This window comes from Gossypium raimondii, chromosome 3 (genome assembly GCF_025698545.1).
Source record: "Gossypium raimondii isolate GPD5lz chromosome 3, ASM2569854v1, whole genome shotgun sequence".
Lineage (NCBI taxonomy): Eukaryota > Viridiplantae > Streptophyta > Magnoliopsida > Malvales > Malvaceae > Gossypium > Gossypium raimondii.
In genome coordinates this window covers 12,615,041-12,687,129 of record NC_068567.1, presented here as the reverse complement: position 1 = coordinate 12,687,129, position 72,089 = coordinate 12,615,041, and the positions used below count along the sequence as shown (strand labels likewise).

Here is a 72,089-nt window from a genome sequence, read left to right as displayed (position 1 = left end):
AATGATAAGCATATTGTATATTCGGTCATGATGCTAAATTATTTAAATTGATTAGTAAGATAAATAATGAATATAGTTGAGGTGGTTTGAATGGAAGTTAATTTGGTTGACCGAATATGTATATGTGGTTAATTGATATGGTTATATGTGTATATATTTGTGATATGAGAAGGATATATTTGGTTCTTGAAATGATATTTGTTTATGCATAACGTTTACCTATTTATATGTTTTGTACTGCATGAATAATTTAAAGTGAAAAATGTATTAGTGGAATAGATCATGAGATGAATGAGTAAATGTATGTGGGTTGGTTTGGTTAATGACTATACAAGTTGAGTATGATATGATTCGGTAAATGGTTAAATATAATGTACAGATGACGTTGATATCTAAAGTTATATGCTAGACCATTAAGTAAAGTTACTATTGCCGAATGTACTTTTATTTTTATTTTTTAGTTATGTGAGATATTGGTTATTAAGTTATCAAGTGAATAATATAATGTTTCATAAATAAATGATATAAAATGTGCTTATGGATTAAAAATGTAATAGGTTTGTTTATACATTAGTATTTGACTAGCAAGCATGTAATAATTGAAAATTTTGAATTCCATACTTATTAAGTATAAGTATTTTAAATGTTAAAGCATGATTGGATTTTAATTGATTCAGTGCATTATACGTCTAATAATTTATTTGAATGTGTTTTGATTTATAAATCGTATGATATTGTTTATTAAACATTAAATATAGGTGTATTGTTGTGATTGAATTACGAAGCATGAAATATAATGAATGCCTGTTTTGAGTTATGTTTTGTTCGATAATGCCTCATAACCCTAATCCGACGATGGATACGGGTTAGGGGTGTTACATGGTCTGCCCGTGTGGGTCCACACGCCCGTGTGGCCCACTCGTCCCAAATTGGCCTTGGCCGTATGGTCCATTTTTAATGTAACCCGTGCTAGCTAAATATTCATATATGTTTTCACTATTTACTTCTATGTGTTCCTTCAAAGCTGTCTACTTGATTCACTGTTACTAAATTATTTATATCTTGAGGTACAAAGCTCCAAATTAAGGTTCGCTTGATGTCTTTGAAACTAGACTCAAATACCTTTCTACCATAAAATTTTTAAAATTTTTGGTACAGCCAATAAGTACAGTAAAATCTTCAATCTTACCCCTGTTCTACAGTCTGACTGCTTCAACCTTTCTTTACTAAAAATTAATTATCTCTTAGTAAAAAATTTGGATGATGTTACCATTTGTTTCTATTGAAAATAGACTCATTAGTAGTTTAAACATGTAAATTTTAACCCGTAATTATTTTTCTCCAATTTTTGATGATTTTCCAAATTCAGAACAGGGGAACCTGAATTCATTCTGACCTTGTCTCACAAAACTTATTATATCTCACGATTTACAATTTCATTACTTAAATCGTTTCTTCCATGAGAAACTAGACTTAATAAGTTTTAATTTCATATTTTTTTAATCCTATAATTAGATTTCCACAATTTCTGGTGACTTTTCAAACTTAGCCTACTACTGCTGTCCAGATAGCAAGTAATTTCGGCTTTTCACCGAATCTCATTTTGTGCGTTTCAGCTACAGACCTGATTTTGTTTGATGCTAAAAAAGTCCCCGAACACTCCAAAGCCTATAATTTAACAAATAACACTAATTTAATCTCACATAAAGTGATCCCAAATTGAACTCGTATCGAGGTTTTAACCCATAAGCGACTAAACATTACCTTCAACCGATGAACAGTAATTCCCACACAAACTAAGACTCTGATTGGTGATTACGAGTCATTGAATCCTCCCCTAAATGACATAAACAAAACACTTCAGAAGGAAGTTAACAAATGGAGACAAATCACTTATCGAACGACTGCAGACAAACGTGGAGCGACTCGAGGCAGAGTGGGAAAAGAAAAATCAAGAAGATAAAGGGTGAAGGAGAGTAGAAATTCGGCAGCAATGAAGTAAAAATAGTAAGAGGGTGAGGGGTTTTGGGAAAAGTAAAAAAAGGAAAACAATAACACCCATGCCAAGATTTGAACACAGGACCTCCTTTACACCAACACTCCACTTATCCACCAAACCAAGAGACTCATTCTATTAATTATTTGCCAACTTTTATTTAAAAGTCTACTGACCAAAGATAGGGCTTATTCATAAAAATACCAAAATTTTCCCAAGTCCTAGCTTGAACTTGGGACCTCCCAAACACACCCAAAACACATAACCACTAAAGTAGACATATATTTTGTGTTACACATTCACAATACCCAAAATTAAAATTTTGGGGCATTACAGTATCGTATTTGTACTCATAAACTCTAAAAAATATATTTGTAAAATTTTTATAAAAATAAATATTCTATCTATTTGTATAAAATATTAATTTATTTTTTTGTTTTATTAAAATTCATAGCGTTTTAAAATAAAACATAGTTACATGGATTTTATTTATTTCTATATACATTACATTCAATTAATATGTATTGCTTTAAAATTAAAATAATATACCTTATTGGATTCATGACTAGTATTTTCTCTATATTCTAGGATCCTGGCATTCTGTCAAGGCTTCTTGCAAGTCTCTTGATGGAAATTGTCGAAACCATTTTTTGAAATTTGAAAAATGGGGATCGACTTTTGAAAATAAAATGGGAGTGGCCACCGATCCTTTATTAGGGTGTGATCGGCTCACCTTAAAAATAATTCTGGCCTACGAGATTTGAGAAAATAGGTTCGGGAGTCGGCTACGCACGAGGAAGGGTTAGCATCCTTGTAATGCCCAAAATTGGTACCAAATCAATTGTTTAATGTCTTAATGTCGAAATTTGAGAAGATTTTAAAATACAATCATTTGAAAAGAAAATTGGAATAAAATGAATCAAATGATAAGGCTAACTTATTTCAAAGAAACGAATTGTCACACTCAGTAAATTAGAGTGCGACATTTCGAATCCTCAAAATTAAGTTTATCCTTTGGCTTTAAAAAAATTTTGCATTTCGAAAAGGGAATTTGATTATTTGGGTCAAATGAGGAAATCAAAACCCAGTAAGTTAGGGTTCGGTTTCACAAAATTCTTAAATATCGAATATTTCCTTTATTTAGAAGAATCCTCGTCTCGAGAAAACAACATGTCATATCCAATACGTTAGGACACCACGCGTCGAATTCCTTAGAATGAGCTTTTTATTTATAAATCATAAGGTTTTATTACAAAAGAGATACTAGGCTATATAAATTCATCAGAAAAATTGAAACCCAGTAAGTTAGGGTCCAATTCTCTCGAGAATCATGAATAGCGGGTATTTTGACAAATTGCGAAATAAGATGATTCTAATGTTTTTATTGAAACACGGTAAAACGCAGTGATTAAACGAACAATGAATCATGCAAAATTTGAATAGTAAATATACACCAATGAGTGATGAACAATAAATCAATAAATACAATAACAATAGTTTCAATCATGCACTATGCCAATATCAACATCAACATTCAAAAAAATCATTAGTTTCAAAGGAAAATAAAATGTAACTTATAAAATCAAAATTGAGAATAAATAAATTTAGAATTTAAAATATACACAAGGTTATACCAAAAAGTAATTAATATGGAGATTTGGAACGATTTGATAATAGAACTAAAAACAAATAAAATGTTTAAATGAATTTTTAACGGAAGAATTGTAAAGAGAGAAAAATGAATAAACCTTAAGATTAATATATATACTTTGATTTATAAGTAAAAAAAAATCTTAATGGAGATATTAAACTAATTAAAAAGAAACAAATAAAAGAAAAAGGATTAAATTACAACTACAACGAAATTAATCAGGAAAAACATAAATAAACAAAATAAGGGCCAATGTATAATGCGCGAATAACATAGAGGGTTAATTCGGAAATACCCAGCCCTCCAAAACACTGCGTTGCGGCATAGACTAAAATAAAATGAAAAGCAAATTAAAGGGCGAAATTTAAAAAGGAAAAGAACTGATTTGAACCCAGAACAAAAGAGAGAGGACTAGGAGTGCAATTATCCCTCCCCCTACCAAAACGCGCGGATCTAGCCGCGATTGGATTGGGTCATCGGGTATGGCCTCTAAATGGCGTCGTTTGGGCGCTAGGAACCCTAGCTCAAAACGGCACCATATAATATCATTATTTAAACAACATTTTTCTAAAAAAAAAACATTAGCAGCCTAAATTTAAAAAAACAAAAACAAAATTTGCTTCTTGTTTTCTCCGCTAGGGTTTCACCCTATTCTTTTCACATAGCCCCCTCTGCCTTGATTCCACCGCGAATGGTGGTCGGAGCCTCACCACACAAGGCTTTTTGGCTTCTTTTCGCGCAGATTCAAAGGCATCACCAGGTATATGTTCTAACTCCCCTTTTCCTTTTATTATTCACGTATGTATATAAAAAGAACGAATCGAAAATAAAAAATGGAAAAGCAAGACGAACGTTCCGATTTACCTCAAAATTTTTTTTGTTTTTGTATTTCAATCTCTCTCTTTTTTGTATTCGAATATGCGTAAGAAAAATGAAAAAAGATCCCTTTACAAATTCCAAAAATGGCTTTATATAACCGGAAATAAAATAGAAATTTACAGGTAATTTTTCTAAATTCCTGCTATTTTTCTCTGTTATTCTCCTTTTTGAGTTTGTTGCGTTCTCTCTGCTTTGTGCATTGCAGGTGTTTGTTGCATTGTTGCAGGTGTCATACGAAGACGTGGCAAGGTGTAGCGCGTGGAGGCGTGGGGAGAAGGAGGCGCACGTGCGGGCAACGGCGGCTGAAGGCTTGGGGTTTTGGTCTCTAGGGTTTGTAGAAAGTGATTGGGTCATTAGGCCCTATTGTAATTGGGTTTGGGCTTGGGTAATGTATTTGGGTTTAATTTATTTTGATTTGTAATCTGGACTATTTTTGGACTGTTATAATTTTTGTTTGGTTTATACATATTTTTATTACGGGCCGGGCAAATTGGGCCTATTACAGAAATCATCATAAGGTTTCTAGTGTGGATAACTGCAGGATTATATAAAAAGCATGTTTGTGGAGGTTGAACCTGTTTTGCTATCTTTCCCCTTAAGAAGTTTTTCCTTAACTTTTGTTAGTTCTTTAGCGTTTAGGTGTGATGTCCTCATTTAAGTGTTTTCTTTGGTGTATTTTGGTGCTCACCATTTCTTTCTATTAATTCACATGTTCAAGCTTATGGTGCCAAATCTCCAAATCTTAGACCGGAGCTTTGCTACATATATAATCATTCACAATTTGTAGTAGTTGTTAAAGGTTCTTGCTCCATTCATGATAATAATTATTTCATCATGAAAAACATCACATCTCTGTTGAATTGTACATGAAGCCCTTGATCACATAATCGACATATAGTTATCAAGTTTGCTTTTAGTCCTTATACTAGCAACACATTTTTAAGGTTAGGAAGACCTTTAATATTTAGTGTACCTTTACCATGGTTAAAATACCATAACACGTTTGTTGAATCCTTCATTGTAGTATAAGAAATAAGATAACATTTCTTCTCCTTCTACCTTTACACATATTTGTTACATGTCAAGGAGTTGTGGAAACTCTTATGCTCACTCTAGTTGGTCCATATCTATTTTTTTTTTATATATCTTAACATCTTGTAGCAATTGGATCGTATATGTCCAAACACTAATCAATAATGACAAATAGGCACCATCTTTCTTTTGAACTAATCATGTCTACTAAATGATTTATTACTCTTAACAAATTTTTCCACTGTGTTATGAGATGTCCGTAGTTAATTTAACAAAAACAGAAGGTGTATATCTTATAGTAGTTGCAGAATTGAACCAGTTATAATTGTAAGAAACAAAATATAAGCAGAAGTGGTAGTGGAAATGGGCACTTCTAACCAAACTATTGTTCAAAAAATCTAGTTTTGAAAAAAAAATTCAATCATAGCAGAAGTTTAAAAAATTTAAAAATCGGACCGATTCGTGATATTTATAGCAAAAAACTTATCCCTGGAAATCCTTGTGCTTTGAGTGACATGGATTTAAATTATTTTTGACTTTCAACCGAACAGCCTTCTCTGTTGCCCTTGCATCGAAATTGCACCGAGTGTAGGCTTGAGCAACACAAGCCAAACATAGAATAAGAAATCGAATTATTACTTTCAGTGGGAAAATAATTTCTCTCATTATAAACTGAAAAGATTGTTATTCTAAAAAATAGAATTTATACTTAGGAATAAATTCTCTCTATTTTTCTACAAAATAAAATATATGAATCAAGTGTATAAATAGCTCTACTACCATCATTTATTTATAGGGAGAGATAGGAAAATCATGGTTGAATAAGAATAAAAAAAGTAATATTTATTTAATAGAAAACACTCTCATAGTCTAACTAAGAGAGAGAAGTGTTGCACACCCTAGATAATATTACTAGGGTTTCTACCCCTTACATATAATTTGAGGGGAATTGGGCCTCTTTGTTGAACTTGGTGCCCTAAGTGTAGTATTTTCGTCTAAGTATACTTGTAATTTTTCGGACAGACTAGTTAATAAAATTATTCATGAATTACATTAATACTTTGTATACTGTCGTCACATGGTTTTTGAACACAAGGTAAAATGGAAGAAAATGTTGCTCGTTGGTTGTCTAATGTTTAAACTAATACTAAGCAGTATTACGTGGTTGGATCGTAATACAAAAAGACAACTTGTATTAGTAGACAAACCTAAACATATCCTTAGTCTAATCGAAAATGAGCAAACCAATTTAAAGACTAATATGTTGTCTACCAAGTCCAATTGGAGGATGTCTTGTCTTGGGTATCAGAGCGAATGACTCCTAGAAGATGGAGACATAGATGTAACTGACTAGACTAACAGTACATCATACAAGACCCAAGATGAATAGACCCTGAATTCGTTTATTGATTTATTCACTTCTTACATTCATAGTGTCGCATGTCTAAATCTTGAGTAGATGAAGGACTATGTATACGTGACTCATACAGTTTAATGTAAGTAAAAGCCTGAGTTCGAATAGATAAGAAACCAAAAGTTGGTGCATTATGTGTACAACTTTTGCACTATGTAGCGTCATTCATAATAGTGGAATTCATAGCTCAAGACATGGGTAAATGATATCCTTTCATTGGCATTACATGGTTGATAAAAAGTAAACGTGGTCACGGTTCATTCATCTTTGTGATGAATGACTTACGTCCACAAATCTGATCAATTATTCTTCGTGCTTTGTGAGCAAACACAAATATATGTTGACTTAAAGAGTATACTTCGTCTAAAGTTGTATATGGGTTCCTCCTGTGTTTCTTTATCTTTATCATAAATTTTACCTCTCAGTAATGAATTCATTAATTAATCTCTATTTTTTATTATAATTTATTATAATAATATTAATGACGAGATTTATTTTCATTTTTTGCGTGTTCGCAAAAATTTATAGTTAGTGCAAATTCTCCAAATTTATGTCTTACCATACGATCCGTTATATAAATGGGCAAATGTTCTTTTCCATTATGGATAGCGATAGTATGGTCGATCATTGTGGGTATATTGGTAGATGCTCTGGACAAAGTTTTTTTTTCTTTTTCTGCTTTTGTATTAAGCATTTCAATTTTTTTTAATAAATGATTTCCTACAAAAGGATTTTTTTAGTGAACGCATCATTTTTTTACTTTAAAAATATATATATTTTAAAGACAAAGAAAGAAATAATCTCTCTTACTTACTCCATCGATGAAAAATAATGTTATCACTATATTTATTCCTTTTTCTACTTCTTATTCCAAGTGCAGGATAACCCCAAAGGGTTGCGGGTTTTTTCTACCAATTGGAGCCCTCCCTTCACCACCCCCATGGGGATGGTCTACAAGGTTCATAACTACTCCTTTTACTACAGGATGCTTACCTAGCCAATATTTAGATCCAGCTCTACCCAAACTTTTCTGGTTCACCCTAACATTCCCTACCTATCCGACTGTTGTTGAGCAGTTTTTGGATATCGAACGGACCTCCCTAGAAGGTAATTTTAATGTAGCAGATTTCCCCTCCTTTATAATTAGTTTTGCAACAGCACCCGCTACTCTAGCTAATTTTCCACCCCTTCCAAGTGTGATTTCTATGTTATGTATGACCATGCCTAAGGGCATATTGATTAAAGTAGATTCTTCTTTTTGATCAATCAATCAAAACCCCTTTCCAAACTATACAAGCTTCTTCCAAAGCATACGGCTTTCTGGATATAGATGATGATATCTATACAGATGGATTCATATAATTCTTATATATATTGTACAATGAAGTACCACATAAGTGGATATATAGGAATCCAAATCTGTCAAACCACTCATGTTATAATCTTTTACATCCTAGGTCTTCTCGTTCAGTCATTTGGCTTGTGTTCTTCATGTAGCATTAAGACCGAATGACTCTATGAAATTACATCAATACTTCCACATATTATAAGTAACATAGAAGACATCTCTATTTTTCTCCCGTAGAATCTTTAGAATTACCACTGCTTAGCTTTCAATTCACCTCTGGCCATCAAATGAAATGTGAATAACACGTCCTCTTCTCTTTGAAATAAGGGGCACTTTTGGTTCTGTCGGTGCTTGAAACAATTTTGTCTTCTCCATATTACTATATCTCTAGATTCAATAATTTTATATGAGGAACTACTGAACTCAATCACTTACTGCCATTACTCTTCAGTTATCTATTGAGGTCTATCATGTAGAGGTACTCAAATTGGATCAGTGATCGATTTTTAGGTTTTGTCATAAACCTAATTGGTTCCTTCCAATTACGTAAATCAATAGCTCAAACCGCACTCAAAGGTAGGGCATTTCCCATTTTCATAGGAACTTCTATACCAGAAACAATGGTATCTCCAATTATAGCCTCTCTGGGATGTAAAAATATCTCTTCTCACCATCCCCATAGTTTATGTAACAAATGTATGCATTTCGATTAGGGTCGTATTTTATGGTTATGATTCTACCATATATGTCTTTTTCATTTCGTCAAAAATCAATTTTACGATATAGATGCTTATGACCTCCCTCCCTATGCCTTGTAGTAATGATTCATTTGGCATTACGACCTTTACCACAATGATATTCTCCATAGATAGTAATTGACTTTTCATGAAGGAAGATGTAATGGTTATCATGAGATGCAATAGGATCATATTGGGAGAGCAGACATTATCCCAAAGTGATCAAGGATACCCTATGAGGGTAACATACTTATGAAAAGATCATTGGACGAGCACTGGGTAGATACTTTCATAATGGTATGTCGTTAGGGAGAGCTCAGTCATGATACTATAGTGGAATGACTTCGTGACTTCGTGACTGAATGAATTTATAATTAATAGGCAAAAAGTTGAAACTTAATTATAAATCATTTGAGCCCTAATTACATATGTCTAATCGGTCCCTCCGCTAGCTCGTTACAACTATAAATGAATTGTGTGTTGAATTGAAAATGAACAAAATGAATAGAAATAAATAAATGGAAAACATTCAAAAATGATTATGGTTTTCTCCAAAATGGAGAAATGGAATCATTTGGAAATGAATGTGGTTTTCTCAAAATGGAAATGAAAATAAGAAATAATGTGGTTTTCTCAAAATGGAAATGAAAATAAGAAAAGAATCATTTGCAAATATACATGGATTACTCAAAAATGATCAAGAGAATGAGCTATGTTTTCAAGCAACTTTAAAGCCCGAAAATGAAAATAAATCATTCGATCATAATGAACAAGTTGCGTTGTGAAATATTGAATATATTTTCTTGAAAATTTTACCAGGGGTAATATTGAAATGAGAAAATTATTTAATTGGAAAATTAAAGTTTATGGGTTTTCAAATTTTTAATTTTCCGTTGTGCAAGAAAATCGTTCTCAAACAGTAATTTTTCCAACACTCTTATATATTAGGTTCAATCATATGTGCTTTCTGGACTTTTGGTCCAACACTTTATAAATTAATTCAACTCAATATTTGTTTTTATTTCCCAAAATAAATATTATTATTTAATTAATTTAATTTTTAAATTAAATAAATTAATTTCTCAATTAAATAATTTTCTTAACTCAATTCTAATTTCTTTAAAGCCAAGCCAACTTTACCGTAAAAGAATCTATGAGGAAATATATTTAATCTCCATATTCAACATATTCATAACGACTAATTAATTTAATTTAATTTAATTTTTGAACTTCAATTATTTAATTATAATTAAATAATAATTTGAAAACCTTAAATTAATTCTCAAGTCATTTTTATACTTAGTGAGAAAACACATTCATTTGTAAATGCGACCTATTTCTCTAACTTCATCATTTTCATTCATTTCTGTTCATTTGGTTCTACATGTAATTCATTTATGGTTTCAACGAGCTAACGAAAGGACCAATTAAACATATGTAATTAGAGCTCAAATAATTTATAAGTAAGTTCTAGCTTTTCGTAGTCATAAAGTCATTCCACTATAGTATCGTGATTGAGCCCTCCCTAGTTACATACCATTACTTGAGCTACTTAATCAGTGTTTGTCCAATAACCATGTCATAAGTGTGTTACCCTCATAAGATATCCTTAATCTCTTTGGGATAAATTCGTTCTCCCAATATTATCCTATTTTATCTCATGGTAACCATTACATCTTCTATCATGAAAAGTCAATTACTATCAAATAGTAATTAAGTCATTTATCACAAAGATAAACGACTCATGACCACGTTTTCTTTTAATCTATCATGTAATGCCAATGAGAGGATATCATTTACTCATTAGTTGGGCTATGAATTCTACTATTCTGAATGATGCTACATATTACAAAAGTCGTATACCCAACGTACTAGCTTTTAGTTCTTTATCTATTTGAACTCAGGCTTTTACTTATATCAAAGAATGCGAGTCACACATACATAGTCCATCATCCACTCAATATTAAGGTCTGCCACACTATAAACATCATAAGTGAATAAATCCATAAACGGATCTAGGCTCTATTCTACTTGGGTCATGTTCGATGTACTGTCGGTCCAGTCAGACACATCTATGTCTCTATCTTTTAGGAGTCATTCGCTTTGATGCTCAAGACAAAACATCTCCCCAATTGGACTTGATAGACAACATATTAGTCTTACAATTGGTTTGCTCATTTCCGATTAAACTACGGATATGTTTAGATTCATCTACTAATACAATTTTTCTTTTTGTATTATGATCCAACCATGTAATAACACTTAATATTAGTTCAACGTTAGATAACCAGTGAGTCAATATTTGTTTCCATTTTGCGTTGTACGCGAAAACATAGAGAAAATATATAAAGGTTATTAATGTAATTAATATATAATTTTATTAAACCAATTTTTTTCGAAAAATACAAGTACACTTAGACTAAAATAATACACTAAGGGCAATAGATCCCAACAACTGTGAAAACCACAATAAAATAGAAGAGATCAAATTCATTATGTAATTTGGTTTCCCTACATCTGTGAAGCCTAGCTCAATTAGATGGATCTACTATCTTAGAAACAAATAAAACTAGTGAAGTTAGTTCTAACAGATCCAGTGAAGAATCCTCCTCTTGTATTTTAAAGACTAGACCTCTCACCACTATATTCTCCCATTTGAACTTAGTTTGTAAAATCAACAACTAAAGGTTTTGTAATCTCAAGTGCGCTCATAAAAAAAGTTCCTCTATAAGATAATAACTGCTCTGTACCTAGTTCTAACTTACACAAGCCTCTAATATGTAAGAATTTATCACTTGCTAAGATAAAGATAAACTCCAACAAAGATCCCACTAAAATAGCCTCGTAAAAAGGCTTTACAAATATGCTCATCGAGTCTAGAATAAATCAAATATCTTCAAGATAAGTCTTCAAACCAGTCCTAGTCCAATCTTCATATTTCATGGGATTTGATTGCTTGATTCGATCTGACCCAATCTTCAAAGATTTGTTGCTCCATAAGATGGATCTTCAAATTTGGGCCAGCAAATGTCCACAAGATCATTTAAGTCATTTCCCAACTAATTTGGTTGAAAAATTTTCCAACTCTAAAAATCAAAGTTATGTTGCCTATCGATATGCTAGCCGAAGTGGCCACTTTCGTTAACACTTCGACAACCACTTAAAAAAACTTGCCTAAAAAAACCTATCAAGGTTGATCAAGCCTTCCATATTTAAAGCATGAATCCATCTTCACAAAGTAACCTTTAATCCATCTTGATCTACACAAATCTCATCAGATCAATTGTCCTAAGATCATAAAATTAGCTCATATATTTATCGATTACATATCTCAATATATATGGTAAGTAGACCATATAAGAATCCTTAAAAAATAATACTTATTGACTTAATCTCTTCTCTAACGATAAACATGAGATCGGCTATACTAATATCCTCAAAAAGATGTAGGCAAATCATCAAAATATTTTATTCAAACATACCAAGAAATAAGGCAAGTTATGTGCCTCGTGCAGTGATAGTGGAAGCAACCATTTCCATTGGCACATACACAACCACTTCAAAAAATTGATTAAACATTAATTTTACAAATAAATCCCAAACTTGTATTCCAAGGCTTTCTCTTGAGAGTCACCAAAACTTCATCAAGTTTTGCGCTCATTGTACCAAGTTTCTTGAGAATCTCTTTAGCTACTTCAAGCTTTTCTTTATTCTTGTTTACCAAAACATCCTTTTCTGGCACCAATTAAGTGAACTTTAAGTTTTCTTCCTTGAAGCTAAAAACTTCACTAGTAAGTTGTTCATTCACATTACTTAACAAATCTCATATGTCAATCACGACTTTTTAAAATTGAGCCAATTTTTCTATAAGTTTTTAACATCATTCTTATTAGCAGACAACTTCGAAGACTCATGTACCATAAGGATACCCTTTTGTTTTAAGGTCCTTTTGGCAAAATATTTCCCATCGGCAATATCCTTCTTAATCATAATTCTAACAAACCTTCTTTTATTTGGAAAGAATTTGTAACACTTGTACCCAACCCACTCTCCGAGTCTAGGTTCCAAATGATACAAAAACCTAAATATATGGCAAACACCTTTGAATCTTTTATTTGAAAAGGATTTGTAACACTTGTACCCGACCCACTCTCCGAGTCTAGGTTCCAAATGATACAAAAACCTAAATATATGGCAAACACCTTTGAATCATGTTCTCAACTAATTAACAATACACAATAGTTTATACTAGCATACACATCTTTAAAAAAATAAATTGTTACTTTACAACTTCATTGAAAACTTTGACTTTAAGACCTGAGAATTTTGTAACTTGACTAACCCCCGAGGTGTAACCTCTAGGTGCACTTCTCTATATGCATGTTACGACTATCCTCCCTTCTCTTTTAGGTTGGCGAATTTTGGCTCAACCCTCTGCGCGATTTCTAATTGAAAGTTTATTCCTGCAATTAAGCAGATTGTTCGTAAATTTGATGGAACTCAGTGAGTTTCAACGTGATTTCCATATAGTGAAATCAAAATTGAAGAAATAAACACTATAATGATAGTTTTTCCACTCCTTGGTCACCCTTGGCCATTAGCAGATTGTATTAATGTGTCTTTGTCTTCTTTTTTTTTTCTTGAAGCCCACCACTGATCAACTCCTTCTTAATTTGTAACATACACAAATTCTCTCTGAGGTAAAGGTTCACGAGGAATATAGACCTAAACACACCTCATCCAAGTTACTTTCTTTCCCCCTTTCGCCACCTTGGATGGAAGATTCCTTTGTCGGTCATTAACTAACTAGCCTTAGCTTATTGGGGTTCAACAACTTATCCTCCCTTTTCCCTAGAAGACTGCCAACCCTAAATAGATCATGGACGGGTTCCTTCCTTGTCAGTCCCAATGACTTAGGAATTATCCACGGACCCTGAAGTTTCACTCCTTCATTTGATATCTCCTATTATTTGATAAACCTTAGTGTCCATTCCATTTGGCATTCTTTATCAAACTCCACCACCAAGCTAAGATTTTTCACCTTGTGAAGTCTCATTTTTACCATATCGGCTAAGTCTTCATGATGTCATAATCAAGCTAAGGTTCTTCACTCTTTTACTCCAAGATAAAGGTCCCAACGGACTCTTTATGCTACCATAGCCGAGCTATGGACTTACACAATATACCCTATGTTTAATGTCTTGGCGGACTCCATTGATTGCCATAGTCTAACTATGGGCCTATACCTCAGGATCTCCATGTTTATTGTCTCGACAAAGTATTACATGTTTAATGCCCCGGTAAAATATCTATGAAGCCATAGCATCTTTCAACTATGGTCTTACACAATATAACCCCGTTTTTACTGTCTCGACAGACTACAAAACGATGCCTTAGCATCTTTTAGTTATGGTCTTAATCCTTTTTACCGTTCTAGCATGCATTCATATAATGCCATAGTTTCTTTCAACTATGGCCTTACTCGTATGTATTATGACGCCATAGCATCTTTCAGCTATGGTCTTACTCATCTTTATCAGATGCCATAGCATCTTTCAACTATGGTCTTACTCATTTCTGGAGTATAACCTCCAATTGGTCCCATGGCCTAGCCATGACATTTTATTTAATCTACCTATTACAAACCATCCATTCCTCCATTTGTCATCCTAACCTTGATGCTCGTACACTGCAGTCTCCCCTCCGCAAGGCCCGGAGCTTCGCTCATCACGGGTGCACACAATAACACCGTATGGAGGTATATAACAAAATCACCCAATTCTCCTTCTTAACTTCACCTAAACCCTTTAATAATCCCCTCTCATCTCTCACCATAAACAAATAGAAATTACAGGATGTTCATAGCATAATACTAGCGGATAATCATAACTTACTTAACCTTTAGCAGACAACCATTCACATGCAACAAAAAACATGTATCATCATGGGTCTCATTCTAGAATTTAACGCACACTTATGCTAAATACACAACATGCCAAAAAAGGGAGGTAGAAACTCACATTGCTTCCTTATTCTTTACAGCTTAGTTGGTCCGGATGTCAAAGCCTCATTCGCCCTGACAGCTAATCATAACAACTCTTTATCGATTAACTAGAAGACACTTAGACTTTAAGACCCAAAATCTATATTTATACAGAAGCTTAAGGGATTATTACTCTACTCTTTTCTTCAATCCACAAGTTTAGAGGAATAAGGGAACTTAACAATTCCCAATCTTTCCACTTCTGGCCTCAAATCTGTACGATGACTACAACATGCAAAACTTCCTTTAACTATATCCTCTTCTTCTTCAGGGCGACTGAAGAAGACGATGCTTAGAAAGAAAGATTTGGGAAGCACAATTGAGAGAAATTTAGTTCCCTAACTCACTTATATATATCCCATCGACCAAGTCTCCATAAACCATTATCGCCACTCAATCCTAATTATTATGTTTCCTACTATAGAACCAGTCGGTTATAATCTAATTAAACCATGTTAGACATTTAATCATACTCCAACCAGCTACTCAAGTTTTCTAAATATCTCATTAAATCCCTCAAATTCCTTTTTCATTCAATTGGCTTTTAGGCTTTTCTTTATGTTTGGATCTTCAAGGGGTCGGGTGTGATAGGATTTATGACTGTCTTGGATTATTTGTTTGCATACTTTTTCTGGCGTATTAGAGATGGTATTTCTATATGAATTTGGTTTGATAAATAGGGTGATAAATATATTAACTTAAGGGACCTTAATTACCACGATACTCTCCTTCATGATACAATGATTTCAAATTTGATTCTGAACAATGGCCATTTGATTTAGACTTTGGTACAATCCCTTTGGCATGAGGAGGTTACACACCGTATCATCCATCTTCCTTTGGGTTAGGATACGATAAATGATGTTTTTGTTTGTGATTATGCCCCTAATGGGATATATTTGTCTAAATCTGATTATAGTTGTCTACTTTTGAACTCATTAGGTTTAGACCCCATAGGGTTTATTGGAAGGAGCTTTGGAAACTTCATACTCTACCTAAGATTAAACTATTTGGTTGGAGAGTGCGGTCATGGTATCCTTTCTACGATGGAGAAATGTGTTCCACTCTCCTTATCCTCCGATCATCGTTGTCTAAGATTTTGAACTCCCAAGAAGGATTTTGCAGTACTCTTAGGAAGTGTCTCCCTTGAGAAATATCTGACTATGTGTGGTATCAATATTAATATTCCTTCTTTTCCTTTTTGCAAGGCAATTGACTGATTGGAGTTTTCCATGCAAAAGTTGGACAAAGAGGCATTCACGAGCTTGATTGTGCTCCTTTAGCAATTATGAGAGGCAAGAAATTTGGAAGTGGTCCAAGGTCGTTGTTTAGCTCCTCATTATGTGGTGATTCGAGCCAAAATTATTCACAAAGATTTTCAAATCCATAATTTAATGTTGTCCCCTATTCTTCCTAGATAGCCAGTTATTGTTAAATGGAACCCACCGAATATAGAGTGCATAAAATTCAATGTTAATGCCACATGAAACAAGGATTCTAGGAGTGATACTTATCATGCAATTTTTTTAGACCATAAAGATATGGTGCTTTCAGGACTTGCTCGCAAGATTGAAGAGCCTTTGATGTCCCATTCGTCAAGGCTCTTGCCATAATTTGTGCTACTACGAAGAATGAGAGTTGGGTTAACTTAATATCCTCTTAGAGTCAAATTGTGCTTTTATTATTAATAAATTTAAGAGTCAAATGTTGGACTTGTACTTCTATGGTCGTATTATTGAGGAGGCATTGGATTTGAATGAGTCTTTAAATTGTATTTGCTTTAGTTTTACTCATTGATCAACTAATTGTGTCACCCATTGCTTGGCACATTGATTGATCGGTGAGAACGATGATTTAGATTTTCAGTTGGATTATCCAGATTTCATTCACCGATTGTTATTGAATGATATTATTTGATTAATGCATTTTTACCCTTTACGAGCCTTTTCTTTGAAAAAAATACTCAAGCAAAATTTGGTTGCGGTCAACTGCTCTTCCAATAAGTTCACCTTGTCGAGACTCGATTAAATGGGCTAAAGCAACTTCAAGGTTCAGAATTTTCTTTTCCTTCCCTTAACTTGTGTTTAATTGTGCTCCCATAATATAAGACTTTTCTCTATGTTATGTAGCTTGTTTATTAATCATATTTTATTATTTATGTTTTATTTTATTACATAAATTTTATAATTGATTTTTATTCAGTATATGGCATAAAATCAATTTAAATTATATTATATATAGAATAAAATAAATCTCAATCAAACTAATTTAAAATTCAAAATACTTTTTATTTCATATATGTTTTATTTTATTCCATATATAGTATAATTTGAATTGATTTTTACGTATATATGTTAAAATTAAAATGATAAAATAAATAGATTTTACCGTGTTAACTTGTTATTTCTTAATGATGTTGCAGTGCAAGAGAATTATCAGAAAAAATTTTTCATTTGAATGTGACCAAAAAGTTGCTTCAAGATGTGTGCGTGAGATGGAATTCTACTTATTCGATGCTTGACTCTTCTATTAACTATAAAGATGTGCTAGATTATTGGGGCCAATGGATAAAGATTATCAAATAAATGAGGAGTGGAGAAATGTTGCTATTCTTTGCAATTTTTTGAAAGTCTTTTATGATATTACTTGTGCTTTTTTCGGTTCTAATTATCCAATGGCTAATCTTTATTTTAGAGGGGTTTGGAAGGTTTACAAGGTCTTGCTTGATACAGTTAAAGGTCCTCATTCTTTTTTAACTCCAATGATTAAGCAAATGCAAGAGAAATTTAATAAATATTGGACTGAGTATTCGTTGATCTTGTCATGTGCTGCAATTTTGGATCCTCGTTACAAGTTAAATTATGTGTAGTATTGCTTTACTACAATCTATGGTATTCATGCTTTAGATTTTGTGCAAACCATCCTTAGAAATCTTAGAATCTTGTTTGATGAGTATGTTAAGAAATCCAAATCCACGTTTTCCTCTTTGATCGAGAGTTCTAATATTTTGGATAATAATCCTGTTTGATTCTAGTTTGCATCAACACAATGTTAATAGTGCTGATTTTGGGGGAGATTATGATAAGAGTGATGATTATAAACGGTACTAAAATGAATCTAGTACTAAGAGTGAAAAGCCACAATTGGACATTTATTTGGAAGAATCGGAGCTTGAGTTGAATAGTCAAATAGATATTTTGGATTATTGAAGCAAAAGTTTAGTTCGATATAATGAGCTTTCATTATTGGCTCGTGATCTTTTCACAATTCCAATATTGATTGTAGCTTCCGAGTCGGCTTTTAGCATGGGTAAGAAAGTCATCACACCTTTTAAAAGTTCACTTAATCTAAAAACAGTTCAAGCCATTGTTTGCTTTGATGATCGGATACGAGCTAAGGGATTTTCAAATGGTAATTATTATTCTCGTCTTATTGTTATAATTTTATAACATTTTATCAATTTGATTATATAATTATTTATTTTTATTTCATGTTAGAAATTGGTTGTAAGAATGATGATGACGATGATGACAATGAGGACGATGTTTCCCCAATTACTTTTTAGGTTACCATCCTAATTGTTGACAATTTAATTTAGCTTACGATTTATAGCTTGTTATAAAATTATATATATTGATTGGTTAATGTATAGATATTTTGGTTCGTTGATTACATTTTGTAGGTTTTTGGTGCTGTTTTTGTGCTGTTTTGGTGTTGTTTTATTGTTGTTTCACATCTATTTATTATGTTGTTCCATTGTCATTTTTAATATTATTTAGTTTTCGTTTTAATATTATTTTGATATTGTAGAACTTTTATTTTATTGTTAGTTTTGTTACTATTTTAGTTGTAACTTCTTACTTGTTAGTTGTTACTATCTTAATATAACCACTTTTTATTATATTTTCAATTTGTGTATTGTTTTAAGAATTATTTTAATATTGTTTTTAATTTGCTTGTTATTGTAATATTTTTTTTATGTTTTTAAATGTATTTGATATATTATATTTTAAAAATAATTTATTTAATAAAATAATCTAAAAAATTAATATGGGTCGGGTCAGGCCGGGCCTGGGCTTGGGCTTAACTAATATATTTCGAGTTGGGCTTGAGAAAATTTTTAGGCCTATGTTTCTGGCTAGCTCGAGCACGGGCCTAGAAAATGGGCTTGAAATTTTGTTGAGGCCCGACCTGGCCCATGATCACCTCTAGCTATGGTCCAGCCAATTACCTTTTAAAAGTTCTTTAAAATAGCAATCAGTTGCTTCTCTTGGTGTTCTGTTAGCTCTGCTGAAACAATCATAGGCAAAATAGAATAGTTAACTAAAGAAACGTATTTTAAATGGGACAGATGTACCTTTAGTTCAAGCTTAGTCAGTTCCTCGATTGATAACTTGGGTTGTGTAAATTCCCAAACTTCCAACTCTAGCGGTTCAAACCACAGTGGTTGAACGTAACTCCTCAGATTCGCTTCCATCAAAGCCATGTTTTCATTACCTTTTTCATCTTCCAATGGTTTAGACCCTAAAGTGTTCTCCAATGAGTCTTCTTCAAGATTGCTCTCCCATTCCATAGAAACTAAGGTTTCTAATTCCTCCATTATTAAACATTCCTCTATCGGATCGGGAAATTTCATGGCCTTTAGAACGTTAAATGTTACCTGATCGTCTTGAACTCTCAGTGTGAGTTCCCTTTTTTGCACATCTATCAACGTTCTTCCCTTGGCTAGGAAAGGTCTCCCTAGGATAATCTAAACTTCCTTATTTGCTTCAAAGCCTAACACAATAAAGTCAGCAGGAAAAATAAACTTATCAACTCTTATCAAAACATCTTCGACCTTTCCCTCGGGATATGCTAACGAACAATCTGCTTGTTGAAGTGTCACAATAGTGGATCTTACTTCACCTATTCCCAACAGTTTGAAATTATATTTGGGCATCAAGTTGATGCTTGATCCAAGGTCGCACAAAGCTTTACCACAGTAAGATTCTTTGATGTTACAGGATATCGTAAAGCTTCTAGGGTCTTTCAATTTTGGAGGTAGCTTGTTCCATAAGAACGCACTGCACTCCTTCGTCAAAGCAATAGTCTTATACTCACTAAGTCTTTTTCTCCTTGGACAGAATATCCTTCATAAACTTCACGTAATTAGGCATTTGCGTTAAAGCCTCCACCAGTGGGATGTTGATGTGAAGTTACTTTAGAACATCCAAGAACTTCTTGAATTGTACCTCTTGTTTCGACTTATGCTGCTGAAGTCTTTGAGGATATAGAACTTTGGTTGAAATGGACAACTTTTTTGAGAAGGCAAATCTACAAAAGAAGGTGTTAGCTTTTCAGAATTCACTAGTTTAGGAATTACCTTATCAGATTTTTCAACATTCAGCTTTTCCGGTGTAGTGACTTCAACTGTTGGTTGACTTTTCTCCTTTTCAATAAGCTCATCTAAAACCACAACCTTCTTGGGTTCTAAAATCTTACCACTTCGTAATGCAACCACCTTACAATGTTCCTTACCAAAATTTCTTAGATTTTCTGTGTCGCTTGGCAAGGCTCATTACGGTCTACTACGAAGTTCTGTAGCTAATTGACCCATCTAGTTCTCCAGATTTTTTAATGTTGTTGCTTGAATTTGGATCAAAACGTCATTTTTTTCCATCTACGCCTTCAACAAGTCTTCCAAACTATTTGATGATTCAGCTTGAGGTGGTTTGGGGGATTATTGACTAAACCCTTGAGATTGATTAGGTCTATGCTGCATATAAGTGTCCGGTCCATTTCCTTGGTTACTCTAAGAAAATTTCGGGTGATTATGCCATAAAAGATTGTAGAAGTTAGATTACGGTTCTTGTCCACTTCTATTTTGATACTGATTCCTTACATAATACACAGATTCAGGGTTTGAAGGGTAATTCTCAAAAGAATGATCATCCCCACAGTATACGCAAGAAACTATATCATACTGACTTGGTGATTGAGCTACAAAATTATTAGAACTATTAGTGGTAAACTATTTTAGCATAGAGGATATAGAAGATACTTGAGCAGAGAGGGAAGTGAGAGCATCGACTTCATTAATTCTAGCTACTCATCTTTCTAAAGCTGCTCGATTTGTCTGCCATGGTAATTGTTGCTAGTGATCCTCTTGGTAATCTTGTAAGCCTCATTTTAAGATTTAGACAAAATCGCACCATTTGCAGAAGCATCAACCATCAATCTTGTGTGTGCATTAAGACCGTTATAAATGTCTCCAACTAGATGCAATGAATCCCATGGTTCATATAAAGACTCGTCATCCAATTTTTGGAAAGTGGTTATCTCATTTCACAACTTTACATTCTTGCTCGATGGAAAATACCTTACGAAAAACCTTTCTACTAATTCTTGCCATGTAGAAATTGAACTTAGTGACAACAAATTCAACCATGCTCATGCTCGATCCCGCAACTAGTATGGAAACAACTTCAACCTTAACGCATCTTCAGTCACACCAACTATCTTAAACGAATTACTCACCTCCATGAATAATTAAGCGTGAAGATGTGGATCTTTTGTGGGCATATCACTAAATTGGCCCACCATTTTGAGCATTTGATATTTGGCCTCGATATTTGGCCTATTAATTCCCTGATTTAATTCATTGAAGAGTGGCACAGCGCATTGCCTTATGGCACGATCCCTATCATCAACAGTAAGGATTGGGTTGTACACATGATTGACTTTGTTAGCTTGTCCATCATTTTGATTTCCAAGGTCCATCTTGGTTTGTCTTTTAGCTAATCTCTCGTGTCTTCTCTATCTAAATATTGCTCAATTTTAGGGTCTACAAGTAATAGATCGATGATTCGATCTATGCTCATAAACATCTGATAAATAAATCTCAAATAAAGAATAAATAATAAATTAGTAGTGTTAGAAATTAAATAAAATCCAAACTACAAAAATAATTTTACAAAGAATGATTAAGGCAATAGTCCTCGGCAATGGCGCCAAAAACTTGTAACGGGATTTTTGTGCAAGTGTACATAGTCGTTCAAGTAATAAGTAAGTAAAATGAGTTATCATCCCCATAAGGACTATGTGTGTTAATCGATTATTTGAAAAATTATAAATTTACAATTTTGTATAAAAACACAAAAATTTAAGTGATGATGATTTAACTAGATTAATTTAACTAGATGCAAAATTGATCCCTAATGCAATTTTAACCTAAGTATGTAAAATTATCTAAATGTATGAATGGATTTTAGCAACAGAAACACAACTTCAACAATCAATAACATGTATAGGCTAGGACAATTACATTAATCAAATTAATTCATTTTCATCATGCTTAACAGTGTTCAGAAAACTTTCCATGACAACTCAATCTTTCAAGAGTTTAGAAACCAAATTAAGTCCTTTCGAATATTTTACTTAGTGAAACATGCATTTTACTGATCATATTAAACTAAGGATTTCTTAGTATTTATGTGAGTTAACAGGGACAATTAAGTTTGACACATTTTAATCACATAAAATTAAAAACTATGCAAGATAATAGAGCTAACTAAAGACATTATGAACCTCTAATTTAGTTGAGTTTAATGACCTAAATTGAGTATTGCACTTTTCAATTATGTGTCTACTAGTCGTCATCTAGTTAGGACCACTCAGCTAATCTGAATGCATCCAATAACGTATGAGTGAAATACATCTTGATTTTAATTGAAAACATGATCGACCGAGGCACAAACACATTAAACACGAATCAAACAAATACTATTGAATCAACATAATCATCCTAGCTAAATAGAATTAAGCTATCATTTTTTATTGCAAGATCAATAAACACTTAGCAAACATGTTTAAATTAAACAACAAGGAGGAAAGAGTAAACTCTAATTCAATTCAGCAACCTTTCGAATCTTTTTGACTGAGGTGTTTCTCCAATCCGCCTGTTGCTCCTTTGCTAAGGGTATCTCAAGGTGGTCGACCAAGAGATGGTCTTGTCAAGACTTTTGTTGGCTAAAGAATGGAAGGGAAAATGGAGTGGCTAGGCATGGGGAAAAAGGAAAGGGAAATGGAATGAGAGAAAAGAATGTAGAATGAGAGATGTGTTAGGAATGAATGAATGAAGAATTAGGGATAAGTTGTGTGGTATTTATAGGTGAAGGTGGGGGTGAAGTTTACTAAATATAGAGTTTAAATTCCCTCCATCTTATCCATTGCATGATCGGCCACAAATTGTGGAAAGGGAGGCGGTTTGGTTGATTATTTCAAACATAAAATCATGCTATAATTAGCATAAAGTGGACAGTTTCAAAGGCATAGTTTGTGTTCCGATTTCTGATTAAATTGCAACTGCAAGGACCTCCAATGAAATATCTCAAAGCTGATTTTTGGGCAGCCATATGCTTGTGCTGAAATTGGGCTTGACTCCCCCTTGTTGGACAGTTTCATGATCCAAAAATTAATCAGACATGTCTATTTTGTAACACATTTTAACTAGGTCAAATTCAAATCCTTATGACCCAATTTTGAATGGTATTACCATCCAAGTAAGGTGGATGTGTCCAGGTCCATGAAATATTATGATAATCTCATCTTCCATGGACTCATGCATAATAAAAATTAACATATTAATAATTAACATGAAAATAATATACTTTATGCACAAAAAATCATGTAATAAAACATAATTTTGCATACTTCATAAATTCATGTCTCATATTAACATTTAAGCAAAATCCACTAAATTTATTAACAATTACTCAAGATTAATATAATTATTAAGTCAAAAGGTGGTAAAAATATATAGAAAAATCCTATATAATTTCAAGTTTACATAGTTTATTCCCATTTAGCTTCTTTTTTTAACAAGACTGACAAAGGTTTTGTTATGGCTCCATACTATCCAATAAACCTCCTATAATAGCCAGATAATCCCAATAATCCCCTCAATTCTCTTACTACAGTTGGTGTAGGTCAACACAAAACATTATTCACCTTAGAGACATCCATAGAAACTGACCCTTTTGAAATAATGTGGCCCAAATATTCTATCTCACTGGTGTTAAATGTACACTTACTCTTCTTGACATAAAAACATTGCTCTCGAAGTAGTTGAAGGGCCTCCCTTAAATGTGTAAGGTGAGTAGATCAATTCTCAGAATAAACAAATATATCATTAAAGAAAACTAGTACTGACTTCCTGAGGTAAGGTTTGAAACTGAAAGCTAGAGGGTACATTGGTAAGGCCAAAGGGCATTACCAAAAACTCGTAATGGCCCTCATGAGTTCTGAATGCAGTTTTGTGAATGTCTTGATCCTTCATTCTGATCTGGTGGTGCCATACTTCAAATCTAGTTTTGAAAAAAATACAGCTTGTCCAAGTTCATCGAGCAGCTTCTCAATCACTAGAATAGGAAATATATCCTTGATTGTGAGCTGGTTCAATTGCCTATAATCCATACATAACCTCTAGCTCCCATCTTTCTTTTTTACCATGACAATTGGTGAGGCGAACGAATTGCTACTGTTTCTAATAATGCCAACTTGGAGCATCTCCCTTATCATTCTCTCCATCTCATTCTTTTGGAGTATTAAATACCTATAAGGTTGTATTTTAACCACTGTAGTTTCATCTTTCAGAGGAATCTGATGATCCTGCATTCTAGGAGGTGGGAGTCTAGTAGAAACTTGGAAAACATCATCAAAATCAGTAAGCAACTTGTGAAGGTAATCATTTCAGGTACTAGTAGTAGTGGATAAGGAAAATTGAGCACAAGATGTCAGCAACAAAGTACAGGGACCTTGGTTATTGAAGAGAAACAATTTGCTCAATTAAGGTTCTGTCATAATTTGTATAGACCCTGGTAAAATACCCTGCAGTGTACATTGTTGTCCCTAATATGTAAAACTCATGGTAATGGCAGAAAAATTCCATACAATATCTCCTAGAGACAAGAGCCATTGAATTCCTAGCACAAGATCGCAACCTTTCAAGGGAAGGAGTAGGAAATTGGTGACAAACTGGTTGCCTTGCGAAGTCCATGAAACTGCCTTGCAATGACCTTGAGTGAGTAAAACTCCTTCATTAGAAACAATGACTTTCAACTTGCAACTATGTTCTACAGACAAGTTAAGTGTTTTTACCAGTTTGGCATCCACAAAGTTGTGGGTGCTACTTGAGTCGATCAAAATGATGATTGAAGTGGTGCCAATGGTAGCAACAACTCGCATAGAGTTGTTCCCTTGTGAGCCATGTAATGCATGTAACGACAAAACTAGAGTTGTAGGATTTTCCCCTTCTAGCTCAACACTTTCTAAATGATCCTAGCAATTTAGAAATTCATTAGGTTGAGGGCTTGGGACCTTCTTGCTTTCATCATCTTGAGGATCTAGTAACAACTGATACAACTAAGCCTTCATACACTTATGTCTAGGGGTGTATTTTGTTGCACACAAAAAAACATAACCATTTCCTTCTCTTATCTTCCATGTCTGGCAGTGTGAGGGCCTTAGTAGTCCCCCTTTGGCCACTGTTAGGAGAAGGATTTCCACTAGAAGACACATTAGGACTAGACAGTGCATTTGTGTGAGGAGTAGGGAAAAGTGTTGGTAGTTTTCGCAATCCTCCAATTCCTACTAGAGGAGGTTTCTTAGGGTGGTTGGTCAAAATTCCCTCTACTTGTCTAACAAGAAGGAACCCTTCAACTAAGGTCTTAGGTTTTAACAGATGTAGATATTGACCAATTCAGCTTTTAAATTACTAGTAAATATACTTAAGGCATAATATTCAGGAGAATGAAGTTGGTTAAGAATGCTTACAAAATGGTCATAATATCGGTCTTTTGTTCCTTACTGTCTCAGGGAGACCAACTTGGACATGGGGTTTAGGAAGGATGTGGAACCAAATCGTTCTTTGAGACCTCGAGCATAAACTTCCGAAAAATAGTGCAGCCCTCTCTGGCGTTGTACAAAGAAATGATGCCAACCTAGGGTTTTGCCCTCTAAATGCAGCATAATCGTTCTCACATTGATATTGTTTAAGACCCCCTCAGCCTCAAAGTACTACTCGAGTTTTGACCAACATCCCCTAACGTCTATCCTATTGAACCACAGACATTCAGGCTTGTAAGGCTTCATGATCGTTTCGCCACCACTGAACCTCAAAGGAGTACAAAAATTCGTTGGATCTACCATTGGTAACATCAACAATTTCTCTTTAGGAAAAAAACCAAGAGGAGGTCCTCCTAACACCCCACTTTCCCTTTGTCTTGATAAGGAACATTGGATATACCCAGTTATGGCTGACCTAGATACTGATCAAATAGAGTCTGCAACTCTAACTTGATTTCGCCCTTAACTTTTTCCTTAAACTCCTTGAGTCGGCCATCGAGTTTAGTATCCCACTGTGCTAATTCCATCTGGATATGACTAGCCTTCGATTGAAGCTAATTCATTTCCTTCTGCATACACGTAGTTACCTCATCCTCGACTATTGAAAATTGTCAAGCTCTGATGCCTTTGATGTGTGTCAAAGAAATTGAACGAGAAAGTAGCATGAAGAGAGAGAGAGAAGAATTTTATCAAATTTCATTCATAATTATCTCTTTACACCCTTTCCAATAGTAATAGGGATTGAACAACGGACAAAAAAGGTTGGTTGCCACAAAAGCATTATTGACAACTGTGGTTCCCTCCCCAAAAAGTACCGTTTAACTTAAGTTACTAAGTGCTCCTTTGGATTGAGGCAGTGAGGCAATGAGGCACGTTTGAAAGGAAAATATGGTGCCAAACTCACTGCATTTGTGTTTGGTTGAGGGTGTCGATCAGCAGTTGAGGTTGCTTTTCAACCACACCGATTAGCTGATTTTAATTGGAGCAAATAGCAGAGAGCTAGAGGCTTCTTGAAAGTTGACATTTTAATGCACAAAATAGCCTTACTTTTATTTATTATTTTACCATTTTATCCTTAAAATTAAGTTAATTTCATTCCCAAAATGCAAAAAACTCTGCTCTTCAATTGACAGTAACAAAACTCCACCGTAACAGCAGAGCAGACTCTCAAAGAAGCTATATTTTTCTACTTACCCTATCAATCCTGTTCTCAACTTTGATCTGGTAAGTGAAAACCCTTCTTTTTCTACTCTATATATGTGTTTGAATTTTATGAAAGTAGTTTTTGTTTTTCCTTTAAACACAAATCCATATGTTCTTTCTCCATTATTTTTTTACCTCTACTTGCCGTTGAAGAGATTGAACATAATTGATGATTTCATTCAGCATACCAGCTTTGTCTGTGATTTTGTTACATCCTGGTACTAAATCTTGTAGATACTTCATTCTTTCACTGATTTTCTCCCTTCTAACCTATATAAATCAACATAATTAAAACATTATTATCTAATGAAAGAAACCTGATAAAATAAAAAAACAAATCAGTAATAATACCATCCATATTCATGTCTCCAGCAATGATGTATTCATGTCTCAAACCCTCAAACACTAAAACTATCAAAAACAAAACAAAGCACAACTAAACAAACGAAACAACAAAAGCTTGTAGTAATATGAACAAGTTTAGCAGGTTTGCTATATGACTTCATGCCTAACACAAGTTACACATAACTATAAATATCACAGAACACAATTAGAAGATAGTCACCAGTGAAATAAATTTGATTTACCGATGAGGGATTGATTCCTTTCTCAATGTTTTTCACCTGCATATATGAGAAAACATTCATACTAAGAGATTGCAGTATTGTACTTAAAGATTATTATAGGTTAAAGATGCTTACAATCTGGACTCCTTTCTTTTCTGCATGTGTTATATAAACGAAAAAGGTGGAGAGAATAACTGATATCAAAGGAGCTATTGCAGGCACCCAAAAGAACTTCTTGTTCTTTTTCCCCTATTTTTCAAAGCGTGTAAAAGTTAAGACATGCTCACACGCCTGATAAATAGTTTGTAAATAGGAATAATACTTAGAGGCTCTTACAATGTACTTGGTTAACAGCAGGAAGGATAAAAAGCTAACTCCGATGAGTATAGTCTGCGGTTCCACTGCAGTAGAACCATATAGATTTAGTAACTAGGAAGTAGCGAATGATTAAATTGATATAAGTTCTAAAGCTTTGTATTTTAGCTTGGGAAGATGGAAGGTCGCTTACTCCATGATGGACACAAATTTACACAGAGCGCATTACATGAAATAATATATGTTTTCTTTGTAAATTTTGTATACCAAGAAGACCTTTAAGTCGTTGGAGGCGATTGTAATCGCACTCCACCATAAAACCGATGATGGCAACATGTGACAAGAAGTCAATCAAGAATCCCAACCTAATTTTTTTTCAAAACATAGATTAGTGAATGCTAGAAGCAAATACTATTAATTCAGAGAGTAAAATATAGAATTACCCGAGAAAACCAAGAGTTACTTGAGTGATCCCAAAAAAAGGTAGTCAGAAATGCAAGCCGCAGATACTCGGCTTCATTTTGATTAGGGTCAATCTCATTTGAAAGCATTGACCCTAGTAAAAGAGATACCACAAGAATCGGTCCAATCGCGATGTCTCTTAAACTTCCCATGAAGGAATAAATCAATGGTGGAACAAAGCTAGAGTCTGTAATTGTTAAAACAATAATAAAAACATTTTATCTTCAAGTGTTAAATATTTTATCTTCTACTCATATCGCTTCGGTGCTTCAAAACCTTTTGAGTTCTGCAATGCCTTTTACACAAGGCATTGCAATTAGTATTATCACCGCTGTTCGGACCAATTGTCAAGAACCAACAGTTTGCAATTAGTATTATCGCAGATTGCCTAGACCACAAATTTCTATATTACAAGAATTGTTATATTATAAAAACAAGAGCCTAGATTCAAACAATTCAGATACTTCTTTAAATCATCCAATAGATAATCACATTGGATGTACATGTAAAACAATGTAACGTAAAATACAAAGGGCAAAAGGGAAAAAATACCCATAACTAATATTAGGTGGTAGAGATATCTTTTCAATAGTCATCTCTGCTTCAACCTTTCTTGAGCTTCATATTCCTAATATATGGCATCAAATATTATATACAAGAAAGCAAGATTCAAGAAGTCACTTAATATGACAGATCGAGGTAACAAAGATATATGAAACTTAGGATACCATATACATATGCGTAAAAAGAAATGTAACTTGCCTTCACATCAAAAGCAAACTTCTTTTGCCCGGTTGACATGAACCCCGCACATTTTCAAATAAAAACTCATGAGAACAACTTGAAATCATTACCACTTTAACCATAACAACTTGCATAGTGATGAAACTGTAATAAATATCAAAGCAAGTAGTAAGGAAAAATCTAAGTAGATAAGATATGTCATAATTGCGTTTTAGGTGCGTTTAACAACCAAGGCACCAATCACCCAAATTTAAAATTTTACTTCACCACTTTAGAGTTGTATAAACCGCCTTTTGAACCTTCACTACCATGAAATAAGCTTTAACAACCTCAAGCAATTTTTAGCTTACTTTACTGCTCAAAGTAATTTTACAAGGCCAGACAATATGTTGGAAAATGCCAGAAACAAGGGTGTCATAACTTAGATCCAGCACGCTCATTGTAGAGAAACCCCAATGTAGCAATTAAATGCAACTAAAGAGTAAGGAATGTAAAGATTTAACACTTGATGAACATGCAAATTTTAGACTAAAATCATTAAGTTATATTCATAACCAGAAAACTTGCACTAAACAATAATATAAGAAGACTTGATTATTGAATCACTTACAAATGTAGATGTCACTTACACATTATCGAAATCCAATCCCAAAATAAAGAGTGGAAGTAAAAACTACAAAGAACCTGAGGAAGATTGCCCTTCCAGTACCCTTTAATTCCATCATCCTTCCCAAATAGATACAAGCGCCTGCAATTTACTCCCAAATAGTCACCAACATTTAAAATACAATCCAATAAAACTACCTTAATCAGCGGAATTTCAACAAACATATAATTACCAATTCCAGTAAAGATAGAACATGCAGAAATATAACCAAAGATACCTGAGAAATAGAAAAATGAACCCAAATAAATTGCTGTAAACTCAGTAGAAAAATCAAAGATACCTGAGAAATAGAAAAATCAACTTACATTAAGGAAATGGAAGATCTAAACGAAACTCAACATGAAAAACCAAAAACATAAAAGAAGAGAAAAACCTTCTTAAGCGAATGTGCATTTTTACCCAGCCCATCTTCTCCTGCATCAAATGCATTCTTCCTATAATGTGGCTCATTTGGATCTCCGTAAGGAACTATCCTCTTAAGAGCTTTTCTTTCTTTTTTTTCTCCCCTCGGTGGCTCCGCCGAGTCAAATTCCTGTGAATTACACGCTTATCTGCTTTTATTATTATTCTTTTCAAGATAATAACCTTTTAGTCCTCCAACTTTAGAAGAAAATTTATTTGAGTATTTTAATTTATAGTTTTTGTCAAATCATTCTAAAATAGATAAAAAAATTAGCATTTGTTAATTTTATTTGATGTAAACATGAAGAAATTGTATTGTAGATAGATTTTAAGTAATAAACGTGAACCAATGGTTCTTGCAGATTTTTTCTTTAATTTTATTAGTTTGGCCTAGAGACTTAAGTCTGATATCCATATAAATATGTCTTGTGTCCAAGAGAATCAGAAATGGAGTAAATATGAGACTTGAAAATTATATTTTTGTTGCATTCATTTTCACTTTTTCCATTAAGTTGAAGCTTCAAATAAGGTGCCAGTTTTTTTTGGGTGTGGCTAGATAAAGATTAGCATTGGGAGACGTCTAAAATAACTTATAGACTATATATGTTCTCTATGCTTCTTGGTGAATGCTAACACATCGACTGAATTATATCAATGACAATAGATGGTAAAGACACGAAATTTTGTGGAGGGAGATAGTAGCTTAGCAACAAAAGCTGTTTGGGACGATGAGTTGACGTTGATATTTTGTGAACTTTGCGTGAATGAAGTCAATGCTAGCAATAGACCAACAACTCATCTAAACTCAAAGGGATGGGAAAATGTCATTGCTCTTTTTCAAGCAAAAACACAAAAAAATTATGGAAAACCTCAATTGAAAAATAAGTGGGATACATTAAAAAAGGAATGGAGGTTATGGAGGGAGTTGCTTAAGGAATCTACAGGTATTGGATGGTGTTCATTTAAAAAGACGGTCGATGCTACCGAAGAGTGGTGGGCTGAAAAAATACAGGTTAGTGTTAACTTTATCATTATTTTAATGCATAAAGTTTATTAAAATTAATAATTTACAGTTATAAAAATCTTAGTATAACATTTAACGTTTAACATATTATGTAGGAAAATCCTAATTTTAAAGGATTTAAGAAGAAAGGAATTAAACCACGATTGAATGAGTTAATGTGGCAAATGTTTAGTGGCATTGTAGCCACTGGAGAGAACGCATGGGCACCTTCGTCTGGTGTTCTTCCACGTGGGGTTCCTATGGGAGATGATGCACCTAATGAGGGATTTGGTGATTCAGATGAACATAGTAACGAGAATGAAGGTATTCCTCCTAATGAGGTACCATCTAACCCTTCTCATGAAATCTCTAATCGAAGAAAGCAAACACTTGGGGTTGTACACGGTAAGGGAAAAAAATCAAGTTCAAGTAGAAAATCATCAAGAAATACATTAACTACTCAGATTGAGAAATTGTGTGAGAGTATGGCTAGTCCAAGAAAGTCAGTGAATGAAATTATTTTTCCTCACTCTCAATATACTATTTCAAATGCAATAGATGCTTTGCGTGCTTTGGGAGATGAAATTCCAAAAAGAGATGAACTGTACTATTTTGCCACCAAAATGTTCCAAATACCGGTGAAACGAGAAATGTTTTTGAACTTATATCCAGATGATAGGGTTTGGTGGCTTCAACATGAGTATGCTGAACAAAATCCAATTGCATCATTTTCATCCTTGGTAGCAACATCCTCATTTCCCTTCCAACCATACCATCAACCACCTCCACCATCAGCTCCTTAGAAATATTATTGTAATATAACTATACTACTTTTTTATATGTAAAACTAATGTATGCTACTTTTTATTTTTGGTATTTTTATGTTATGCTTTTAATCAAGTTTCTGTGTTGTATAGAATGTCACGAAATATTAATTTACTTACATTTGATTACTTTTTCAGGTTATGGATGAATTTAACAATATGTATAATAGTTTTGATATTAATTATGATACCTCTGAATTAAGTGAAGAAGCTCAACAAAGAATAGCCACAATTGTTACCCAAGTTGAGCACAACAATTATCATAATGAGGAAGAATATGTGTTAAGCAGTGTATTGGTACACCATGAAACTTATTTCACTATGCAACCGCGTATGGATTCAAATTATACTGGTCAAATGTGGGTGGACGAAGTATTAAATGGGCACGATGATCGTTGCATGATTAGTTTTAGGATGCCAAAAAATATATTTCACAGATTGTTGCATGATTTGCAAACAAATTATGGCTTAAAGAATGGGAAAGTATCGGCGATGGAGAAGTTAGCATTATCATTGTACATTCTTGGAAATAGAGAATCAAATTCAAATGCAACAGAGCGATTTCAACGATCTAGGGAAACTGTTACTCGAATTTTTACTGATATGTTGCATATATTTGCTCGAATGGGAATAGACACGATTAAACCCATTGAAGGTCAATTCGAGGAAGTACCGAACCATATTCGACATGATACAAGATATTGGCATCACTTTAAGGTAAAATTTACACAATCTTTATATTTTTAAAACATAAATTATTTCTAACTTTTATCTCATTACTTTTATTTATTTTAAAGGATTGTATTGGGGCCATAGATGGAACACACATAAAAGCATGCATTTCGCCTTCTTCTCAAATACCTTATATCGGACGGAAAGGTGAACCAACTCAAAATATTATGGCAGCTTGTGACTTCAACATGTGCTTTATTTTTGCATTTCCTAGTTGGGAAGGAGCAGCACATGATAGTAGAATTTTTTTGCAAGCACTTAGAAAGCAAGAGTTGAAGTTTCCACACCTCCACCGTGTCGAACTTTAATTTTTAATTACTTTTACATAAAAATATTAAAATTTTTAATTTATTTTAAACTTGATATTATGTTTTACTTTTTTGCAGAAAATATTATCTTGTGGATTCTTGGATATCCACAAATGGCGTGTTTTCTAGGTCCATATAGGGGAACGATATCATTTACGATTTTCGTCGAGGTAATCATCAAGTATTTGGAAAAAGAAATCTTTAATCATGCCCATTCTTCGTTACGCCTCGTGATTGAACGAACATTTGGAGTGTGGAAAAAATGGCCAATATTAAGAGATATTCCAAGTTATTCATTCAACAAGCAAGTTTTAATAGTTATTGCAACAATGGTTTTGCATAATTACATTCAAGACATGCTTGGTCAAATGATGAGGATTTTCGAGAATTTGAGAATATACTGACATGCCGTCTCTTCAAGCCGTTTGATGAGGTGAATCGAGTTCTTCTAACAGAAAGTGACCTTGAAATCACAATGTTAAGGGAAACCATTGCAACTAGTTTAATGAATCAATATTTGTAAACACATTTTGTATCATAACCTAATTTCTAGTAATAATGAAACTTGTTATGTCTTATGTTACTATATTTTTTTATTAAAATCATCCGCTTAGATACTTCAAAATTAGATCCAAGTATAATGTTATTATTTGTGAAAATAATATTTATCATTGTTATAAAAAATATTTAATTATAACTATAAAAAATTAAAATAATTATCATTTTATCTAATAAATAATTTAAATTAATTATATAATTCATTAAAATATTGGAAGATACATTTTAATATTTTATTAAATGAATTTGCATATTTTAATAATTTTAAAAACTAAAATAATTTAAATAACTTCTATTTTATATCAATTCTAATCGATGTCCTTAATAGTCATTTTCATTCTCACCTCATCACACAATTGCGTTTGAATCCAAACACACACTCCACCATTGTTTCTAATCTCACCGCTACAAGACCCAATCTCACCGCTACAAGAATTAATCTCACCGCCATCATTGCTTTTTAACCTCACCGGAGGTAAACACACCGCCCATCCAAACTAGCCCTAAGACTCCTAAAACGTAACGTTTCTACTTACCCTTAACATAACGCAAATCGCATCGTTTGATTCTAAACAAGGAAATAAAAAAAATTAAAGTTATATTTTCTTCCCATACAAAAAAAATTCATAAAAATTTTAAAAATAATTAAAAAAACAAATTCAACCACTCAACCTTTTACTGTCTTTATTTGATAACGTGCGTCTGACGGAACATATTAAATGTGCCACGTGTTTAAAAAAATTATCTTCCCTTTTTTTAATATTAAAATATTTTTTTTCTTTTTTTTTCTGTATTTCCTTTTTCCCTTTCTTTTCTTTTTCAATGTTCTTTCTCTTCCTAGCAAACCATTAAAAGATTTGTTTTCAAACACCATCAATAAAGTTGTTAGAACTTAAATGGATTTAACTTATCAAATATCTAAACGTAATTGTAGAGTTTGTAAATATTACCATGGTCATGCAACTTTTGACCAAACAAAAACCAGATAACAACAATTGATAGCCAGACTAAAACCATTTGTCCTTGCGAGAGGAAATTGCTACAAAAAAAAAAATCTCATAATTACATATGAAAATAAAATTTAAACAAATAAAAGAAATTTTCCTTTCACCTAGAATAGGCAACATTCACGCTTTGAATACATATAGGCTTATTAAACTCACATTGTGTCTTAAGTAACGTATCCATACGCTGAAACGATGAAGGAGGATGAGGAGATGTTGTCATTGCCGCAACAATAATTGCAACTGTCGTAGTTGTCATGGTGGTGGTTGTTTCAGAGGTGCTTTTCATCGCCGATGGTGATGAGCTGCCATTTTAAAGCATGATTTTCCTTGACGAGTTCATTCTTGAACTATCTACCAATACCTCCTGCTTGCTGATACATCCCTCCGGATCCGACTCCGTCCTATTTGATCCCCACCATTGATTTCACACCTTGGACTTGCTCTGCTCGTTTAGCTATCTCATCTTCAATGGATTTAGGTTTATGTTTCTGGGAGCAAAAAGGTTGGGGCTAGGCTTATTGGAATCAAGGGACAACCTTGGGAGATCCACCGACGAGTTTGGTGTTCAGGGAAAGCCATAGATGGTAGTGAAATTGGTGAAAGCAGGGGTTTGTTGAGAAAGGACAAAAACATGAAAAAGAAAAGAAGGGATAAGAGAAAAAAAAGATACGTGAAAAATATAAAGATTTTAATGGTGCACGTTACCTCAATAATAGTAGTAAGCGACTGAGTAAACCTATTTGTGGGCCGAGCCGGCCAAATTCGGGCTGAGTCTATGCTTAGTATTTATACAAATTTTCATTAGCCCAACTTAAAAACTAAGTCTATTTTTCAACCCAAATAAAAATCTAAATATCTGAATTGCCTATATTATTATTTTAACAATTTTTTGTATGGAAATAAAATAAAATAAAAAATGAATACACTAAAATCAAGGAAATAGAAGTTTCTCAACATATTTAAAATAAAATTGTGAGATCTTGAAAAACACAAGTAGCATTAACAAAATTGATGTAATGTTTTGTTCTTGGTTCTGATTTGGACAACACTTGAGACTCACCTACATTTAATATTCAATAAGGAAGCAAGCAGCTCTTGTCTTGTCTCATAAACATATATTTAGAGAGATAGAATTTACCATTTACCTCAGCTTGACATCTGATGCAAGAAGATGAAGAATCTGGACTGGGTTCGTGTATGGGAGGGGAGAACGAGAAAAGAAACATTGTGGGAGTGAAAGAACGGCTGAAAGGAAATTTGAGACTGTAAGCATTTTAGGGTTTGTTTTATTAGAATAAAAAGAAAATTGCATTTTGGTGTGTTACTTTTTACATTTTTGGCTAACCTATTACTAGAAAAATGCATGTTTGAGTTTGGGGGAAATGGGTTTAAATTAGGTTTATTATTAATATAACGGGCAAACCAAAAAAAAGCCCTTTTTTTCAAAAATTACTGAAATGAGTTAATTATTTAATTATTTATCGGAATGGTCCATTTTCCGCGAAATCGCATCCACGTCAGCGTGATGTCAGGGTACGCGCCAAGAAATCGCGTCCACGTCAGCGCGATTTGCTTACGTGGACACAAATCGCGCCCTCTAGGACGCGATTTGCTGACGTGGATGAACAGTTTCTCATTTTTAGCTTGAAAAACTTTAGAAGGCCATAACTTTTCGCTCGGTTGTCCGATTGAGACAATTTTTTTTTATTTCGAATAACTTTTCGAGATCTACGCGCTGACAAACAGCCGAAGGCGGTTTGCCGCACTTTTCATCGAAAAAGATCCATTTTTGCCCCTAAATTTTGATTTTTTCGGTTTAAAATTAAATTTTAAAACATTCAAATCATTATTTTCCTTATTTATTTGAAGTAAACACCGAATTTTTTTTACAGAATTGTTGTATTATTTCTTCTGATTTGACACGTGTATGGAATAGGTCCGATAAATCGTTAGAACGTAAGTAATATAATTAAGATAATAACAGTATTTTTATAATATATCAATTAATTAGTTTAGCTTAGTTGGTAAAGATGCTTGCTCTTTTCCCTTAGTACCTTGGTTCGAATCTTGTTGGTAACAATTTTGAATCTTTTTTAAATCAATAGCAACAAGTACAAAAAAGATTCAAATGGCACATCACATTCCTCAGCAGTCAACTCTTTTAGCATAGAAAAGGAATTCTTATGAAATTTGCTGTGCCATATCCTCTTTGCGTTCCTCAAATGGCAGATTATGATTTTCTCCAAGTTAGGAAAAGCAACCTGCATAATGATAGAAAGTGCAAATTACAATTAGAAATAACTTACATAAAATGTTAGCTCATCGATGCTTAGGCAAAGGCATCGGTAACTCATATAATTAAGACAGTTAGAATCATTGGTCGTTTGAGAAGAACTTAAATGAATTTAATATAAAATTATATTCAGTTGACTTTTCTGTACGTAACTATTAACATATATACACACTACAAATAATGATTTGAATGTTTCAAAATTTAATTTTAAACTGAAAAAAATCAAAATTTAGGGGCAAAAATGGATCTTTTTCGACGAAAAGTGCGGCAAACAGCCTTTGGCAGTTTTTCAGCGCGTAGATCTCGAAAAGTTATTCGAAATCAAAAAAAATTCGTCTCAATCGGACAACCGAGCGAAAAGTTATGGCCTTTCAAAGTTTTCTAAGCTAAAAATGAGAAACTGTTCATCCATGTCAACAAATCGCGTCCTAGAGGGCGCGATTTGTGTCCACGTAAGCAAATCGCGCTGACATGGACGCGATTTCCTGGCGCATACCCTGACATTGCGCTGACGTGGACGCGATTTCACGGAAAATAGATCATTCCGATAAATAATTAAATAATTGGTCCATTTCGATAATTTTTGAAAAAAAAAAAAATTTTGGTCATTTACCCTAATATAACATCTTCTGATCAGGCCGTATCCAAATTAAAATTTTTTATCTAAGACTTAACCTAAATAAATATTTTTTATTTAAATTCTTTTATATTTTAAGTAGATCTCTGGGCTTAGACAAGTGAGTTGGCACTCGAATAGATCTACGATTGAGTTAGTTTACCCTTAAATGAAATAAACAGTAGGGAGTGGGATTTTTTTGTTTTCTTATGTTCTTATCCGCTTTCCCGTCGCCGTAATCAGACACGCAATTCAAGGCATTATCTAACACGCAACCAACGATGATGACGAAACCCATTTACCAAAACCAGATCCATGTTGAAAATATTTTTTTTATATAACCATTTCCAAAATTGCAATAAAATTTATTCATCTTCTCTTTTGAATCTTTCCCTTTCTTTCCTTTTCCTGTAAAAATGGAGGGTTCCTCGTCTGACAAGCTGATCGTTGTGACCCGTGAACCTGAAGGGATCGCTACTGTTACCATCAATCGACCCAAATCTCTCAACTCCTTGACCCGGCCCATGATGGTGGACTTGGCCAAGGCTTTCAAGGCTCTTGCGAAGGACAACTCGGTGCGGGTCATCATCTTGTCTGGAGCTGGACGGGCTTTCTGTTCAGGCGTGGATTTGACGGCTGCACAAGATGTTTTCAAGGGTGACGTTAAGGACCCGGAGGCGGATCCGGTTGTTCAGATGGAGCAATGCCCCAAACCCATCATCGGAGCTATCAACGGCCTTGCTATTACTGCCGGCTTCGAGATCGCCCTCGCTTGTGATATGCTGGTCGCTGCTAAGGGAGCCGCTTTCGTTGATACTCACGCCAGGTAACAATTGCTGAAGATAAACAAGTCGAAGGCTTGATTGTATCATGTGTTGATTTAGTGTTGTTTTCAAAAAATGATTGTAGATTTGGGATATTTCCTTCATGGGGTTTATCCCAGAAGCTTGCACGCTTTATAGGACCAAACAAGGCTCGCGAAGTGTCGTTGGCAGCCATGCCTTTGTCAGCAGAGGAAGCTGAGAAATTGGGGTTTGTCAATTATATTGTTGACCAAAATGAAGTGTTGAATAAAGCTCGACAACTTGCAGGAGCAATTATGAAGAACAGTCAAGACTTGGTTCTCAGGTACAAGTCTGTGATCAATGATGGGTACAAATTGGATCTCCGTCAGGGTCTCGCCATAGAAAAAGTATTCATTACGCTTATGTATATCTTTTCTTGGATAAGCATGGTTTTATTTATCTAAAAGAACTTGGAAATTGCAGCTACATAATGAAAAGAAAGTAATCAAAGCTATGCAATACAAGAATAAAAGAAAGTGAAAAAGATTGTATTCCATGTGTCTTTACATGGTATCTTAGCCCTGCTAACGTCGTCTTCGCACGGTTAATGGTATGTTTGGTAATCTGCTGAAAAGTTCCATATAATCTGTTGTTTATCTCCCTTCAAATCTGCTAGATGAAGGTCCTAGCAATACTCAATACAATTCTGATCGAGGATTCACTGCTTAAGTATCTTACTGCCCATCTCTGTTCTTCCTCCCAGCCTGGTATAGTTTTTTTTGAGTTCGCATTGACATAGAATATCCTTTGCGACTTTCTTAGAGAGCACAATTTGAAGAACAAGTAGTTTTTAAATTCTTGCTCTGGCTGACAGAGAACACACGCACAGTATGGTGTTATCCTCCAGGATAGTGAATGATCCTTGGTTGACAGCCTAATAAGTGTAGCCATCCAATAAATCATTGCAGGCTTTGGGATTTGGAGAGGAAACCAAATTAGTTTTACGCCATTCAGGTTGCATAGAGGACCCTGAGTATTTGACATCAGGGAAATTCGAGATTAACCTTGCTGCCTAGTAAAGCTGAAGAGCTATCAGCCTTACTTGCAATATTTGTCTGCTGTTCTGCTGCTGTTTTGATTTGCATTGAGCACATGAGCATTATTAATCCAAGCAATCCAAAAGAGAACCGACTGGGGACAATAGAAACCAAACATAAGTTGTTAAACTCAAATCGTCTTTCAGAGCTAGTTATGCAAATTGGCTTCCATCGTAACCTTGCTCCTTGGCTGATTTACCCTGTCTAATTCAGTAGAACCGAGAGGATAGTTGATTAATTATGTCCTAGACACTTCCAGGAAGAAGGAAAAATTAACTGTACCAGTTGTTCTGGATATTTAACATCGCTACCTGAATGAGTTAAAGTTTTCCCTGCATAAGATAGGAACTTCGTAATCCAATAGTTGATTTGTGTAGCGATCTTCTCTATTAGTAGGAACCATTCCCAGTCAGTTGCCTCCTTCCCAGTAAGGGCAATCCTAAATATCTCAATGAAAATCACCAAGTGTAATGCTAGGGGTTTGATAAAAAAGTTTCCTATGTAGAGATAACAGATGATTCCATAGTCCCCTTCTATCAATCCCCTCATTTCTTCCTTATATGGCTGATAATACATGATTCCTCCAAAGAATCCATGTTCTACCACTGCTTCTGTTTACTCATCTCTTTAGCATTCTGTCCTTGCAACTTGAGCTTGTTTGATTGGTTAATGATTTTTTATGCTGATTTTCCCAATTTAAATTCATGTTCTTTTTACAGGAGAGGGGTCATGAATACTACGATGGAATGACACCGGAGCAGTTTAAGAAGATGCAAGAATTCATAGCTAGGCGGAGTTCCAAGAAACCATCTTCCAAGTTGTAATATGATCTCCTCCATGCATCTTCTGACTTGTTGTTTAGTCACTGTTTTATAATGAAAACATAATGTGGGGAAATAAATTTGGTGGTTACTGGACTCTTACTAATACATAAGTATCAGTTCTGTATAATGAGTTATATGGTTTTTAACATGATAAAACCATGTTTGGAATGTATTAATTTACTTTCTTCTTCTATCTTTAGTTACGACTAAGCCTTCTTCAACCTATGGGTCAAATTCCAAATAGAAAATTTATCTTATTTTAGACCATTCTAATTTAATTATCAAAGTATCATGAACTTGAGTGGAACCAAAATATGAGTTAAATCTAGTTTAACACTTTTAAACTTACGTCTTTTTTCATTGACAATAATATTGATGCTCATCAATTAAGACTTGATGGACTTGTATTAGATCAAAAGCAAAATTGAATGAAAGACGCATACCTGGGGTACAATAAAAATAAATTAAATTAAATTATAAAACGAAATGAGACATGGTTTTTTACTGCGCTAGTGGAAAATTTATCATTTTCAGAATATATTTTTTAGAAGTATATGTTTTTACAAACGATCTAAATGAAAATTTTCCTACTATAAAATTTAGACTTGATTATAAACCATTTGATTTAAGTAGTATTGAATCTGGTTTTATTAAAAAAAACAGTTCAAAATTTTTTTCTATTTATTAAAAGATTTTCCGACATTTATTAAATCTATATTATTACGCATGATATATGAAGATGATTTTACTATTATTTTCATCTTGAAATCAGTAATCTTATTGATATAACTGGAAAAGAAAAATTTTATCAGTCATATCAAATTTGGATCATTCAAAAAATGATTGAAAGTCTCAAACTTTCAGCAGCTAAAGAAGACAAAAGACACTTGACAAAAAACATTGACAAGTGTTATAATAATCTCAGTTATTATCAAATCCAAACAGGAATAGATTTAATGACCAAAGCTTAATATTTACTTCAACAAAAAAACCTATAGCCTATGGACTGATGGAAGAAGAATAATGGCATACGGTACTGGAAACATTCAAGATGATAGAGACGAACAATCCATGCAACTATTAAAAAAGATAGTTGACATGGAGATTGATGATGTTCCATCACACATAATAGAAGAAATAAAAAATGCGTAGGAATGTTGGAATTCACCAAGACTGTCAATAGATTCATTACATCTAGATAAAATGAAGGAAATAAATCTAGATAATATTCAAGAATGATAAAAGCCAATTGGAAAAAATCAATTAAAATATCAAGGAAGCTACGTGGGAAAATTACATCCAAGAAAGCAACTTGAGAAAACGACATCCAAATGTAGACAAAAAAAGGAAGCTACGTGAGAAAATGACATCCAAGAAAGCAACTTGGGAAAACGACATCCAGATGTAGACAAAAAAGAAAGCAACGTGGAAGCAACCATGTCAAATTAATGATAAGACATTATCCTTATCAAAAACAATGTATGGGATTCAAAGAAAATTAAATAGAATTCAAAAATTCTCCTATAAAAAGGAGAGGAAGAAAGCCTAAGGGGGCATCGAAAAAAGTTTAGAAAACTTTTCTCCATCCACTTCTCATTCACCATCCTCTCTTCATATATATTTTTATCCATTATCCTTTCTTTCCTTTAAAAACATTTTTCTTTCTACTAGTTTTATATTGTAAAAATATATTGTAAATCTACTGTCTCCTATATCCCTTATAATTGGTATCAGAGCGTCAGTGTAACGATATCTGGAAAAATAAATTCGTAGTATTCATTGTAAGTTCTTATCTTTTATATTCAATTCTGTTTATTTCATGCTTGTTAATCTTAAAACTCATATTTCTGTTATTCTGTCTTACAATAGCCTATTTATGTCTGAGTGAGACTTTTGGCTTTTAGAGTAAAAACATATAAAGATAACAAAAGGTTTTAGATACCTAAGATAAATTTCATGGAAGAAACTAATTGCCTATATAGGGATAAAATTTGCAATCATGCTATGCATATTGATTCTAAAATGGAAAAATATTTCAGCTCTTAGTAAATGTTTTAATAGTTACTTCTATATAATTTAATAAGTTAAATAATAAAGTAAGTAAAATAGAACAACAAGTAAATAATTTAGGAGAAGTTACAAAATTAGATTTGAACAACGAATCTAAAGAAATCTTATCTAAAGTTAATAATAAATTAGAACAAGTTCTTATTAATAAAATATAGAACAAGAAATAGATTTAAGACCTTTATATTATGGAAATAGTAATATAATATTAACTTTGTCAAAAGAAGAAGATACTTCTTCTAAAGAATCGTCTTCTACAAACAAAAGACATAAAAACCTGAAAATTAGAAAAGAAGATATACTCATTAACAAAAATATGATTTCCAATCCTATAAACAACTTATAAAACATTGGAAGAACAAATTTACTAAGACATCTAATAAAAATCAAAGAATAGAATATCTAAAACTAATAGAACAACTTTATGAAAAACACAAAGATCTTTTACATTATTTAATTATCATTATATGTTAAATTACGACACTACAAATAGTAGTAGTAGTTCTAATAATTCTAAAACTTTGAAGACATAAAGATTACAAGTTACAATTCTCATGAAGAAAATACTTCAACAGATGAGAAAGAAAATATAGAAATACTGAACCAATGGATACCGATCAAACAGATCCTCATGGAAAAAGAAAATAGAACCAAATCTTCAAAAGATGATTATTTAAGATATTTTAATAAAAGCTATGAACAAGTTGAAAATACAACTAGAATTTTTGGTAATCAAATCGAAAATATTGCTACTAATGAATACAAATTGAAAATTTAGGAGAATCATCTCCTCAACCAATCCCACATAGAATAGATGATTTAAATAAAAGAAATGTTGCTCAAGGAGGAATATATTTAGATTTAACTAATATTCCTATAGCAGATTATGAAAAAACCATAGATGATTGGGCATAATGTATGACTATAGTTGTTTACAATAACATGTGGTCAAAAGAAAAATTTTTAAACTACTTTGTTGGAACATTTCAAGGAGATGTTTTACAATTCCTTAGAAGATGGGAAGAATCAGAAAAATGAAAAGAACAGAATGGACAGTTAATCAACCAGATTGGGACTCCCAAAGATTTATTAAAAGGGTTAACTTTTATCCTAAAAACAGAATTTTGTGAATATACTGATAAAAAAGATCAAGATTGTTTGTCTAGTTATGTATTGTCAAAAATAAAATTATGTGACATAAGAGATACTTAGAAGAATTTTCTAAAAAATTCTTCATGAATATCAAAACTAAAAATGAAAATATAAATTTCGAAAAACCAATATTTTCATAAATTACCACCACCATGAGATGAGATTTGTATAAAAAAATACGATTCTTATTTAGAAAAGCATAGTAAAAAGTGGTGTAGAACCGTAAAGTATAGATTCTAAGGAAATGGAATTAATTTTGCAAAAGAAATAATAACTATGTATTGTTTACAAAGTAAGGCTTCAATAACTATGTATTGTTTACAAAATAAAGCTTCTAAACAAGTTAAGCATAAACTAAGTAATAAGCATTGTACAAAAATTCTAGAAAATGAATGAGAATTTGGATGTAAATCAATACGTCCTAATACTTATAAGAAAAATAAAAAGAAAAATAGAAGATATAAGTTGATTAGATGGAAACAAGGAAATAAGAAAATTTTGGTTATAATAAAAGAAAAGATTTATTAGAAGAAAAACTTCTAAAAAACCTAAAAATCAAATATGTAAATGTTTTATATGTGATGAAGAATGACATATAGCACCAAATTGTCCTAATAAAGGAAAAGTGCAAGAAAAATGATTAAAACACTTGAAGAACAAAGTTTAGAAATATGTTTAGAAGAGGAAATAAATCCTAAGGAAATATTACATAAATTAATATCGAAAAGATGAAGAAGAATATATATTTATGTTTAATATAGGAAGAAGTTCTAATACTCAATTAGAAGAAATTCCTAAGAATGAATAATAAGATATAAAATTAGGAAATATAATCGGAGAAGAAAAGGATTTTATAATGAAATGATTGAAAAATTAATAAAATAATATTTCTAAAGAAGAAATTTATAAAATATCTAAATATAAGATATGGAGTCAAAGATATATAGAAAAATAAGTGGTAATACAATAGCTAAAGATACTAGAGGTGGATTAATGAAATCTCACTATTTAATAAAGATAAAATTAAGAGGATTAAAAGAAATACCTCAAGTTAGATATATGCATTTAGGAATAATAATGATAACTATAAGAGCTTTGTTTAGAAAATGTCATGATATACCAATAATAGCAGTTTTATTAGATAAAATATTTGAAAACCTAATAAAATACTTATTTGAGAAATTCAATCAAATTTATATGCGTATAATAGGATTTAAAGTTAAACTAAATTACTTTATATCTATTATAGATCCTTTGATAAAAGAATGTTTATGTCTTAGAATTCGCATAAAAAATTCGAAATTAATGATTTAGCGAAGATATAGCAATCAGTTGGACTTCTATTAATGAATATACTAATGCAAAGAAAAGTAGAAATCAAAGAAATTAATAACAAAATTATTGAACTCTTTGAACCTAATAAAATCACTCTTGAAATACAACCAAAATTATTACATTTAAGAGATTTATCAATACCAAGAGACTAGATGATAGAAAGGATAAGTAGTACAAGTACTTATAAACCTGTAAGTACAATAGCATATATGTCATCCGGTGATAAATTATATTTTAAAAATACAACTATAACAAATACAAATGATAATTTGGCCCCAAATCCTCAAATAGAGGAAGATGATGAAAATCCAAGTAGAAGTTCTATATCTTCAGCACCAATAGGAATGAAAACAGTTTATATTCCTATTTTTTCCACGAACCAAGTAGAAATTTTGTATCTTTTAGAAATACTAGAATGGAAGAAATACAAACTTCTATAATAATTCAACAAATGAAACTTGGAACAAGTGATGTAATTACATTCTCAAATTTCCAGTCCAGAAATATTACACATATATTAAAATTACATTTCAATTTAGAGAATATAAAACTTATTCTTTACATGTTTTATTAGATAATTGGAGCTACAACTAGTAGTTGCGAGAAAGAATGTTATTCCTTTAGAAAATGAGAACCTATGAAACATCCAATAAAAGCCATAGGAATAGATGGTAATGAAACCATAATTCAATATAAAGCTAGAAATATACCAATCTACATAAATAATGTCGGTTTGTGATAACTAAAATATTATGCTTTCTAGCAATGCATGGAGATATATTATTAGGTAATAATTTTATATATCAACATTTACCATTTTCTATTGATAAAATTTAATTATGTTATCTATAGAAAAACTTCAGTAGAAATACCATTGGTAGAAAATCATAAATTTGTTTGTGATAAAAACTTTACACCACCAAGAAAAGAACAAATTAAATAACTTGAAACATGTCATTGGTTATTTAAAATATTAGAAAATAGTTTTAGTGCAGAACCATTAAAATTATGGCAAAATAGCTCTAGATATTGTGAAATTAAATTAAAAAATTTCAATAAAATTATTAGAGTTAAACCAATGATCTAGACCAAACAAGATATAGATGAATTTGATATACAAATTAAAGAATTATTAAAAAATATTAGATTTCAAGAGGTGGGATTGTTTATTTTCTCGGTTGAAACACTGAAGTTTCTAGAGCGTCCTCTTTCTTTTGCTAGGTTGGGCTCGTTCGTTTGGGCCTCTCTTTTGTCTTTCTTCTTATATTTTTCTAAAACTTGTGTTGTTTTATTTTGGGTTGTTTTGGAATAAAAATCCTAATTTTCCATTTTCCAACGTGAGAGAACTTTGTAAAGTAAAAAAAATATGAAATTTGAATGGCGTTCAGATTTTTCAAGTTACATACTTAAAAAAATAATTTGTTTCACTATATTTCTCTATTATTATTTTCCCATTTCAAGGTGTCCATAATCGCACACTTTTCAATTTTCTAAGTTTTATATTGTTATTTTTTTAATAAAAAGTAATTTAAACTTTTCTTTTTCATATTTCTTTTCTTATTTCTTCAAAAAAAAAAATTCAGTTTTTTATTGTGTTTAGCTTTTTTTTCCTGAGTTTTTCAATCCATTGATGGTGGCACTGGCAAGCCAAGAAGACAAGAACCACCTATGAAGCAAGCATCGGTCACGAGATTCCTCATTTATTTTTTTATTTATTCTTTTTTTCTATTTCAATTGTTTCTTTTCAATTTTTTATATTTCACCTTTATTTAAAATTTCCATTGATGCCACCTGACAAACCGACAGTACCCATTAAAAAAAAATATATTTTCTAACATGAATACTCGTTTTTTCACAGGTATTTTGAAAAATACATATTAATGTGTTTTTTTTAAAAAGAAATTGATCATTGGGTCATCATGGGGGGGGGGGGAGATGCTGCGGATACACCGACGACTACGACGTATTTTTTTTAAAGAAATTGATCATTGGGTCATTTTCGTATTTATTTTTTTGGATTATTTTCGTAATTAATTCATTAATTAATTAATTTGGATTATTTAAAAAAGCCAATAAATGTTAAGCTTCAATTTTATTGTGAATAAAATAGAAACAAATTAAGGTGAAGAGAACCGAATATGTGAAAATAGTTGTATGCCTATAAAATCAACATATTAAAATTAATATTGGTATTGGTTATAATAATTAAATAAAAATTATAAAAGAATATTGTGAATTTTATTGTGGAAAACATTTGATGTCTTATTTGGTTGTACATTGCATATAAATCATATAGATTGAGACGTGATAATACAATTGAATAAATGTGTTTGTATTTAAAAAAGAAAAGAAAGAGAGAGAGCATTTTACAAATAAAATCAATTTTTAACAGAGAAAACCAAAGAGGATTGAGGTTGATATTTTACATGCAGATAAAAGATGAATGTCTAATGTATGGGTAAAAGATGAATAAATAAAAATATTACTACTGTACGACGTCTAAGAAAATTCAATTAAGATCAATGTTGACTTTGTGCTAAGAAGTTGAGGAAAGAATTGAAGCAATAACGATAATGTGTTTTGGTATTGATTTTCAGGTATATCTTGGTTGAAGGAGTTGTGCACAGGATGATTATGTAGTATATAATTGAATTATTTTTATTTGTGGACTGTGACCCATATCTTGAATAAAACAAATTTGATGTTGTGATGAGGAAGACTCGAAATGTGTTTTTTTTCCTTGTTAAACTCTGTTATCTTTCCCAGTCTAACTCTTATTATTCTAGAGATATTTTAGTCATGTATTCACATGAATTTGAGCCTATAAGTAGGGTTTTTAGCAACCGCAGAGAGATTGATTCAACAACACAATTAAGAGAGTTTTGTGGAAATTTCGGGAGAACTTTGTATTTTGGGTTCGGCTTTTTATTTTTGTTTTGTTTCTCTATCTTGTACTCCTCTTTCGGTTATTTTCCGTTTTAGTGAATTTTTTTTTTGCCATGATTGTTTTTTCTCTTTAGAGGAATTTTTTCACATAAATATTTGTATCTAATTTTCTCTATTTATTCTTGTTCATTGCTTAATTCTGGTTTATCCCAAAATTATATTTGTTTAAAATATATATACCAAATTTTAATCTGTCTAAATTAAAAAGTAACTTCTGGTAATTGCATAAAAGATTCTTTTTATCTCATGTAAGTTATAATAAAAGGAAAACGTGTGTAGTATCTTTAGAAAGGTGATGTTTCATAAAATCTATCAAAACAATAATTTGTGATGCATAGCAACAATTTAAGTGAAAATTTCCTTTTATGAAACGTTTTAATTTATTAAAAAATTGCGTTCTTCATTTTCTTTGGTAATTTTATGTTTTTTTATCTCTTTTGAGCTATAATATTTGGGCTTAAAATAGGATTATGAATTTTAACTTTTCAATCCAAAAGAAGTTAAGAAATTATGTAATTCGCTAATCATATTTCTAAATTCTCTAAAATAAATTAAAAGACATCATAAAATTTAACTTTCTTTGAAGTTAATAAAATTTTAAACCTTAAATTTTATCATGATACATTTTGTGTCACACCGATTTATATTTGTTTGTAATGTGTATTTAGAAATAAAATGAGTTATTAGTTTAATGATTAAATGTTAGTGAAATTGTCTTTGAAGCCCAAGTTTGAGTCCCCACTTTTGTTTTGTCTTTTTTATTATTATTATTTTCGGCACTATTTTGTTTTTAACCCTAATTGATGCCCTTAGGGTTTAAAAACCCTAATATTTAAACATCTTTTTCTCCTTTTGCTTTCACATTGCCTCCTTTCAACCCTAATACATTTTTTCTCTCTCTTGTATTTTCCTCTCAACTTTTTCTTTTCTCTTCTTCCTTGTGCCACAGTTCTCCTCTTAGCCTCCTTTTATCTTTCTTTTCTCTTCTTTCTTCTATTATTTGTGCCACCACTCTCTTCCCTTGCACTGCCGCTATCGCCGCACCTATTCTCCTTTTCACCACCATCGCCGCCACACCTTTTCCTTCCTTTTTCGCCATCGCTGCACCCCTTAACACCATTGCCTCCCTCCTTTCTTTTGCCAACTTCCTTGCCGCCGCTTGCCATCGCCTCTTTTTTCGCTACTATCGCGTTGTTGCCGTGTCGCCACCAATTTTTCTCATCTTCTCTTTTTCTTTCCATTTCTTTCATTATAGCCAGATCTCTGCTTTTTTTTTCCATTTTTGTTCTCCTATAGCCGAATCTCCTTTAACCGTCTAGATCTCCACTAATTGTTCGTTCTTGATCTGATTTTCGGTGAAGTGTAAGTGTTTTAGATCTCATTTTTTTCCTTCCCTGATCCAACGATACCAATCCTAATATGCATATAATTCTTTGTTTAAGGTATAGATCTGGGCACGTCTAATCAAATCTGATCTGTCAAAGTGTTTTTGGGTCAGATTTGTAAATCGGAGATAAGGGTAAGTAATCTTCTTTTGGTTAGTAATCATAATTATAGATCTTTTCCAGATCTAGCATAATCAAATCTAATATGGTGTGTTTTCTGTGATTTGTTCATTCAAAGTTCAGATCTGGACGAGATCTGACTACATATGTAGCAAAGGAGTGTTCCAGATTAGATATAGTGTTGTTTGGGATGTACAAATTAAGGTGTGAGTTCTAACCAAATAAATTTCCATAAGTATTGTCCATAAGTGTTTTATTTGCGTTTAGTAGTATCCATATAATCTATGCCTTAATTGTGACTAATCGAATGCATGAGTGCCTTTGGTGATTAGCCGAATGAGATTTAAGCCCTTTACTAGGGTTGGCTGAATGTAAGGGTTGGCTGAATGTAAGTGTCTCTGACTATGGCTTCTGCGTTGACTGAAATTGTGTATATTGTTATTATATTTTTTGTTCTAATTTGTATGTTTTATGATATTATGGCAGAATATCGTTGCCGATATTCTGATCACATGTTTACTGTTACCATTTTTCTGAGCGCATGATGAAAAGCATGTCCATTGTGTCTATTAAAACTGATTTCATGTTGAAGCATGCCTATTGTATTGATTATGATTTTGTTATGCCATAATGCATTGTATGGGGATTGGGATGATATGTAAGGAGGAAGTTCTGACAATTTATCTGCAATTTCGGTGGTTCATCCACATATTTCTGGCAGTCTATCTGCAATTCTAATGGTTTATCCACATATTTATGGTAGTTTATGTAATCTCCTCAACCCGGGCCAAAAGTTATGTTAGGATTTTGAAGGTCACATTAGTTATCAAAATGACCTAGGAAAAAAATTAGGCTTTCGAAAATTTTTATTTTCTTAAAGTAATGGCTTATTTTATGGAATAACAAAATGGGCTTACTTGAATTTATAAAATTATTAATTTATGTTGAATTTAACTAAGATCCAATTAAACAAAAGTTTTTATTAATTTTAGAAACATATTTAACTATTAATTTGTCATTCGAGTTTGAAAACCGGTTTTGCAATGGAAAGTCAATAGTTTATAATTTATTAATAAAACCATCATTCCTAAGTTTAAAAGATTAATTATTAGTTTGTTATTCAGTTATTTAATTTATCTAGTTTTGGTCACAATGCATGCAAATATCAAAATATCTCTGTAACAATACCCATGCCACAATTCATAAAATAAATTATTACAAACCTAAATACAATAAATTATTACACGGCTTGGAACACGGGCGTGTGGCTTGGCCGTGTGACCCAAGTTAGAGAGTTACACGGGCACGGACACGGGCTGGGACACGGCTGTGTGCCCCTACTTTGAATTTCCACACGGTTTAAGACACGGGCGTGTGTCTCAACCGTGTGAGTCACACGACCGTGTGACCCCTGCAGTTTGAATTTTTCTATCTTTACCCATGAAATTTGAAATGTTTTCAATTTAGTCCCGAATCATTTCTAAAGTGTGTCTAAGGCCTCGAGGGCTTGAATTAGGGATGATATTAATGTGTTTGAGTGGAATAAGATATGATTCATGAAGTGTTTTGAAATAAATGTTTTGATGATACGTTTTTACGGTAATGCTCCATAGCCCTATTTCGACGACGGGTACGGGTTAGAGGTGTTACAGTTATCGCGATTATCTCTATAAAATAGATTTGAAGGAATTTAGAAACATTGATACAAAGGAAATATTGAGATTCCTAACAAAAGGGAAAGAGATGTGGACATATCGAACAGGGATAGTAATACCTGAAACATTAAATCAGGAGCTAATGACACCAAAAGCTAATATGTTGATTAAATTCGTATGTTCAAGAATATGGCCTATAACAGAGATTTCTGAGATTAGTCCAAGTGATCATAACTTATGGAACCTTCAAAAATAACAAATATGTATTGCAACAAGGATATATAAGAAAATGGTTGATTGTACGAGGAATTTAGGAAAGAGAATATTTTTCCCTCATCTAATTATAGAATTATATAAAGGGCTAGAGTACTCATTTAACGGATGGATAAAACCATGAATCCCCCAAGGAAATTACTCGGTGATGATTTATTCAAGCAATTTGTTCTTCTACAGACGAAACAAAAATAACAAATGAGTAAGTACCCATTAATAAGAGCTAGAGCGATCACGATCAATTAGGTAACTTCTTTCCTTGTCTTTTTATGGGCTACACATTGGGGACAACATGTCAACTAAAGTGTGGGGAGGTAACATAGGAAATTCATTTTTAAATTTTTCTTGTCTTTTGAGTGCTTGAGCTTGTAGAAACATAAGTGATTGGTTAGGAGCATGTACATAGGTTGCTTGTGTTTATGAATAAATTTGGTATGATGATAGGTGATTTTAAATTTTTTATTATTAGATACTAACAGTATGTTTGGTTGGGTGTATTGGCATAGCCAATACACCCCTAATCGGTGGGCCCCACTTAAGCCCCCTTTATTCCCTTGTTTGGTTCATGGTAATGCTATTACGGGTGTAATACATTCCTGACCTAATCGGTGAAATCCATCGATTTGTAATACATCCCCAAAGCTCAGTTTAGGTGCTGCTTCGTTTACCCTCCCTGTTTTACCCTCCCGATTGGCTTCCCCATTGCGTCTCCTCTTCCTTCCTTCTACCTTCTGCCGATTTGCTCAAGTTTCAACCGATTTGCTCCCTTTGTCTCTCAACCTTTTCTTTTCTTTTTCTTTACAACCAGTCAATGTCAGCTCGTCCATCTACCGCTTCGACAAAGAACAGAAGTGGAACAGTGAATTTTGTTTTTTAATTTCATTTTCCCCTTCTGAATTAGATTTTAGATTAAAACCTCGAAAACTTCAAGGATTTGATTTTAAATTCGAGATCATTCAATGGCTGCCCCTTTTCTTTCTACTCTTTTTCAACCCTACGTTTATCAGGTAATATTTCCTTTTTTTCGCAAAACTCTTTTTACTCTTGTATCGGTTTTCTGTTTGTTTCATGATAAATTTGAGGTAAAACTAAGGAGACTCAACCTTGTTTCTTTGCAACTGGCTTGCATTTTAATGGAATTTAGGTTATGTTATGCCATTTGATCTGTTATGTTTAACTCGCATCGTTGAGAAATAATGATTGGGGTTCCCTTAAATAGACTTGACTTTGATTTCACTGTTGAAGTTGATCCGTTTGTAATAAATTTTTATATCACGTTGTTTATTCCTAAGACTTCAGTGATCAAACTGTGAGAGTAGCTAGTATAAGTGTTGAATTCAGTGAACAACAAATATTTTGTTAGCTTTAGTGGAAATTAGAATGTTAATCTTGTGTAGTCTAAATGCCTCAAAGATGTGTGTAAATGCATCTTATATATATATATATATATCCATAATAGTCTCTTTTTGGTATAAAGTCATGTAGAGTCAAGAAGATGTTGTGATCCCATTTCAAATATTGGGTGGTGAGGCTCAAATACTTGGTACTTCCATGTTCCAAGCTTTTATCTAGAATATTTCATTGAATTTATGCCTATGAGACCCCATGTCTAGGTTTTGAAACCTTTACTTATTTCAATCTTGGTATCGGTTCTTTCTTTTAGAAGATAATGTTGAAGCCTCAAGAAGAGGTTATCGCGAAACCTGGTAGGTGGTTGCTTTGCTCTCTGTTATATTCCTTAGTTTTGTTACTGCTACTCTAGTTTTATGCTTTATAGTTCAAGATCAGCAGCAGCAAAGCAACTGAAATGGAGATGGTTGTTCAGTTACAATTTTTGCTGTGTATTCAAGTCTTGCTTGCTGCTTTCTTTTCATTTCTTTTTGCTTCGATTTTTCATTGGTTTTTCTTTGCAAATCTGTTGATACTTGCTGCCAAATTTCCAACATAGAGTAACAAAAAGGTTCTGCTTTGGATTTCATAAAAGTATCCATAGGAGGACATGGTGGGCACCCAAATTTAGATATTAAGATTCATACTTTAATTCTTTTTTGACAGTTGACTTGTTATTGCTTGGTTTTAATTCATAGGATCAGTGATGGACATCATTCAGCTTCATTGTTTAGTTTCTGGCTCATGACATAGGCAGAGTAAGTAGAGATTTGATCATCTTGTATCTCTACACTCACTGCATTTTCATTCAATGGTATATTGACTCATTGATATATATTTCATGTTTCGTTTAAAAGCTAGTGATTGATCACCGATTTCGATTTTTATTAATGTTAATCGAAAGATTGTTTTTTCTTATAACTTAGGCTTTTATGTTGATGTAAGACTAGGTGGTTGGTATTTTCGTGCATTGTCTTTTAGAATTATATAACTTTCGTCTCTAGTGATCTCAATGTCAAGGTTGTGACCAATGCAAGACAAAATTTATCTAACATTATAGATGTGCTTTTCAAAGGATGTGGTTTAATGAATTGTAGTATAAGTAAGCCAAAACCTAGAGTTTAAGCTTTGACTTTAGAAATTTGCTACTATCGGGAACGAAGACAACAAAGAGTGTAGAGGAATAAATGGCGATCTTTGCAAAGACCATTATACTGAAAACGAGGAACAAGTAAGCTTTTAATTTCTTCTCTTGAATGCTTGCTTTATATTGTAGTTGAACTAAGATCTTGAGGCGATCGCAACTTGTCAACAAATATGCCTTCTTGTTTTTGGTGCTTTAGAGGAAGCATGTGCTCTTGGCAATTTAGCCTTCCGGAGAGGTAAATTACTTTTGATTCATTGTGATTTTTTAGCAACCTTACCTCATGGCCTTCTTTTTCCGATTTATCCATGCATCATATAAATCCGAATTGGCGAGATTGCTTTTCCCTTAACTTGTGGAATGGACACATGAAGTTGGAGGTTATTTTCAATGGCAACTTTGGACAGTATTCGTTTTCCTGCTAGATTGGTGAGCTATTTTGTTTCAAGTGAAGAATTGGTTTCATGGAAGGCCAACTGGAGTTGAGAGCAGGGTGAAAGAGATATTGTATCGGCTTGAATTTCTTCTATTGAATTCTTGCTTTATATTTTTAGTTGAAGTGAGATATTGAGGCAGTACTTCCATTTAATTCAGAATTGTTGTAAATTCAATCGAGTTGTTGATGATAATTCGATATGGTTATGTTTTTATTTTATTTTTTAGAGTTCAATTCTTACTCACTTATGGGATAGGAGAGAATCAATTTTATGAAATTATATTTAATATTAATTATTTTAAATTATATAAATTCATATAAGAAAATTTATTATCAATAATTTTATGAAATTATATATTATTATTAAATTATATGTAATAATAATTATTTTAAATTATATATTTTAATTAAAATATATTTAATAATAATTATGTTAAATTATCTTTTATAGTATCATATATTATGATTTGAGTAAATTCATATTAGAATATTAATTATTAAGAATTTTATTAAATTATATATTTTAATTATAATATTTTTAATAATAATTATGTTAAATTATATTTTATAGTATCATATATTATGCTTTCAAGAAATTCATATAAGAATATTGATTATTAAGAATTTTATTAAATTATATATTTTAATTATAAAATATTTAATAATAATTATGTTTAAATATGATTAAATTATTTATTATTGATATTAATAATCTTATTAAAATTTAAATAACAATAACAATAATCATTTACCCAAACAAATTTATGGTAAGGGTATTCTAGTCATTTTAGTTTTTTCATTATGCTATTACACCTCTATTCCATTCAACCAAACACAAGATTACTATTACGCCTCTATTCCATTACATTCAACCAAACAATTGATTTGCTATTACGCCTCTATTCCATTACACCTCTAATCCATTACGCCTCTAATCCATTACGCCTCTATTCCATTACACCTCTAATCCATTACGCCTCTAATCCATTACGCCTCTATTCCAATACAGCGAACCAAACGTGGTGTAAGTTCTATATGTTACACTATAAATAGGCATTAAGTAATCAACTGTACCAAGTGATATAGAAAATACAAGGAAATGAGCATACTAGTACGAATGATAAATGGTTGAATTTGTATTTGTTTGGTTGATTAAATTTGTGCATGTTGAGATATTTAGGGATGATTTAAGGCATTGTTTGGAACACATCCAGAGCCAAAAAGCTTTACTATTTATATTTCACCTTTAGTAACAATTTTTGAGCCTATTGACACTTCTTGATAAACCCCATTACAAGCCTTGAGCTTGAAAACGTTAATTTGTATTTGCCTTTTTTCTTTGGTCCTACACTGCACGATTATAGACGTCTAGTCATACATATTTAGGGTTAAATAGATACATTACGGTGGATTTTGTAAAAATAGAGTGAAAAAGGAAATATTAGTGTGATATGGGAACTATATGTTAGTTTGAAAGTGCAAAACAAGAGAAAAATGCAAAAAGAAAATCAATACGAGTAGGATAAGTACCTGAAAAGCTAAAAAGCATTATTGAGTGAGAAAAAAAATTTAAAAAAAAGAGAAAAGTCATAAATTTACAAAAATAGAAAAACTTGTTCTTGAGTGCATAGAAACTCGTAGGCTAGCTCTAACTACTATGTCATGCTATGATTTCCTATGTGGAGAGATAATGAATGTAAGAGAATGAGAAATAAGGCATTGAGCAAGTAAAGGTCACTAAGGGAGAAGAATAGGGACCAATATGATGTGCCAAACTATTTTCGTGTTTGTAACCATTTTTTATGCTTACTATTTTTTTTTTTAATTTCATACTTGTCCTAAGCCTCAGAACGTTACAAGCCGAAAGGTCTTATGTGACCTAAAATATCCTTATACATGAATGGACATCGTACTAAACATATGCATAAATGATTATTTATATTATGCTCAGATAATCAAAGTACTTGTATGATCTGTTGATGGATTCCTACAGGTGAGTCCCTTAATACTTGTATACTTTGTAAAATACTGAACTTAGATGTTTGTGGTCAAAAGTGGTAAGTCAACTACTCATCATGTTAAGATTGTTTGTAAGTATGAAATGCCTAAGTCATATGCTCTGAAGTCAATACTTGTATCATGTTTGCTCAAGGGTCGTCATTTTATTATTTTTATTTATGTTACTTAAGGACACACAATGTAACAACCCTTACCCGAGACCGTTGCCGGAGTCGAGCATGAGGCATTACTTGACTTAACTTAAAAGTTCGGGGCATAAAAATTTACTTTTAAAAGTTATTTCACTGCTTATAATAAGACTGTCCACCTGCGCAACAATCACTAAATCAATTATAACTCGAGCTACGAAACTCAAAATTTAGATCCGTAAATTTTCCCTGAAACTAGACTCATATATATTTTTACCATAAATTTTTTATAATTTTAGGTTTAGCAAATTAGTACAGTTTATTAGTTAAAGTCTCCCCTGTTTCACTGATCAACTGTCCTAAACTCTCGTCACTAAAATTCAATTATCTCATTGTACAGACTTCATATAGTATTCTCACTTGTTTCTACAGAAAATAGGCTCAATAAGGAATCTATACATATAAATTACAATTCATAAATTTTTTTTAAAATTTTTAATGATTTTCCAAAGTCAGAACAGGGGATTCCGAAAACCACTTTGACCTTGTCTAACTAAAATACAAATATCTCAGAATACATAAATTTTTTGTCTACACTGTTATTTTTCTATGAAAATAGACTCAATAAGCTTTATTTATATATCTCATCCACCCTCTAATTCATTTTCTACTATCCTTGGTGATTTTTCAAAATCACGTCACTACTGCTGTCTCAAAACTGATTCACTGCCAATTTTTACTTTTTCATGATTTCTATGCATAATTTATCACCTAGACATTTATAACAACAAACACCTTCATACTTAGCCATTTTAATAACTATTCATCATCAAATATTTACATATCATATTTTGTTCATATCTTAAGAATATACAATCGAAATGACCAAGTCCCTATACATGCCATAGCTCAAAACATTTATTGTCTTAAAATACCGAGTTGTGGTGGTTGATAGTATGAACGCTCTCCGACGTCTTCAAGATCCTGACTATACTTGATAATACTATATGAAAGAAAAAGAAATAAAAGAAATAAGCATAAAGCTTAGTAAGTTTACAAGTAAATAAATAACAACATTTATCATAAAAAATTATATTCATAAATTTTTATTAAGCATTAAGATCTTTACTTTCTTCTTTACTTACTCTCTTACTCGTTTACTTACTTGCTTGCTTAACTTACTCATTCGTTGCTGAAATTTCTTTTCTCAACTGATAACTGAGATACTCTTAATCTTATTAACTCACCTGAACTTGTCTATTAGGCTTTTACCTGAACTTTCATGTAACATCGTCTATTTACTAGCCCGTTGAATCACTTGGAATACTAAGGATACTCGGGTCTCCTGTCTGAATATAACATGCCAAAGCTATGTCCCAGACATAGTCTTACATGGGATGTTTCTTGTACTGCCAATGTCATATCCCAGATATGGTCTTACATGGGAGTTCTCATATAGGTGCCCATGCCATGTCCCAGACATGGTCTTACGGGGGACCTCTCATCTTAGTGCCAACGCCATGTCCCAGGCATGGTCTTACATGGAACCTCTCATCTCGGTGCCAACGCCATGTCCCAAACATGGTCTTACATGAGACCTCTCATCTCGGTGCCAACGCCATGTCCCAAACATAGTCTTACATGGGACCTCTCATAATCTCAATGATGCCAATGCCATATCCCAGACATGGTCTTACATGGGATCTCTTTACCCAAATGTCATGACATTTGTATCCAATACATTCCTCATGTTTCAACGGGGCTTTTTAACACCGATTCTCTATCATCTCATACTTGAGTCAACATTAAATAAATTCATAAAATAAATGCATAATTTCTGGAAAATAAAAATATTAATAATAATTATTGAAATATTGTATTTATTTATTGTAAACTTACCTCGGTACAAAATATGATCAAATCTAGCACTTTAGTCCTCAACATTTTTCTTTCCCCGGTCTAACTCTGAATTTTGTTCTTCTTGATCTATAATATAAAATTTAGCTTATTTAATAATCACATTCATCAAAACAACCCTTAACTCGAACTTTGACAAAATTACATTTTTGACCCTAAACTTTTGCATATTTACACTTTTGTCCCAAAGCTCAGAAATTAAACTTCATCCCTTATTCTTATGTCTCATGACATGCTGAACATTTTTCCCTTCTATGGCAACATCAGATTCCCACTCTAACACTTATGAACATTAAGTATTTTTACCGATTATGTTATTTTACTCGTTTTCACTTAAAATCGACTAGCAAAAGTTGTTTAACATAATTTCTAGCTTCATATTCTACCATAAAACATCAAAATAAACATATTTCACCTATGGTTATTTTTCCAAATATGAACCCTAGGTTAAATTATTGCTAGAATAAGCTAAATTAAGCTACCGGGATTCTAAAAACGTAAAGAACATTAAAAATGGGGCTAGAACAAACCTACAATCGAGCTTGGAAGCTTGAAAAACCCTAGCCATGGTTTCCCGTTGTGAAATTCGGCCATGGGGTTGAAGATGGACAAAAATTGGCTTTTAATTTTGTTTTTAATTCATTTTAATAACTAAATGACCAAAATGCCCTTAATGAAAAACTTTGGAAACATGCCTAACCATGTCCATTTTTGTCTACCAACTTAACCAATGGTCTAATTACCATATAAGGACCTCCAATTTAAAATTTCATAACAATTGGACACCTCTAACATGTAGAACTCAACTTTTGCACTTTTTACAATTTAGTCATTTTGACTAAATTGAGTGCCCAAACGTCAAAATTTTCATGAAATCATTTTGTGAAATCGTAGACCATAAAAATATAAGAAAAATAAATTTTTCCTCATCGGATTTGTGGTCCCGAAACCACTGTTCCGACTAGGCCCAAAATTGAGATGCTACACACAATAACTTAAGTGTAGGGGAGTTTGATCTGTCGTAATTCAGTGTAGTAGATTAAACTAGTTTTCGCACTTAAGGAGCCTGAATACAAGCATTTTCATTATATTTTAGTTAATTTTTTTTAGTTTTACTTATTTCTAATAAAATGTGTGAATTGAGTCTTTCATTAACCTTAAAGGTTGAATGAGCTCTAAGGGAGAGTTAACGTACTTTGTGAGTTGCAGGAGACTATTAGAAGGCATTTTAGATTGATATTAGACATTATGTCACAACACGAGAGGCCCGATGTTGCAGCATAAAGAGAAGAATGGAGAAAGTATGAAACTGCCTTCGATGTCGTGACATAGACTGAGGATGTCACGACATACCCTTGAAGACATCCCCAAGGAGCATACTGACTTCTATGTTGCGACACAAGTCCTGGTGTGTCGCAACATCAACTCTAGGAAGAAAAGTAAACACAAAGCTGTGGCGTTTTGGTCTGCACAATTAAACTTAAAGCTCGGGAATAGCTACCTGAAGGCTATAAATAGGCTCCTTTGGCACATGTTATAAACACCATTCCATTAGCCTAGATTCTTTCTTTAGATTTAGTTTCGTTTTCTTTCTTTCATAAAGGTTTTCTAAAGTTTAGTTTATTTTTTCATTATTTTCCTTCAAGAGATTTGATTTGTAAAGATGATAAACTTCTGGGTATTCGTTTTATTATTTATATAAATCAAGTTTTTCTTAAACTCTACACTTCAATTCATTCACCATATTTTATTCTTCCATCTATTCCATGTTGTTTATGAAAACCATGAGGAACTAATCCTTGTAAGGGGGATTAGCGAATGAAGGCATGATCTATTAACTGTTTTGTAGGGTTACTCAATAGATAAGCTATTTAGGAAAGGAAGAGTGTGAAATAAATCCTAGGCCTGATAATCCTGGGAAGTCATCAAGGTGGGAATTAACCCAAAATTGGTATTGCCCATCCGTGAACACCTTCACCCCAAGTCAGTTTGGACTATAAGGTCAGAAGATAAGTAGTCCTTGTTGACTCGTTATGTTAGTGGAAGATCGGAAGATCCTGCTAGGGTAGCGACTAGTTGGTTGACGAGGAACCCGAAACGACAGTTGATTGAGATTGCCGAAGCAAGCTAATCACTCATCATCAGATTTGATTCCTTCTATGTTTTCTATCTCTTGAAATTTAGTTTTCTTTTATGTTATTTTATTATTATTAAGTAATATAAAAATCCCAAAAATCTTTTATTTACGTTTTTGTACTACAACTTGATTAAAGTATTAATTAGATCTTTTAGCGTGTAGGTTAAAATTGATCTAGCCTTCGCCTCCATTGGATATGATCCTTGGAGTACTCACCTATTTCATTGTAACACTATATTAGAAGTCGACCCGTATACTTGTGGATTGCGCCTTGTCTTTCTATATTTTATTGCAGTATTCACACTCTGGATGTTAGTACGTTGGGAGGCAGTCACATGTACCTAGGGACACTTAGCTAAATGTTTCAAATGGTTAAGTTTGTACATATTGTGACCATATGAAATATTTAGAGCTTATGCTTATATAAGAAAATGCAATATTTAGGGATTGTGTTTTGGTTATGGGTGAATGGTTGATCTAGAGTCCTAAGGTTAATGGTCATGCAATTGATAGGATTTCCGGTTGGTTTTAGTATTGTAAATGATTGAAGCTATAATAAGAAAAAACAACTATTCATGCCTGTTATCCAATATTTTAAAGTAACACAATATATTTATACATATGATCTGTTTCACTAATTTCACATTTTTATCATTCTTATAACTTTTCTTCCATTAACATTTCTATGTATTTCTCAATCATCTTGATATATTTTCAGTGAATAAATTATTTCATTCAGGATTTTATATATTTGAAAATTTCCATTATTTATTTTACATCAATAGATTATCACGAATTATTAGATTAATATTTTTCAAATTATAATAATGATGTAACCTTTTTTTCCGAACTATTAAAATGTTAAATTAGCAATTGACACACAATTAGAGGTAAAAAAAACAACTAAATTTTATATATTTAAACCATTCTGAAATCAAGAAAACGAAAATATTTGAACCGAAATTAAATGAGTCCACATCACATGGGATTTATAATTCCAATTACGAAATTTCTTTCTTATGCTTTTCACACTATGATGGAATAAACAAATAAAGGAAAAGAGATCAATTGATATGAAGACAGAAAAGAAAAACCAAATCTTAAAAGAAAATCTCGATATTCGACCCAAGTTGAAGCATAACTATGTTGGAGATATTTGTGCTATTTCTAGCATAGTATAATTTGATAATTCAAAAAAAAAAATTAGAAAGCGAAATGGTGAGATAAATATGTATCCTGTTTTATATTTTTTATGTTAATATTATAAATGTAACAAAAATGCATTAAAATTTTAAATTTGAAAATAATAAAAGTATTAAATAATAATTAAACAAGTAGTATATATCAAAGGATGACACATGTCATACACCCATTATTTTCTTTTACTTTTTCACATTTTATAAAAATGGTTAACTCTCAATTTTAGTTCCTCTAATATGTTTAAATTTGAGATTTAATCATTATACTTTAATTTCTAATATAACTTGTTCTATATATATTTATAATTTATTAGTTAGTTCAAATAGTTAATATCGTTAACTTTTCAATCAAAATGTTATGTAGTAATATATAATTTGAAAGTAGATTTTTAAATCCAAAAAATAGAGGGATAAAATTCTTGAAAATAAAAGTAAGAGGACTAAATTCTAAATATACAAAGTGTATAGAGACTTAAAGTCATGATTGTTTGAACCAGATTGGACTATCTGGGTATCGGTCAAGAGAGAGGCATCAAACCGATTGACCGACAAATCAATATGAATTACTTGAACCAGGCTAAAACCCGATTGAACTGCTTTTTTATTATTTTTTTAGTAATTTTTCAATTGAATTGTACAACCAATATCTAAGTGGTTTGACCACTATGAAAATCTTACTTGGAACATATTTTACTCTTTAAATATTTATTCTATAATCTAAATAAACAAATAATCAATTTAGTGCGAAATGCAAAAAAACGATACTAATTATTATATTATTTATATATTTATGAGCTGTTATGAAATTTATTGTACTAAAAATTTTAAAATTTGGGTTGCCATAGAATATGTGACCTCAGCCATCATCCAGGCAGATTCATTGAACAAAGAAATAGAAAAATACAATATTTAACTTTACTCCGTGGTACAAATTCCCCTGCAAGATTCACTATAATTTGCGAAATACATTGTAAATTAAAGAATATGTGTAAGACTAAGATTTTGTCTTACTACCATTAATTATTGTGCAACATAGGAAGTGGTTGGAAGATTGTGCAAGCTCGTGACCTGAGTAAGATTCAATTTCTTGATTGAATTGGAAACACCTTTCGAGTTTCAACAAATTAGATAATATAGTAGAAAATGTTTTTAAAAAATTCTATGTTTTAGATTAAGATTATTGCTTTAAAAATAGGAGTTTGTCCTTAAGTCCAGTAGATTTGATGTAATACAAAAGTTACCAATTTATTGGATTTAGATGTATTTATTTTTAGTTATATATTTGAATAATCATTAATTAAAATTTATTGAGTATAATTAATTTACCTCGGTTATTTGCTCTACTTTTTATATGAGGGTAAAGAATTTGGAGAATTAAGTGCATCTAAAATTGTTTATTTATTTTTAATTACTTAACCAATTGCGTCGAAAGAATTAGAATTTTTGAATGTAATTATTTATAATTATACGTATGTGACATATTTGAGTAACCATCATAAATGGTGAGTCCAATTAAATTGAGTGTAATTGGACTCCAATTATACTCTCAATTCTTTAAGGGAGGCTAAGAATTATGGTAATTATGCGAGTGATTGCAAGTAATTTCCAATTATTTTATATGATTTAAGTTTAAAAATTAATTTTATACAAATTTGTAAAAATTATATAATAAATTATTTAATTTTTAGGATATAGATTGTTTTAAAATATAATTTTATATTATTGTTGAATAAAACTACTTTACTATTTGGACACATCAAGTCCAAATATGTCGTGCATTTATTTTTACTAATAGCAAATTCAATTTATAAAGGCTATATTCTAATTTTTATATTAGTTTTACATGGACATGTATTTAAACATCCTAGCATAGTGTTATAAAAACTATTGAATATTATTTTCACTTAATTTGCATGGAATAATAGTAATCGAAAGGGTTATAAAATTGGTTTGCTATTCAATAGTCTAATATAAGTTAATTGGAAATTAAGTTTATAAAACCTATTACAATAAAATAATTACAAAAATTCTAGAGTGATAAGAAATGTTGTTTAGAGAGATTAAAATTGCATATGTAATCCAAAAATATTATCATCACCTTGTCATTATTTATTTTATTTTTCTTATAAATTATTCAAATTGTTACCTGTTATTTTTATAGGAAAATATTGTTTAGTAAGTGTTGGTTACGCAAATATAAAAAGTTTTCTTACATTTGTATCATGAGGATAAAATATCATTTGAGAGAATGGAGCTAGTTGTAAGCACCAAAAATAGATTATGAACTCTTTAATTTGAGACATTCAAAACTTCTAAATGTAGTTGAGAACACATTTGCAATATCAAGAAAAAAAGATTCCTCGTATTAACAACACCATCTCAATATAGTCTAAAAAAAGGTTCGATCGTGCTAGTATGTTGAATATTTCACCACTTCATTCATAGGTGAAATTGAGATGATTCATAATTTAAAGAGTACATGAAAGAAGAAGATCATGATAATGTTAATTCTTATACAAATTCAAATTATAAAGAAATTAGACAAAGACTAACAAATGATGAAATGAGTATATGTTAAATGTTTAGAAGGAATAGCCCAACAAATATGAAATGCTAGAGCAATTAGATAAAATTGTAAATGTTGTTTATTTTTCTTATTATTTTTATTAGTAAACGTATTGTTGACTACTTTCTTGGACTACAATATTCTACACAATGATTTAATTTTAATTTTTTCTCAAGTATTATTGATAATTTTATAGTAACTAATATTTTTTAAAATTTTAAATTACAAAATTGTCGATTATAATTTGCACCACCAAATAAGACACAGGAATTACAATGTAATTACACTCTGTAAGCCAAACAAGTCTAGAGAACTATAATTTCTTGTAATTACAAGATGGTATAATTACCACTCAAAACAATTACACTTTCATCCCATTACTTTGTGATGTCTAAATACATCAAGAATAAATAAATTACTATGGCTGTAATTATACTTTTCTGTAACTAATCTATGTTGTACAAGCTGGCATTTTACAGTTGAAACATTTTCTTTTCTTTTCTTTTCTTTTTCTATGTTGGAAAACATAAGAGATAAAAGGTGTAAATACTATTTAATGTAAAATTTTAAATATTTTATTACGGTAAAAACACTTACCTCCTTAGAGTTGAAGAAAATCCCATAACCCCACTTGAAATCTATTTACTAAACAATTTTCAAATAATATGATAATTACATCTTTGTTATTATTTATCTATGTATTTTGTGTTCAGTTTATTCATTTCTTTTTTTAATTACAAAATAATGGATTTTTTGAATTTACAAAAGGCTTAAGGGTATAAAAAGTCTTCAAACTTTTTCATAAAAAGCAACTAAGCCCCTACTTTTTTTTGCACTCAATTTGGTACTTGAACTTTCAAAATGCATAAAAAAAGACCTTTAAACTTTTTCAAAAAAAAACAATTATGCCCCTGCCTTTTTTTGTGCACTCAATTGGGTACTTCAACTGTCAAAATGCATTAAAAAGTCCTTTTTACCGTTAACTTTAGCAATTGAACGTTAAAGTTAACTACCCCTAATTTTTTTTTCAGTTAAAGCCACCTCATGTCACAATCACAGTGTGACATGTGGTAAAAAATTTATAAAAAATAAAAATCAATAAAAGTTATAAAAATTATTAAATTTTAATAAAAATATAAAATTATAAAAATTATAGCAATTATAAAAATTTGTAAAATTTATAAAATCATAAAATGAATTATAAAATTCATCAAAAAAAATCCTTTTAACTATTAACTTTAACCGTTGACTGTTAAAGTTAACGACAACCAGTTTTCTTTCTAATTAACGTCATCACATGCTTTAACACAGCGTGACATGTGGCGAAAAATGATAAGAAATAAAAATCAATAAAAGTTATAGAAAAATTATAAAATGTTTCTTTTGGTACAATAAATTTTATAATTTTTTACAAATTTTATATTTCTTTACATTTTTTTTATAATTTTCTTACGACTTTATAAAATTTTATATTTTTCCTATATTTCTATAAATTTTATTTTATTTTACAATTTTTATAAATTTTTACAATTTTTATAAATTTTTTTACGATTTTTGTAATTTTTATATTTTAATTAAAATTTAATATTTTTATAATTATTATTTATTTTTATTTTTATTTTTATCATCTTTTTTCAAATGTCACATCGTGATTGTGACACATGGTGGCTTTAACTAAAAAAATTAGGGACGGTTAACTTTAACGATCAACTATTAAAATTAACTGTTAAAGGGGCTTTTTGAAGCACTTTGGCAGTTCAAGTACCCAATTGAGTGCAAAAAAAAAAATAGGGGCTTAATTGCTTTTTTTTGAAAAACTTTGAGGGCATTTTTAAAGCATTTTGAAAGTTCAAGTACCTAATTGAATGCAAAAAAAAGTAAGGGCTTAATTGCTTTGTTTTGAAAAAGTTTGAGGGCTTTTTAAACTCTTAAGCCTTTACAAAATAATGAAACTTGATTACATGATGAAGTTCTGTTAGAGTTTTGTGACTCGTATCCTGTCACTTGTTAAAAAACTAAAATAGAGAGGAAAAATAGGGGCATCTATGGGGAAGAAGGATCAAGGTTAGTATAAATGGAATCTGTATAGGACTATACTTCTTCTATTAGACATTGATTATAACAGGGTTGTTTTGTCACATCCTAAAAACCAGGTTAGTAGAAATTGGATTAGTGAATCATGAGAGTGACCACGTCTTGTTTTTAGTTAAATGTTGTGAAATTGTATTAAATTATTAATTTGGTTCAGTGGTTAAGTATTTTGTTTATATGCCTAAGGTCTTGTGTTCAAAACCATTCCCTTGAAGTTTTGTTATTTTTATTCCAACCCCTGGCTTTGGATATTAGAGTTAAATATTATTTTCACTCAACTAATAATAGAATGAGTCTATTGGTTTAGTGGTAAGGCTTTAGTTTACCCTAAAGGTTTTATGTTCAAATCCTTACATGTGCAAACAAGAATATTTTTGCTTCTCCCTTAGTGTCGCCCATGTGGTTAGTGTTTGGGGTCAAATTTAAACTCATGTCAATTGATAAGTTAACAGAAAATCTGAAATTTTATTTATTTTTATTTTTATTTTTATTTTTATTTTGTTTAAGAAAAGTCTCCCCAAATCTCTCTTTACGTTCTCCTCTCTCTTTCTTTGATGTTCAATTGTTTCTTTTTCCTGTTAATCAATTCTTCCTTTTTCCTCTATCTTCCTCTTTTTACCTTCTTTTTTTTGTTTCGTTCATAATTGCAGCCATTATTGCACTGTTGATCTTGTTTCTATTGAAAATGGGATATTCGAAAGGATTTGTTCATGATTAATCTTGGCATAAGTAATGTAGTTTTCGTTGTTTAGGTTTAGTTTTCCTTGCACACAAGTGTTGTTTTCTTAGGTTATGAACTTCATTATTAATCACTTGGGTTTCTAGGTGAAGTTCACAAGGAAACTAATCCTCTGGCGACTTAGAATCTATTGGCGTGGCTGTAGTTTTTGTTTGAGTAAGATATTGAATGCCAAAAGGCTAATTTTCGTTTTGTTAAGGTTTAGTGTTAACAATTGTGGCCGAGTTAGTATTTGGAATTTCGTTACTAATATTGATCGTTTAAATGTTGGTATAGGTTCTGAAATTCTCGTGGTTAGGTTTGCATCGAGAAACGATCGAGTGTGTAACAAAAAACCTGAACAATAGTATACGGTGCGATGCCGAAAAACTCACTGTCGACGTCACTCTGTCGTATGCCAGACCGTGTGTGTCACATAGTTTGGGTTATTTGGGTTATGTGGGTCACACGAGCATGTGTTAGGTCGTTTGGGCAACACAGACGTGTGTGAGGTTGTGTGGGCCACACGGGCTAGGCCAGTTGGGTCATGTGGGCCACACGAGCGTGTGAGCCCATTTTAAGGAAATTTCCCCTAGGGTCGTATTTATCTGTGTTGCGTATTTAGCCACCCCATAAGGTCTATACTGTATAAATGGGACTTGAAAACATAATATATGATAATATGATACTATAAGCAATGTGGAAAAAGGTATGTGAAATAAATATACATGATTTGTATATTGATAATTATGATGGCATGTTCTATTTTGCTTTGTTCGTATATGAGCATATAATGTTTGATTATGTTAATTTGTATATCTTTGAATATGCTATAAGACCATGCATGTGACGTTATGGTGAAATTGATTGGCTTTTGTTGAATTAGTGACTCATCTATTCTGCAAAGCATGGAATTCCACGCCTTCAGATTTTTGTTATTGTACAACTGCATGTCTCACATGCTTTTCATTCAGTTTCTTTATTTGCATGCCATGTCACATTGCATATGGTTGGGATAATATAGTAAGGAGGAAGTTCTGGTAATTTAATGATCTGCACTATCCGATGGTTTAACCATATTTCTATTCTAGTAGCTAGACTGCATTTATAATGGCACGACCACACATATCTGTTCTAGTAGCTTGACTGTAATATAGTGGCTTGACCACATATATTTGATCTGATAGTTTTAACTGCAACTCTTATGGCATTTTCCGCAATTAGCTGTTGGTGTGCTTTTGGATGGACGAGTTCTGGGGAACTCTTTTTTGTGTGTAATGGAGTTGGGTAGGAAATTTTTAAAAATATGCATTATATTTTCAGAAAATATTGCATTGTCATAACAATTCACGCACAAACTTTTCCATTTGTATTTGATGAGCTTTTATGCGTTGTTTTGATATGTTTATTATGTTATTTGTGTTTCTATTTGTTTTTAGTTACACGTTGCGCTTTATAGCTCACCCCTTTTCATTTCACCATTACAGGTATTTGTCAGAATTAGGATTTGGCGGCGTCTGGGAACTCGGATTGATTTTCTCACATAACATGGTTTGTTTTGTTAATAAATTATTTTTTTGGTCTTTTGGTTTGTGGACTAATTGCTCGAATTTAATTTGGCTTTGGGTTTTTGTTACTTAGTTAAAGTTTTTCTGCATGATTATTGTTAATTAACAATCAAAGTTGGGCTTTCAAAATTAAACAAAGTAAGATCTTTCCACTGCAAAATTTAACTTGGGTTTTACAAAAGTTAATATCGTAAGTTTTAGAATATGCACAATCGGCAAAATTACACGTTTTCACTTGTCGAAATCACGATTTTCAAACTTTAACTCTAAAATTTTTGCTACAAAGTTTTATTCAAAATTACAAGTTTTACGAAGCAAGTGATTTAAGCGTTATGATTTCATAAAGTTGGGTTTTTAAAGTTAACAGTTAATAAGTTCACATAAACATTTTAAGAATTAAAATTTTCCTATAAAGAAATTGTGATAAGTTTTTATAAACTTTGATTTGTGATTCCGTAATGAGATATGTTCTGGAAAGTAAAATTTTCAACGTATTGATGTAACCTCCCAGATTTGGCCATAACGTTCAGGTTGGGTTTGGGTTGTTACATGTTTAACCCTTAAAGTAGGAGTAGTCAACTTGTAACAGCTCGTTTCCTAGTAGTGTTGTAACAACCCGGTTTTGACCCTAATCGGAACAGTGGTTTCGGGACCACAAATCCGAATTAGAAAAATATTATTAATATTATTATGTGTGTTTATTTTGTGTGTATGTGATTGTGTGAAATTTTCGTGTTTTAATTTCGTCGTTTAAGTGTCCGATTTAATAAAAGGGCTTAATCGCGTAAAATAAAAATTTAGGGGTTAATTATAAAAGCACCTAATTGTTGTTGTCTTTATAACTTAGAGGTTTTATAATGCAAATAGTCCACTATGTAAGTTAGTGGGTGGCAAAGGACTAATATAACCTTATTATATATGTTTTGTTTATTAATTATTAAAGGTTAAATAAGTAAATTAATAAATAATGTATAGTATAATAAAACAAAACATAAACAAGCCATTATCATCTCTTTTGTTGGCGAATGTTGCAAAGAAAGAAAACATCTATGGCATTTAGGGTTTGACACTTTGCTAGCTTGATTAAGGTATGAAATTGTTTGGTTTTGATAATTTTACGTTTTTGAGATTGTTGCTTTGAATACTTGAACCCATGTATTAATTTTGTGAATTGTTGATGATTTTGAAATGTGCCATTGATGAATATTTGTGTTTTGTGATGTTTGATGATGAATAATGGAAGATATGTCTTAGATTAACATGTTTTGTCTTGGGATTTTGATGAATTTGAGTATTTAGGGCTAAATTGTGAAAATAAATTTTGAGGGACTAAAATGGGAAATAAATGAAATACATGGACTTGTATGAATACAATGAAGATTCGCCTAACTATGGTGTTGTGAGATTTTGTGTAATTTGTGTTTTACTTAATAGGGACTAAATTGCAAAAGTGTAAAATGTCCTGGGCAAAATGGTAATTTGCCCATTTATGTGTTTTGGATAAAATTGAATAATTTGATGAATAAGAGGTTAAATTTGAATATGTTTAGATCGCAAACCTAAGAAAAGCAAATTAGATCGGGAAAGTCGAAGGTAATCGAATAGTCGATCGAGTCCATGAATATTCGAGGTAAGTCTATTAGCTATTTAATGTCATAAAATCAGTATATAGGTATGTATATGTGCTGTATTTTGATGAATTATAATTGAAAATATGTTGGTTGAAATAATTAAAAGTATGAGTGAATTATATGCATTATTGTTACATGTTTGAATCATAGGTATATACTTATATAGTCATTTGAATTTAGTTAAAGTATGAAGGTATATAAGTATATACATGTATAAATTATTAGATTAATCAAAGATATGTATAAGGTATATGTATATATATAAAAGGGTTCGAATGATTATAAAAGTATATATATATATATAAACTCTTGGATTTGATTTGTGATATGTATGTTATAATTGTATATATATATATATATATAGATTCGAATAAGCATGCAAAAATACGTGCATGTGTTGTGTATTGAATTTAGATATGTCATTATATATGTATATACGTGTATAAACCTTTGGAATTAATTTAAGACATGTAATTCATGAGTATATATGTGGTATTGAAAAGTATGTTTATGTGTGAGATGAAAATATATGTATATGCAATATTTGATTGGATATGTTTACATACATGAATAGGTACTTAATCCAATTTAGGTAGGATATATGTGTAAGATATTATGAAATGCGATGAATCAAGTATATGCGTATATGTTCTTGAAATGAATTTAGGTATGGAACTTATATATGTTTAAGAAAGTTTTGATTATGTGAATTTATTTATGCAAAAGTCTCGAATGGAAATGAATATATGAGGTTGTTAGTTTGAATGACTAATATAAAGTGATCGAATGTAAATCAGACTTATTGTCTAGCAGGCTGGATGCCGGTGATATAATTCAGGCTATGTGCCTAGCAGGCTTAATGCCGGTGAATTAATTCAGCTTTACGTCTAGCGTGCTTAATGCCGGTGATACATTTCGGACTATAGGTCTAGCGGGCTATAAGCTTGTATCGAATCGTGTTTTAAAACCTAGCGGCTAAGTGCTTGGTGAATCTATTTAAACTATGTGAGAATTTGCAATTGATATATCTATGATTTTGGTTATATGAAATCGATGTATACATAAATATTAGGTTTTTATATGCTTGGTGAGTATACATCTACATTCCAGTTTTTGCATTTGATTAAACATAATTGTATGCATTTGGTGTATACAAATGATAAAGGCATATGTATATCGTATATGCGGTTGTTGAATTTATAAATGCACATGGGGATATGCAGTTGTTAAATATATACATGGAGCCTATGTGTTTGATAATTATTTATGGATGCAATTGGGATATATATATAAATGTACTCATTAATTTGTATATGATGAATATGTATATATATATATATATTCGAATGTATGTATTAGCGATGTACTCGGTATAAATTCATAATGAGTCTATATATATATAAGTGAATATAATATGTGATTGGTATATATATATATATATATACATGTGTATGATCAATTTTATGCACATGATAAGTACATATGTGAATTCAAAGTATGCAAGTAATAAAGTGTATGTACATTCGGTTTTTAATTGTTGATAAATATGTATGCATTTGTCTATAAGTATTTGTTAATATATACATATTTTTGTTGTTATGCTATAGACTTACTAAGCTATAAAAGCTTACTTTGTTTGTTTTCTATCCATTTGTTTTATTTTTTTTAGATTTTGGAGACGCGTTACGAGCTCGGGGATCATCAGCATAGTCCATCACACTATCGACTTCTTTTGGTATTTTGTTAAATGTTTGAACTCAATCTTATGGCATGTATAGGTTGAGCACGATATTAATTACATTTTGATTGTAAATTATAATAGC

The 72,089-nt window shown here is 31.8% G+C and overlaps 2 protein-coding genes and 3 long non-coding RNA genes across 7 annotated transcripts; 3 read left to right on the top strand and 2 right to left on the bottom strand.

Moving 5' to 3' along the window:
• Positions 1 to 27,739: 27,739 nt before the first annotated feature.
• On the bottom strand, positions 27,740 to 28,147 carry LOC128039625 (uncharacterized). Its single transcript, XR_008194070.1, has 3 exons — positions 28,090 to 28,147; positions 27,889 to 28,002; positions 27,740 to 27,810 (listed from the first exon to the last, which is right to left on the bottom strand). It is a non-coding gene; the product is annotated as an uncharacterized LOC128039625 (long non-coding RNA).
• A 2,860-nt stretch (positions 28,148 to 31,007) lies between these two features.
• LOC105795696 (L10-interacting MYB domain-containing protein-like) lies at positions 31,008 to 32,149 on the top strand. The gene is made up of 4 exons (XM_052628839.1): positions 31,008 to 31,166; positions 31,248 to 31,355; positions 31,463 to 31,751; positions 31,905 to 32,149. The coding sequence occupies exons 1-4, from the start codon at positions 31,008 to 31,010 to the stop codon at positions 32,147 to 32,149; spliced, it is 801 nt and encodes a 266-aa protein (XP_052484799.1).
• A 2,501-nt stretch (positions 32,150 to 34,650) lies between these two features.
• LOC128039755 (uncharacterized) lies at positions 34,651 to 35,965 on the bottom strand. Its single transcript, XR_008194291.1, has 2 exons — positions 34,932 to 35,965; positions 34,651 to 34,807 (listed from the first exon to the last, which is right to left on the bottom strand). It is a non-coding gene; the product is annotated as an uncharacterized LOC128039755 (long non-coding RNA).
• A 1,872-nt stretch (positions 35,966 to 37,837) lies between these two features.
• Positions 37,838 to 40,611, top strand: LOC105797214 (probable enoyl-CoA hydratase 1, peroxisomal). Of its 3 annotated transcripts, XR_008194290.1 has the most exons (4): positions 37,838 to 38,510; positions 38,594 to 38,876; positions 38,953 to 39,079; positions 40,286 to 40,611. XR_008194290.1 is itself a non-coding variant. In XM_052628124.1 (3 exons), the coding sequence occupies exons 1-3, from the start codon at positions 38,101 to 38,103 to the stop codon at positions 40,314 to 40,316; spliced, it is 660 nt and encodes a 219-aa protein (XP_052484084.1). In that variant the 5' UTR covers positions 37,842 to 38,100; the 3' UTR covers positions 40,317 to 40,611. The 3 variants fall into 3 exon arrangements, 2 of the variants coding, with proteins under 2 accessions (XP_052484084.1, XP_012482620.1); XM_052628124.1 differs by lacking the exon at positions 38,953 to 39,079 and having other exon boundaries at positions 37,842 to 38,510; positions 38,594 to 38,812; XM_012627166.2 differs by lacking the exon at positions 38,953 to 39,079 and having other exon boundaries at positions 37,843 to 38,510.
• An 8,090-nt stretch (positions 40,612 to 48,701) lies between these two features.
• LOC105797217 (uncharacterized) lies at positions 48,702 to 50,055 on the top strand. The gene is made up of 3 exons (XR_008194668.1): positions 48,702 to 49,252; positions 49,333 to 49,409; positions 49,519 to 50,055. It is a non-coding gene; the product is annotated as an uncharacterized LOC105797217 (long non-coding RNA).
• Positions 50,056 to 72,089: the final 22,034 nt, after the last annotated feature.

Bases quoted from the DNA above. Each gene is read 5' to 3' on its own strand.
- LOC105795696 (XM_052628839.1), top strand. From the start codon at position 31,008: ATGGTAAAGACACGAAATTTTGTGGAGGGAGATAGTAGCTTAGCAACA. The intron at 31,167-31,247 runs GTCATTGCTCTT...ACATTAAAAAAG, and splicing joins ACTCAAAGGGATGGGAAAAT to GAATGGAGGTTATGGAGGGA. The intron at 31,752-31,904 runs GTAAGGGAAAAA...CAAATGCAATAG, and splicing joins AACACTTGGGGTTGTACACG to ATGCTTTGCGTGCTTTGGGA.
- LOC105797214 (XM_012627166.2), top strand. From the start codon at position 38,101: ATGGAGGGTTCCTCGTCTGACAAGCTGATCGTTGTGACCCGTGAACCT. The intron at 38,511-38,593 runs GTAACAATTGCT...AAATGATTGTAG, and splicing joins TTCGTTGATACTCACGCCAG to ATTTGGGATATTTCCTTCAT. The intron at 38,877-40,285 runs GTATTCATTACG...TTCTTTTTACAG, and splicing joins AGGGTCTCGCCATAGAAAAA to GAGAGGGGTCATGAATACTA.